Below are 72,089 nucleotides of genomic sequence, written 5' to 3'. Positions count from 1 at the left end.
ATGACATCATCAAATGATTATGACATCAACAAAATGATTAAGGCATCATCAAATGATTATGACATCAACAAAATGATTATGACATCATCCAATGATTATGACATCATCCAATGATATGACATCATCAAATCATTATGACATCAACAAAATGATTATGACATCAACAAAATGATTATGACATCATCAAATGATTATGACATCAACAAAATGATTATGACATCATCCAATGATTATGACATCATCAAATGATTATGACATCAACAAAATGATTATGACATCATCCAATGATTATGACATCATCCAATGACTATGACATCATCAAATCATTATGACATCAACAAAATGATTATGACATCAACAAAATGATTATGACATCATCAAATGATTATGACATCAACAAAATGATTATGACATCATCAAATGATTATGACATCAACAAAATGATTATGACATCATCAAATGATTATGACATCATCCAATGATTATGACATCAAATGATTATGACATCATCAAATGATTATGACATCAACAAAATGATTATGACATCATCCAATGATTATGACATGAAATGATTATGACATCATCAAATGATTATGACATCAACAAAATGATTTTGACATCATCCAATGATTATGACATCAACAAAATGATTATGACATCATCAAATGATTATGACATCAACAAAATGATTATGACATCATCTAATGATTATGACATCATCTAATGATTATGACATCAACAAAATGATTATGACATCATCCAATGATTATGACATCAAATGATTATGACATCATCAAATGATTATGCCATCAACAAAATGATTATGACATCATCCAATGATTATGACATCAAATGATTATGACATCATCAAATGATTATGACATCAACAAAATGATTATGACATCATCTAATGATTATGACATCATCAAATGATTATGACATCAAAAAATGGTTATGACATCATCCAATAATTATGACATCAAATGATTATGACATCATCTAATGATTATGACATCATCAAATGATTATGACATCAACAAAATGATTATGACATCAAATGATTATGACATCATCTAATGATTATGACATCATCAAATGATTATGACATCAACAAAATGATTATGACATCAAATGATTATGACATCATCTAATGATTATGACATCATCAAATGATTATGACATCAACAAAATGATTATGACATCATCAAATGATTATGACATCAACAAAATGATTATGACATCATCCAATGATTATGACATCAACAAAATGATTATGGCATCATCAAATGATTATGACATCAACAAAATGATTATGGCATCATCAAATGATTATGACATCATCAAAATGATTATGACATCATCAAATGATTATGACATCATCCAATGATTATGACATCAAATGATTATGACATCATCAAATCATTATGACATCAACAAAATGATTATGGCATCATCAAATGATTATGACATCATCCAATGATTGTGACATCAAATGATTATGACATCATCAAATCAATATGACATCAACAAAATGATTATGACATCATCCAATGATTATGACATCAAATGTTTATGACATCATCAAATGATTATGACATCAACAAAATGATTATGACATCATCCAATGATTATGACATCAAATGATTATGACATCATCAAATGATTACGACATCAACAAAATGATTATGACATCATCTGATGATTATGACATCAACAAAATGATTATGACATCATCCAATGATTATGACATCATCCAATGATTATGACATCATCAAATCATTATGACATCAACAAAATGATTATGACATCAACAAAATGATTATGACATCATCAAATGATTATGACATCAACAAAATGATTATGACATCATCCAATGTTTATGACATCAAATGTTTATGACATCATCAAATGATTATGACATCAACAAAATGATTATGACATCATCCAATGATTATGACATCATCCAATGATTATGACATCATCAAATCATTATGACATCAACAAAATGATTATGACATCAACAAAATGATTATGACATCATCAAATGATTATGACATCAAATGATTATGACATCATCAAATCATTATGACATCATCAAAATGATTATGACATCATCTAATGATTATGACATCATCAAATGATTATGACATCAACAAAATGATTATGACATCATCCAATGATTATGACATCAAATGATTATGACATCATCAAATGATTACGACATCAATAAAATGATTATGACATCATCTGATGATTATGACATCAACAAAATGATTATGACATCATCCAATGATTATGACATCATCCAATGATTGTGACATCATCAAATCATTATGACATCAACAAAATGATTATGACATCAACAAAATGATTATGACATCATCAAATGATTATGACATCAACAAAATGATTATGACATCATCCAATGTTTATGACATCAAATGATTATGACATCATCACATGATTATGACATCAACAAAATGATTATGACATCATCCAATGATTATGACATCATCAAATGATTATGACATCATCAAATCATTATGACATCACAAAATGATTATGACATCAACAAAATGATTATGACATCATCAAATGATTATGACATCAACAAAATGATTATGACATCAACTAATGATTATGACATCATCAAATGATTATGACATCAACAAAATGATTATGACATGATCCAATGATTATGACATCATCCAATGATTATGACATCAAATGATTATGACATCATCAAATCATTATGACATCAACAAAATGATTATGATATCATAAAATGATTATGACATCAACAAAATGATTATGGCATCATCAAATGATTATGACATCAACAAAATGATTATGACATCATCCAATGAATATGACATCATCCAATGATTATGACATCATCAAATCATTGTGACATCAACAAAATGATTATGACATCAACAAAATGATTATGACATCATCAAATGATTATGACATCAACAAAATGATTATGACATCATCCAATGATTATGACATCAAATGATTATGACATCATCAAATGATTATGACATCAACAAAATGATTATGACATCATCCAATGATTATGATATCATCCAATGATCATGACATCATCAAATCATTATGACATCAACAAAATGATTATGACATCAACAAAATGATTATGACATCATCAAATGATTATGACATCAACAAAATGATTATGACATCATCAAATGATTATGACATCAACAAAATGATTATGACATCATCAAATGATTATGACATCATCCAATGATTATGACATCAAATGATTGTGACATCATCAAATGATTATGACATCAACAAAATGATTATGACATCATCCAATGATTATGACATCAAATGATTATGACATCATCAAATGATTATGCCATCAACAAAATGATTATGGCATCATCAAATGATTATGACATCAACAAAATGATTATGACATCATCCAATGATTTATGACATCAAAAAAATGATTATGACATCATCAAATGATTATGACATCAACAAAATGATTATGACATCATCTAATGATTATGACATCAACAAAATGATTATGACATCATCCAGTGATTATGACATCAAATGATTATGACATTATCAAATCAATATGACATCAACAAAATGATTATGACATCAACAAAATGATTATGACATCATCCAATGATTATGACATCAAATGATTATGACTTCATCAAATGATTATGACATCAACAAAATGATTATGACATCATCAAATGATTATGACATCAACAAAATGATTATGACATCAACTAATGATTATGACATCATCAAATGATTATGACATCAACAAAATGATTATGACATGATCCAATGATTATGACATCATCCAATGATTATGACATCAAATGATTATGACATCATCAAATCATTATGACATCAACAAAATGATTATGACATCAACAAAATGATTATGATATCATAAAATGATTATGACATCAACAAAATGATTATGGCATCATCAAATGATTATGACATCAACAAAATGATTATGACATCATCCAATGAATATGACATCATCCAATGATTATGACATCAAATGATTATGACATCATCAAATGATTATGACATCAACAAAATGATTATGACATCATCCAATGATTATGACATCATCCAATCATTATGACATCAACAAAATGATTATGACATCAACAAAATGATTATGACATCATCAAATGATTATGACATCAACAAAATGATTATGACATCATCAAATGATTATGACATCAACAAAATGATTATGACATCATCAAATGATTATGACATCATCCAATGATTATGACATCAAATGATTATGACATTATCAAAATATTATGACATCAACAAAATGATGATGACATCATCCAATGATTATGACATCATCCAATGATTATGACATCATCAAATCATTATGACATCAACAAAATGATTATGACATCATCTAATGATTATGACATCATCAAATGATTATGACATCAACAAAATGATTATGACATCATCCAATGATTATGACATCAAATGATTATGACATCATCAAATGATTACGACATCAACAAAATGATTATGGCATCATCAAATGATTATGACATCAACAAAATGATTATGACATCATCCAGTGATTATGACATCAAATGATTATGACATCATCAAATCATTATGACATCAACAAAATGATTATGACATCATAAAATGATTATGACATCAACAAAATGATAATGGCATCATCAAATGATTATGACATCAACAAAATGATTATGACATCAACAAAATGATTATGACATCATCAAATGATTATGACATCAACAAAATGATTATGACATCATCCAATGATTATGATATCATCAAATCATTATGACATCAACAAAATGATTATGATATCATCTAATGATTATGACATCATCAAATGATTATGACATCAAATGATTATGACATCATCAAATGATTATGACATCACCAAAATGATTATGACATCATCAAATGATTATGACATCAACAAAATGATTATGACATCAACAAAATGATTATGACATCATCTAATGATTATGACATTATCAAATGATTATGACATCAACAAAATGATTATGACATCATCCAATGATTATGACATCACAAAATGATTATGACATCATCTAATGATTATGACATCATCAAATGATTATGACATCAACAAAATGATTATGACATCATCAAATGATTATGACATCAACAAAATGATTATGACATCATCCAATGATTATGACATCAAATGATTATGACTTCATCAAATGATTATGACATCAACAAAATGATTATGACATCATCTAATGATTATGACATCATCAAATGATTATGACATCAACAAAATGATTATGACATCATCCAATGATTATGACATCAAATGATTATGACATCAACAAAATGATTATGACATCATCCAATGATTTTGACATCATCAAATCATTATGACATCAACAAAATGATTATGACATCAACAAAATGATTATGACATCATCAAATGATTATGACATCAAATGATTATGACATCATCAAATGATTATGACATCAACAAAATGATTATGACATCATCCAATGATTATGACATCAAATGATTATGACATCATCAAATGATTATGACATCAACAAAATGATTATGACATCATCTAATGATTATGACATCAAAAAAATGATTATGACATCAATAAAATGTTTATGACATCATCTAATGATTATGACATTATCAAATGATTATGACATCAACAAAATGATTATGACATCATCCGATGATTATGACATCAAATGATTATGACATCATCAAATGATTATGACATCAACAAAATGATTATGACATCATCTAATGATTATGACATTATCAAATGATTATGACATCAACAAAATGATTATGACATCATCTAATGATTATGACATCATCAAATGATTATGACATCAACAAAATGATTATGACATCATCCAATGATTATGACATCAAATGATTATGACATCAACAAAATGATTATGACATCATCCAATGATTATGACATCAAATGTTTATGACATCATCAAATGATTATGACATCAACAAAATGATTATGACATCATCCAATGATTATGACATCAAATGATTATGACATCATCAAATGATTACGACATCAACAAAATGATTATGACATCATCTGATGATTATGACATCAACAAAATGATTATGACATCATCCAATGATTATGACATCATCCAATGATTATGACATCATCAAATCATTATGACATCAACAAAATGATTATGACATCAACAAAATGATTATGACATCATCAAATGATTATGACATCAACAAAATGATTATGACATCATCCAATGTTTATGACTTCAAATGTTTATGACATCATCAAATGATTATGACATCAACAAAATGATTATGACATCATCCAATGATTATGACATCATCCAATGATTATGACATCATCAAATCATTATGACATCAACAAAATGATTATGACATCAACAAAATGATTATGACATCATCAAATGATTATGACATCAAATGATTATGACATCATCAAATCATTATGACATCATCAAAATGATTATGACATCATCTAATGATTATGACATCATCAAATGATTATGACATCAACAAAATGATTATGACATCATCCAATGATTATGACATCAAATGATTATGACATCATCAAATGATTACGACATCAATAAAATGATTATGACATCATCTGATGATTATGACATCAACAAAATGATTATGACATCATCCAATGATTATGACATCATCCAATGATTGTGACATCATCAAATCATTATGACATCAACAAAATGATTATGACATCAACAAAATGATTATGACATCATCAAATCATTATGACATCAACAAAATGATTATGACATCATCCAATGTTTATGACATCAAATGATTATGACATCATCACATGATTATGACATCAACAAAATGATTATGACATCATCCAATGATTATGACATCATCAAATGATTATGACATCATCAAATCATTATGACATCACAAAATGATTATGACATCAACAAAATGATTATGACATCATCAAATGATTATGACATCAACAAAATGATTATGACATCATCAAATGATTATGACATCAACAAAATGATTATGACATCATCAAATGATTATGACATCATCCAATGATTATGACATCAAATGATTATGACATCATCAAATGATTATGACATCAACAAAATGATTATGACGTCATCCAATGATTATGACATCATCCAATGATTATGACATCATCAAATCATTATGACATCAACAAAATGATTATGACATCAACAAAATGATTATGACATCATCAGATGATTATGACATCAACAAATCATTATGACATCAACAAAATGATTATGACATCAACAAATGATTATGACATCAACAAAATAATTATGACATCATCAAATGATTATGACATCATGATTTTGACATCAACAAAATGATTATGACATCAACAAAATGATTATGACATCATCCAATGATTATGACATCAAATGATTATGACATCATCAAATGATTATGACATCAACAAAATGATTAAGGCATCATCAAATGATTATGACATCAACAAAATGATTATGACATCATCCAATGATTATGACATCATCCAATGATATGACATCATCAAATCATTATGACATCAACAAAATGATTATGACATCAACAAAATGATTATGACATCATCAAATGATTATGACATCAACAAAATGATTATGACATCATCCAATGATTATGACATCATCAAATGATTATGACATCAACAAAATGATTATGACATCATCCAATGATTATGACATCATCCAATGACTATGACATCATCAAATCATTATGACATCAACAAAATGATTATGACATCAACAAAATGATTATGACATCATCAAATGATTATGACATCAACAAAATGATTATGACATCATCAAATGATTATGACATCAACAAAATGATTATGACATCATCAAATGATTATGACATCATCCAATGATTATGACATCAAATGATTATGACATCATCAAATGATTATGACATCAACAAAATGATTATGACATCATCCAATGATTATGACATGAAATGATTATGACATCATCAAATGATTATGACATCAACAAAATGATTTTGACATCATCCAATGATTATGACATCAACAAAATGATTATGACATCATCAAATGATTATGACATCAACAAAATGATTATGACATCATCTAATGATTATGACATCATCTAATGATTATGACATCAACAAAATGATTATGACATCATCCAATGATTATGACATCAAATGATTATGACATCATCAAATGATTATGCCATCAACAAAATGATTATGACATCATCCAATGATTATGACATCAAATGATTATGACATCATCAAATGATTATGACATCAACAAAATGATTATGACATCATCTAATGATTATGACATCATCAAATGATTATGACATCAAAAAATGGTTATGACATCATCCAATAATTATGACATCAAATGATTATGACATCATCTAATGATTATGACATCATCAAATGATTATGACATCAACAAAATGATTATGACATCAAATGATTATGACATCATCTAATGATTATGACATCATCAAATGATTATGACATCAACAAAATGATTATGACATCAAATGATTATGACATCATCTAATGATTATGACATCATCAAATGATTATGACATCAACAAAATGATTATGACATCATCAAATGATTATGACATCAACAAAATGATTATGACATCATCCAATGATTATGACATCAACAAAATGATTATGGCATCATCAAATGATTATGACATCAACAAAATGATTATGGCATCATCAAATGATTATGACATCATCAAAATGATTATGACATCATCAAATGATTATGACATCATCCAATGATTATGACATCAAATGATTATGACATCATCAAATCATTATGACATCAACAAAATGATTATGGCATCATCAAATGATTATGACATCATCCAATGATTGTGACATCAAATGATTATGACATCATCAAATCAATATGACATCAACAAAATGATTATGACATCATCCAATGATTATGACATCAAATGATTATGACATCATCAAATGATTATGACATCAACAAAATGATTATGACATCATCAAATGATTATGACATCAACAAAATGATTATGACATCATCTAATGATTATGACATCATCAAATGATTATGACATCAACAAAATGATTATGACATCATCCAATGATTATGACATCATCCAATGATTATGACATCAAAGATTATGACATCATCAAATCATTGTGACATCAACAAAATGATTATGACATCAACAAAATGATTATGACATCATAAAATGATTATGACATCAACAAAATGATTATGGCATCATCAAATGATTATGACATCAACAAAATCATTATGACATCATCAAATGATTATGACATCATCCAATGAATATGACATCATCCAATGATTATGACATCAAATGATTATGACATCATCAAATCATTATGACATCAACAAAATGATTATGACATCAACAAAATGATTATGACATCACAAAATGATTATGACATCAACAAAATGATTATAGCATCATCAAATGATTATGACATCAACAAAATGATTATGACATCATCAAATGATTATGACATCAACAAAATGATTATGACATCATCAAATGATTATGACATCATCCAATGATTATCACATCAAATGATTATGACATCAACAAAATTATTATGACATCATCCAATGATGATGACATCATCAAATCATTATGACATCAACAAAATTATTATGACATCAACAAAATGATTGACATCATCAAATGATTATGACATCAACAAAATGATTATGACATCATCCTAGGATTATGACATCAAATGATTATGACATCATCAAATCATTATGACATCAACAAAATGATTATGACATCAACAAAATGATTATGACATCATCTAATGATTATGACATCATCAAATGATTATGACATCAACAAAATGATTATGACATCATCCAATGATTATGACATCAAATGATTATGACATCATCAAATGATTATGACATCAACAAAATGATTATGACATCATCAAATGATTATGACATCAACAAAATGATTATGACATCATCTAATGATTATTACATCATCAAATGATTATGACATCAACAAAATGATTATGACATCATCCAATGATTATGACATCATCCAATGATTATGACATCAAATGATTATGACATCATCAAAATGATTATGACATCAACAAAATGATTATGACATCATAAAATGATTATGACATCAACAAAATGATTATGGCATCATCAAATGATTATGACATCAAATGATTATGACATCATCAAAATGATTATGACTAGTGTTGAGCATTCCGATACCGCAAGTATCGGGTATCGGCCGATACTTGCTGTATCGGAATTCCGATACCGACTTCCGATATTTTTTCAATATCGGAATTCGGCATCGGAATCGGAAGTTCAGTTGATTGACGGCCTGACGTCATCATGATGCGCGGTGTGTGCGCATCATGATGCGCCGTCATTTCGGGCCTTCCGGGGGTCTCTGCCGGCCTGCCGGGGGGCTGTGCCGGCCTGCCGGGGGGCTGTGTGGACTGCCCGGGGTCTCTGCCGGCCTGCCGGGGGGCTGTGCCGGCCTGCCGGGGGGCTGTGCACCCTGTGGGGGTCTGTACCGGCCTGCCGGGGGGCTGTGCCGGCCTGCCGGGGGGCTGTGCTGATGTCCGGGGGTCTGTGCAAGCATCGTCCGATGGGACTACAAGTCCCATCGGGCGATGCCTGCTACCATGACAGTGATTGACACATTAGCCAATGATGGGACAGTAGTAGTCCCATCATCCGGCTAATGTGTTAAATGTTAAAAAAAAAAAAAAAAAAAATACTACATACATACTACATGCTACATACATACTACATATATACTACATACATACTACATACATACTACATGCATGCTACATACATACTACATATATACTACATACATACTACATACATACTGCATGCTACATACATACTACATACATACTACATACATACTACATGCATGCTACATATATACTACATGCTACATACATACCACATACATACTACATGCATGCTACATATATACTACATGCATGCTACATACATACTACATATATACTACATGCATGCTACATACATACTACATGCTACATGCATGCTACATACATACTACATACATGCTACATATATACTACATACATACTACATATATACTACATGCATGCTACATATATACTACATACATACTACATATATACTACATGCATGCTACATATATACTACATACATACTACATATATACTACATACATGCTACATATATACTACATACATACTACATATATACTACATACATGCTACATACATACTACATACATACTACATATATACTACATGCATGCTACATATATACTACATGCTACATACATACCACATACATACTACATACATGCTACATATATACTACATGCATGCTACATACATACTACATATATACTACATGCATGCTACATACATACTACATGCTACATGCATGCTACATACATACTACATACATACTACATGCTACATACATACCACATATATACTACATACATACAATACATTCATACAATACATACATAGACATACAGTACATATAACATAGAGTAACATACTTACCAATACTTGTCACATTGTTCCCCGAAGCCATTGTCTTTCCGGAATAAATATTAACATAACAAACCACAAAAATACTCACCCACGATCCGAAGCAGTCCACGAGTGTGTCCCACGACGATCTTGGGTAGAGAACTGCAGCATCAGATGATGCTGCCGTTCTCTACGGGCTGCAGGAATCCAATGACGGAAGGTAGGTATCCTTCCGCACTGTATTCCTCCGCCACTTAAAAAAAAAAAAGTCCCTAGTCTCACTTTATGCCATTGCTGTGTGGGAAATTCCCACACAGCAATGGCATAAAGTGAGACTAGGGACTTTTTTTTTTTTAAGTGGCGGAGGAATACAGTGCGGAAGGATACCTACCTTCCGTCATTGGATTCCTGCAGCCCGTAGAGAACGGCAGCATCAGCTGATGCTGCAGTTCTCTACCCAAGATCGTCGTGGGACACACTCGTGGACTGCTTCGGATCGTGGGTGAGTATTTTTGTGGTTTGTTATGTTAATATTTATTCCGTAGACGACAATGGCTTCGGGGAACAATGTGACAAGTATTGGTAAGTATGTTACTCTATGTTATATGTACTGTATGTCTATGTATGTATTGTATGAATGTATTGTATGTATGTAGTATATATGTGGTATGTATGTAGCATGTAGTATGTATGTAGCATGCATGTAGCATGTAGTATGTATGTAGCATGCATGTAGTATATATGTAGTATGTATGTAGCATGCATGTAGTATATATGTAGCATGCATGTAGTATATATGTAGTATGTATGTAGTATATATGTAGCATGTATGTAGTATGTATGTAGCATGCATGTAGCATGTAGTATGTATGTAGCATGCATGTAGCATGTAGTATGTATGTAGCATGCATGTAGTATATATGTAGTATGTATGTAGCATGCATGTAGTATATATGTAGTATGTATCATGTAGTATGTATGTAGCATGCATGTAGTATATATGTAGTATGTATGTTGCATGTAGTATGAATGTAGCATGTATGTAGTATGTAGTATGAATGTAGCATGTAATTTTTTTTTATTTTTTTTTTTACATTTAACACATTAGCCGGATGATGGGACTACTACTGTCCCATCATTGGCTAATGTGTCAATCACTGTCATGGTAGCAGGCATCGCCAGATGGGACTTGTAGTCCCATCGGACGATGCCTGCACAGACCCCCGGAGCCTGCACAGACCACCGGCAGGCCGGCACAGCCCCCCGGCAGGCCGGCACAGCCCCCCGGCAGGCCGGCACAGCCCCCCGGAGCCTGCACAGACCACCGGCAGGCCGGCACAGACCACCGGAGCCTGCACAGACCCCCTGGCAGGCCGGCACAGCCCCCCGGCAGGCCGGCACAGCCCCCCGGAGCCTGCACAGACCACCGGCAGGCCGGCACAGACCACCGGAGCCTGCACAGACCCCCTGGCAGGCCGGCACAGCCCCCCGAAAGGCCCGTACAGACCCCAGAGAGGCTGTACAAGGGCAGGAAAGGGTTTTTCTTATTCCGATACCGGAAGTCCCATAGACTTGAATGGGACTTCCGGTATCGGAATCGGCGATACCGATACTTTTTTTAAAGATCGGCCGATACCATCCGATACGATACTTTGAAGTATCGGATGGTATCGCTCAACTCTAATTATGACATCAACAAAATGATTATGACATCATAAAATGATTATGACATCAACAAAATGATTATGGCATCATCAAATGATTATGACATCAACAAAATCATTATGACATCATCAAATGATTATGACATCATCCAATGATTATGACATCATCCAATGATTATGACATAAAATGATTATGACATCATCAAATCATTATGACATCAACAAAATGATTATGACATCAACAAAATGATTATGACATCATCAAATCATTATGACATCAACAAAATGATTATTACATCAACAAAATGATTATGACATCATCAAATGATTATGACATTAACAAAATGATTATGACATCATCCAATGTTTATGACATCAAATGATTATGACATCATCAAATGATTATGACATCATCAAATGATTACGACATCAATAAAATGATTATGACATCATCTGATGATTATGACATCAACAAAATGATTATGACATCATCCAATGATTATGACATCATCCAATGATTGTGACATCATCAAATCATTATGACATCAACAAAATGATTATGACATCAACAAAATGATTATGACATCAACAAAATGATTATGACATCAACAAAATGATTATGACATCATCAAATGATTATGACATCAACAAAATGATTATGACATCATCAAATGATTATGACATCAACAAAATGATTATGACATCATCAAATGATTATGACATCATCCAATGATTATGACATCAAATGATTATGACATCATCAAATGATTATGACATCAACAAAATGATTATGACGTCATCCAATGATTATGACATCATCCAATGATTATGACATCATCAAATCATTATGACATCAACAAAATGATTATGACATCAACAAAATGATTATGACATCATCAGATGATTATGACATCAACAAAATGATTATGACATCATCCAATGATTATGACATCAAATGATTTTGACATCATCAAATGATTATGACATCAACAAAATGATTATGACATCATCCAATGATTATGACATCAACAAATCATTATGACATCAACAAAATGATTATGACATCATCTAATGATTATGACATCATCAAATGATTATGACATCAACAAAATGATTATGACAACATCCCATGATTATGACATCAAATGATTATGACATCATCAAATGATTATGACATCAACAAAATGATTATGACATCATCAAATGATTATGACATCAACAAAATGATTATGACATCATCAAATGATTATGACATCAACAAAATGTTTATGACATCATCCAATGATTATGACATCAAATGATTATGACATCATCAAATGATTATGACATCAACAAAATGATTATGACATCATCTAATGATTATGACATCATCTAATGATTATGACATCAACAAAATGATTATGACATCATCTAATGATTATGACATCATCAAATGATTATGACATCAACAAAATGATTATGACATCATCTAATGATTATGACATCATCAAATGATTATGACATCAACAAAATGATTATGACATCATCTAATGATTATGACATCATCAAATGATTATGACATCATCCAATGATTATCACATCAAATGATTATGACATCAACAAAATTATTATGACATCATCCAATGATTATGACATCATCAAATCATTATGACAACAACAAAATGATTATGACATCAACAAAATGATTGACATCATCAAATGATTATGACATCAACAAAATGATTATGACATCATCCAAGGATTATGACATCAAATGATTATGACATCATCAAACATTATGACATCAACAAAATGATTATGACATCAACAAAATGATCATGGCATCATCAAATGATTATGACATCAACAAAATCATTATGACATCATCAAATGATTATGACATCAACAAAATGATTATGACATCATCCAATGATTATGACATCAAATGATTATGACATCATCAAATCATTATGACATCAACAAAATGATTATGACATCAACAAAATGATCATGGCATCATAAAATGATTATGACATCAACAAAATAATTATGGCATCATCAAATGATTATGACATCAACAAAATGATTATGACATCATCCAATGATTATGACATCATCAAATCATTATGACATCAACAAAATGATTATGACATCAACAAAATGATTATGACATCATCAAATGATTATGACATCAAATGATTATGACATCATCCAATGATTATGACATCATCCAATGATTATGACATCATCAAATCATTATGACATCAACAAAATGATTATGACATCATCTAATGATTATGACATCATCAAATGATTATGACATCAACAAAATGATTATGACATCATCCAATGATTATGACATCAAATGATTATGACATCATCAAATGATTATGAAATCAATAAAATGATTATGACATCATCAAATGATTATGACCTCAAAAAAATGATTATGACATCAACAAAATGATTATGACATCATCTAATGATTATGACATTATCAAATGATTATGACATCAACAAAATGATTATGACATCATCCGATGATTATGACATCAAATGATTATGACATCATCAAATGATTTTGACATCAACAAAATGATTATGACATCATCTAATGATTATGACATCATCAAATGATTATGACATCAACAAAATGATTATGACATCATCTAATAATTATGACATCATCAAATGATTATGACATCAACAAAATGATTATGACATCATCCAATGATTATGACATCAAATGATTATGACATCATCAAATGATTATGACATCAACAAAATGATTATGACATCATCTAATGATTATGACATCATCAAATGATTATGACATCAACAAAATGATTATGACATCATCCAATGATTATGACATCAAATGATTATGACATCAACAAAATGATTATAACATCATCCAATGATTATAACATCATCAAATGATTATGACATCAACAAAATGACTATGACATCATCCAATGATTATGACATCATCCAATGATTATGACATCATCAAATCATTATGACATCAACAAAATGATTATGACATCAACAAAATGATTATGACATCATCAAATGATTATGACATCAACAAAATGATTATGACATCATCCAATGATTATGACATCAAATGATTATGACATCATCAAATGATTATGACATCAACAAAATGATTATGACATCATCCAATGATTATGACATCTTCCAATGATTATGACATCATCAAATCATTATGACATCAACATAATGATTATTACATCAACAAAATGATTATGACATCATCAAATGATTATGACATCAACAAAATGATTATGACATCATCAAATGATTATGACATCAACAAAATGATTATGACATCATCAAATGATTATGACATCATCCAATGATTATGACATCAAATGATTATGACATCATCAAATGATTATGACATCAACAAAATGATTATGACATCATCCAATGATTATGACATCAAATGATTATGACATCATCAAATGATTATGCCATCAACAAAATGATTATGGCATCATCAAATGATTATGACATCAACAAAATGATTATGACATCATCCAATGATTATGACATCAATAAAATGATTATGACATCATCAAATGATTATGACATCAACAAAATGATTATGACATCATCAAATGATTATGACATCAACAAAATGATTATGACATCATCTAATGATTATGACATCATCAAATGATTATGACATCAACAAAATGATTATGACATCATCCAATGATTATGACATCATCCAATGATTATGACATCAATTGATTATGACATCATCAAAATGATTATGACATCAACAAAATGATTATGACATCATAAAATGATTATGACATCAACAAAATGATTATGGAATCATCAAATGATTATGACATCAACAAAATCATTTTGACATCATCAAATGATTATGACATCATCCAATGATTATGACATCATCAAATCATTATGACATCAACAAAATGATTATGACATCAACAAAATGATTATGACATCATCAAATGATTATGACATCAACAAAATGATTATGACATCATCAAATGATTATGACATCAACAAAATGATTATGACATCATAAAATGATTATGACATCATCCAATGATTATGACATCAAATGATTGTGACATCATCAAATGATTATGACATCAACAAAATGATTATGACATCATCCAATGATTATGACATCAAATGATTATGACATCATCAAATGATTATGCCATCAACAAAATGATTATGGCATCATCAAATGATTATGACATCAACAAAATGATTATGACATCATCCAATGATTTATGACATCAAAAAAATGATTATGACATCATCAAATGATTATGACATCAACAAAATGATTATGACATCATCTAATGATTATGACATCATCTAATGATTATGACATCAACAAAATGATTATGACATCATCCAGTGATTATGACATCAAATGATTATGACATCATCAAATGATTATGACATCAACAAAATGATTAAGACATCATCCACTGATTATGACATCAAATGATTATGACAGCATCAAATGATTATGACATCATCAAAATGACTATGACATCATCCAATGATTATGACATCATCAAATGTTTATGACATCAACAAAATGGTTATGACATCATCCAATGATTATGACATCAAATGATTATGACATCATCTAATGATTATGACATCATCAAATGATTATGACATCAACAAAATGATTATGACATCAAATGATTATGACATCATCTAATGATTATGACATCAACAAAATGAATATGACATCATCCAATGATTATGACATCATCAAATGATTATGACATCAACAAAATGATTATGACATCATCCAATGATTATGACATCAACAAAATGATTATGGCATCATCAAATGATTATGACATCAACAAAATGATTATGGCATCATCAAATGATTATGACATCAACAAAATGATTATGACATCATCAAATGATTATGACATCATCCAATGATTATCACATCAAATGATTATGACATCATCAAATGATTATGACATCAACAAAATTATTATGACATCATCCAATGATTATGACATCATCCAATGATTATGACATCATCAAATCATTATGACATCAACAAAATGATTATGACATCAACAAAATGATTGACATCATCAAATGATTATGACATCAACAAAATGATTATGACATCATCCAATGATTATGACATCAAATGATTATGACATTATCAAATCAATATGACATCAACAAAATGATTATGACATCAACAAAATGATTATGACATCATCCAATGATTATGACATCAAATGATTATGACATCATCAAATGATTATGACATCAACAAAATGATTATGACATCATCAAATGATTATGACATCAACAAAATGATTATGACATCAACTAATGATTATGACATCATCAAATGATTATGACATCAACAAAATGATTATGACATGATCCAATGATTATGACATCATCCAATGATTATGACATCAAATGATTATGACATCATCAAATCATTATGACATCAACAAAATGATTATGATATCATAAAATGATTATGACATCAACAAAATGATTATGGCATCATCAAATGATTATGACATCAACAAAATGATTATGACATCATCCAATGAATATGACATCATCCAATGATTATGACATCATCAAATCATTGTGACATCAACAAAATGATTATGACATCAACAAAATGATTATGACATCATCAAATGATTATGACATCAACAAAATGATTATGACATCATCCAATGATTATGACATCAAATGATTATGACATCAACAAAATGATTATGACATCAACAAAATGATTATGACATCATCAAATGATTATGACATCAACAAAATGATTATGACATCATCAAATGATTATGACATCAACAAAATGATTATGACATCATCAAATGATTATGACATCATCCAATGATTATGACATCAAATGATTGTGACATCATCAAATGATTATGACATCAACAAAATGATTATGACATCATCCAATGATTATGACATCAAATGATTATGACATCATCAAATGATTATGCCATCAACAAAATGATTATGGCATCATCAAATGATTATGACATCAACAAAATGATTATGACATCATCCAATGATTTATGACATCAAAAAAATGATTATGACATCATCAAATGATTATGACATCAACAAAATGATTATGACATCATCTAATGATTATGACATCAACAAAATGATTATGACATCATCCAGTGATTATGACATCATCAAATGATTATGACATCAACAAAATGAATATGACATCATCCAATGATTATGACATCATCAAATGATTATGACATCAACAAAATGATTATGACATCATCCAATGATTATGACATCAACAAAATGATTATGGCATCATCAAATGATTATGACATCAACAAAATGATTATGGCATCATCAAATGATTATGACATCAACAAAATGATTATGACATCATCAAATGATTATGACATCATCCAATGATTATCACATCAAATGATTATGACATCATCAAATGATTATGACATCAACAAAATTATTATGACATCATCCAATGATTATGACATCATCCAATGATTATGACATCATCAAATCATTATGACATCAACAAAATGATTATGACATCAACAAAATGATTGACATCATCAAATGATTATGACATCAACAAAATGATTATGCCATCATCCAATGATTATGACATCAAATGATTATGACATTATCAAATCAATATGACATCAACAAAATGATTATGACATCAACAAAATGATTATGACATCATCCAATGATTATGACATCAAATGATTATGACTTCATCAAATGATTATGACATCAACAAAATGATTATGACATCATCAAATGATTATGACATCAACAAAATGATTATGACATCAACTAATGATTATGACATCATCAAATGATTATGACATCAACAAAATGATTATGACATGATCCAATGATTATGACATCATCCAATGATTATGACATCAAATGATTATGACATCATCAAATCATTATGACATCAACAAAATGATTATGACATCAACAAAATGATTATGATATCATAAAATGATTATGACATCAACAAAATGATTATGGCATCATCAAATGATTATGACATCAACAAAATGATTATGACATCATCCAATGAATATGACATCATCCAATGATTATGACATCAAATGATTATGACATCATCAAATGATTATGACATCAACAAAATGATTATGACATCATCCAATGATTATGACATCATCCAATCATTATGACATCAACAAAATGATTATGACATCAACAAAATGATTATGACATCATCAAATGATTATGACATCAACAAAATGATTATGACATCATCAAATGATTATGACATCAACAAAATGATTATGACATCATCAAATGATTATGACATCATCCAATGATTATGACATCAAATGATTATGACATTATCAAAATATTATGACATCAACAAAATGATGATGACATCATCCAATGATTATGACATCATCCAATGATTATGACATCATCAAATCATTATGACATCAACAAAATGATTATGACATCATCTAATGATTATGACATCATCAAATGATTATGACATCAACAAAATGATTATGACATCATCCAATGATTATGACATCAAATGATTATGACATCATCAAATGATTACGACATCAACAAAATGATTATGGCATCATCAAATGATTATGACATCAACAAAATGATTATGACATCATCCAGTGATTATGACATCAAATGATTATGACATCATCAAATCATTATGACATCAACAAAATGATTATGACATCATAAAATGATTATGACATCAACAAAATGATAATGGCATCATCAAATGATTATGACATCAACAAAATGATTATGACATCAACAAAATGATTATGACATCATCAAATGATTATGACATCAACAAAATGATTATGACACCATCCAATGATTATGATATCATCAAATCATTATGACATCAACAAAATGATTATGATATCATCTAATGATTATGACATCATCAAATGATTATGACATCAAATGATTATGACATCATCAAATGATTATGACATCACCAAAATGATTATGACATCATCAAATGATTATGACATCAACAAAATGATTATGACATCAACAAAATGATTATGACATCATCTAATGATTATGACATTATCAAATGATTATGACATCAACAAAATGATTATGACATCATCCAATGATTATGACATCACAAAATGATTATGACATCATCTAATGATTATGACATCATCAAATGATTATGACATCAACAAAATGATTATGACATCATCAAATGATTATGACATCAACAAAATGATTATGACATCATCCAATGATTATGACATCAAATGATTATGACTTCATCAAATGATTATGACATCAACAAAATGATTATGACATCATCTAATGATTATGACATCATCAAATGATTATGACATCAACAAAATGATTATGACATCATCCAATGATTATGACATCAAATGATTATGACATCAACAAAATGATTATGACATCATCCAATGATTTTGACATCATCAAATCATTATGACATCAACAAAATGATTATGACATCAACAAAATGATTATGACATCATCAAATGATTATGACATCAAATGATTATGACATCATCAAATGATTATGACATCAACAAAATGATTATGACATCATCCAATGATTATGACATCAAATGATTATGACATCATCAAATGATTATGACATCAACAAAATGATTATGACATCATCTAATGATTATGACATCAAAAAAATGATTATGACATCAATAAAATGTTTATGACATCATCTAATGATTATGACATTATCAAATGATTATGACATCAACAAAATGATTATGACATCATCCGATGATTATGACATCAAATGATTATGACATCATCAAATGATTATGACATCAACAAAATGATTATGACATCATCTAATGATTATGACATTATCAAATGATTATGACATCAACAAAATGATTATGACATCATCTAATGATTATGACATCATCAAATGATTATGACATCAACAAAATGATTATGACATCATCCAATGATTATGACATCAAATGATTATGACATCAACAAAATGATTATGACATCATCCAATGATTATGACATCAAATGTTTATGACATCATCAAATGATTATGACATCAACAAAATGATTATGACATCATCCAATGATTATGACATCAAATGATTATGACATCATCAAATGATTACGACATCAACAAAATGATTATGACATCATCTGATGATTATGACATCAACAAAATGATTATGACATCATCCAATGATTATGACATCATCCAATGATTATGACATCATCAAATCATTATGACATCAACAAAATGATTATGACATCAACAAAATGATTATGACATCATCAAATGATTATGACATCAACAAAATGATTATGACATCATCCAATGTTTATGACATCAAATGTTTATGACATCATCAAATGATTATGACATCAACAAAATGATTATGACATCATCCAATGATTATGACATCATCCAATGATTATGACATCATCAAATCATTATGACATCAACAAAATGATTATGACATCAACAAAATGATTATGACATCATCAAATGATTATGACATCAAATGATTATGACATCATCAAATCATTATGACATCATCAAAATGATTATGACATCATCTAATGATTATGACATCATCAAATGATTATGACATCAACAAAATGATTATGACATCATCCAATGATTATGACATCAAATGATTATGACATCATCAAATGATTACGACATCAATAAAATGATTATGACATCATCTGATGATTATGACATCAACAAAATGATTATGACATCATCCAATGATTATGACATCATCCAATGATTGTGACATCATCAAATCATTATGACATCAACAAAATGATTATGACATCAACAAAATGATTATGACATCATCAAATGATTATGACATCAACAAAATGATTATGACATCATCCAATGTTTATGACATCAAATGATTATGACATCATCACATGATTATGACATCAACAAAATGATTATGACATCATCCAATGATTATGACATCATCAAATGATTATGACATCATCAAATCATTATGACATCACAAAATGATTATGACATCAACAAAATGATTATGACATCATCAAATGATTATGACATCAACAAAATGATTATGACATCATCAAATGATTATGACATCAACAAAATGATTATGACATCATCAAATGATTATGACATCATCCAATGATTATGACATCAAATGATTATGACATCATCAAATGATTATGACATCAACAAAATGATTATGACGTCATCCAATGATTATGACATCATCCAATGATTATGACATCATCAAATCATTATGACATCAACAAAATGATTATGACATCAACAAAATGATTATGACATCATCAGATGATTATGACATCAACAAATCATTATGACATCAACAAAATGATTATGACATCAACAAATGATTATGACATCAACAAAATGATTATGACATCATCAAATGATTATGACATCATCCAATGATTTTGACATCAACAAAATGATTATGACATCAACAAAATGATTATGACATCATCCAATGATTATGACATCAAATGATTATGACATCATCAAATGATTATGACATCAACAAAATGATTAAGGCATCATCAAATGATTATGACATCAACAAAATGATTATGACATCATCCAATGATTATGACATCATCCAATGATATGACATCATCAAATCATTATGACATCAACAAAATGATTATGACATCAACAAAATGATTATGACATCATCAAATGATTATGACATCAACAAAATGATTATGACATCATCCAATGATTATGACATCATCAAATGATTATGACATCAACAAAATGATTATGACATCATCCAATGATTATGACATCATCCAATGACTATGACATCATCAAATCATTATGACATCAACAAAATGATTATGACATCAACAAAATGATTATGACATCATCAAATGATTATGACATCAACAAAATGATTATGACATCATCAAATGATTATGACATCAACAAAATGATTATGACATCATCAAATGATTATGACATCATCCAATGATTATGACATCAAATGATTATGACATCATCAAATGATTATGACATCAACAAAATGATTATGACATCATCCAATGATTATGACATGAAATGATTATGACATCATCAAATGATTATGACATCAACAAAATGATTTTGACATCATCCAATGATTATGACATCAACAAAATGATTATGACATCATCAAATGATTATGACATCAACAAAATGATTATGACATCATCTAATGATTATGACATCATCTAATTATTATGACATCAACAAAATGATTATGACATCATCCAATGATTATGACATCAAATGATTATGACATCATCAAATGATTATGCCATCAACAAAATGATTATGACATCATCCAATGATTATGACATCAAATGATTATGACATCATCAAATGATTATGACATCAACAAAATGATTATGACATCATCTAATGATTATGACATCATCAAATGATTATGACATCAAAAAATGGTTATGACATCATCCAATAATTATGACATCAAATGATTATGACATCATCTAATGATTATGACATCATCAAATGATTATGACATCAACAAAATGATTATGAAATCAAATGATTATGACATCATCTAATGATTATGACATCATCAAATGATTATGACATCAACAAAATGATTATGACATCAAATGATTATGACATCATCTAATGATTATGACATCATCAAATGATTATGACATCAACAAAATGATTATGACATCATCAAATGATTATGACATCAACAAAATGATTATGACATCATCCAATGATTATGACATCAACAAAATGATTATGGCATCATCAAATGATTATGACATCAACAAAATGATTATGGCATCATCAAATGATTATGACATCATCAAAATGATTATGACATCATCAAATGATTATGACATCATCCAATGATTATGACATCAAATGATTATGACATCATCAAATCATTATGACATCAACAAAATGATTATGGCATCATCAAATGATTATGACATCATCCAATGATTATGACATCAAATGATTATGACATCATCAAATCAATATGACATCAACAAAATGATTATGACATCATCCAATGATTATGACATCAAATGATTATGACATCATCAAATGATTATGACATCAACAAAATGATTATGACATCATCAAATGATTATGACATCAACAAAATGATTATGACATCATCTAATGATTATGACATCATCAAATGATTATGACATCAACAAAATGATTATGACATCATCCAATGATTATGACATCATCCAATGATTATGACATCAAAGATTATGACATCATCAAATCATTGTGACATCAACAAAATGATTATGACATCAACAAAATGATTATGACATCATAAAATGATTATGACATCAACAAAATGATTATGGCATCATCAAATGATTATGACATCAACAAAATCATTATGACATCATCAAATGATTATGACATCATCCAATGAATATGACATCATCCAATGATTATGACATCAAATGATTATGACATCATCAAATCATTATGACATCAACAAAATGATTATGACATCAACAAAATGATTATGACATCACAAAATGATTATGACATCAACAAAATGATTATAGCATCATCAAATGATTATGACATCAACAAAATGATTATGACATCATCCAATCATTTTGACATCAACAAAATGATTATTACATCAACAAAATGATTATGACATCATCAAATGATTATGACATTAACAAAATGATTATGACATCATCCAATGATTATGACATCAAATGAATATGACATCATCAAATGATTACGACATCAACAAAATGATGATGACATCATCCAATGATTATGACATCATCAAATCATTATGACATCAACAAAATGATTATGACATCATCTAATGATTATGACATCATCAAATGATTATGACATCAACAAAATGATTATGACAACATCCCATGATTATGACATCAAATGATTATGACATCATCAAATGATTATGACATCAACAAAATGATTATGACATCATCAAATGATTATGACATCAACAAAATGATTATGACATCATCAAATGATTATGACATCAACAAAATGTTTATGGCATCATCCAATGATTATGACATCAAATGATTATGACATCATCAAATGATTATGACATCAACAAAATGATTATGACATCATCTAATGATTATGACATCATCAAATGATTATGACATCAACAAAATGATTATGACATTATCCAATTATTATGACATCATCAAATGATTATGACATCATCAAATGATTATGACATCAACAAAATGATGATGACATCATCCAATGATTATGACATCAACAAAATGATTATGGCATCATCAAATGATTATGACATCAACAAAATGATTATGGCATCATCAAATGATTATAACATCAACAAAATGATTATGACATCATCAAATGATTATGACATCATCCAATGATTATCACATCAAATGATTATGACATCAACAAAATTATTATGACATCATCCAATGATGATGACATCATCAAATCATTATGACATCAACAAAATTATTATGACATCAACAAAATGATTGACATCATCAAATGATTATGACATCAACAAAATGATTATGACATCATCCTAGGATTATGACATCAAATGATTATGACATCATCAAATCATTATGACATCAACAAAATGATTATGACATCATCTAATGATTATGACATCATCAAATGATTATGACATCAACAAAATGATTATGACATCATCCAATGATTATAACATCAAATGATTATGACATCATCAAATGATTATGACATCAACAAAATGATTATGACATCATCAAATGATTATGACATCAACAAAATGATTATGACATCATCTAATGATTATTACATCATCAAATGATTATGACATCAACAAAATGATTATGACATCATCCAATGATTATGACATCATCCAATGATTATGACATCAAATGATTATGACATCATCAAAATGATTATGACATCAACAAAATGATTATGACATCATAAAATGATTATGACATCAACAAAATGATTATGGCATCATCAAATGATTATGACATCAACAAAATCATTATGACATCATCAAATGATTATGACATCATCCAATGATTATGACATCATCCAATGATTATGACATAAAATGATTATGACATCATCAAATCATTATGACATCAACAAAATGATTATGACATCAACAAAATGATTATGACATCATCAAATCATTATGACATCATCAAATGATTATGACATTAACAAAATGATTATGACATCATCCAATGTTTATGACATCAAATGATTATGACATCATCAAATGATTATGACATCATCAAATGATTACGACATCAATAAAATGATTATGACATCATCTGATGATTATGACATCAACAAAATGATTATGACATCATCCAATGATTATGACATCATCAAATGATAATGACATTAACAAAATGATTATGACATCATCCAATGTTTATGACATCAAATGATTATGACATCATCAAATGATTATGACATCATCAAATGATTATGACATCATCTGATGATTATGACATCAACAAAATGATTATGACATCATCCAATGATTATGACATCATCCAATGATTGTGACATCATCAAATCATTATGACATCAACAAAATGATTATGACATCAACAAAATGATTATGACATCATCAAATGATTATGACATCAACAAAATGATTATGACATCATCCAATGTTTATGACATCAAATGATTATGACATCATCAAATGATTATGACATCAACAAAATGATTATGACATCATCCAATGATTATGACATCATCCAATGATTATGACATCATCAAATCATTATGACATCAACAAAATGATTATGACATCAACAAAATGATTATGACATCATCAAATGATTATGACATCAACAAAATGATTATGACATCATCAAATGATTATGACATCAACAAAATGATTATGACATCATCAAATGATTATGACATCATCCAATGATTATGACATCAAATGATTATGACATCATCAAATGATTATGACATCAACAAAATGATTATGACGTCATCCAATGATTATGACATCATCCAATGATTATGACATCATCAAATCATTATGACATCAACAAAATGATTATGACATCAACAAAATGATTATGACATCATCAGATGATTATGACATCAACAAAATGATTATGACATCATCCAATGATTATGACATCAAATGATTTTGACATCATCAAATGATTATGACATCAACAAAATGATTATGACATCATCCAATGATTATGACATCAACAAATCATTATGACATCAACAAAATGATTATGACATCATCTAATGATTATGACATCATCAAATGATTATGACATCAACAAAATGATTATGACAACATCCCATGATTATGACATCAAATGATTATGACATCATCAAATGATTATGACATCAACAAAATGATTATGACATCATCAAATGATTATGACATCAACAAAATGATTATGACATCATCAAATGATTATGACATCAACAAAATGTTTATGACATCATCCAATGATTATGACATCAAATGATTATGACATCATCAAATGATTATGACATCAACAAAATGATTATGACATCATCTAATGATTATGACATCATCTAATGATTATGACATCAACAAAATGATTATGACATCATCTAATGATTATGACATCATCAAATGATTATGACATCAACAAAATGATTATGACATCATAAAATGATTATGACATCAACAAAATGATTATGGCATCATCAAATGATTATGACATCAACAAAATCATTATGACATCATCAAATGATTATGACATCATCCAATGATTATGACATCATCCAATGATTATGACATAAAATGATTATGACATCATCAAATCATTATGACATCAACAAAATGATTATGACATCAACAAAATGATTATGACATCATCAAATCATTATGACATCAACAAAATGATTATTACATCAACAAAATGATTATGACATCATCAAATGATTATGACATTAACAAAATGATTATGACATCATCCAATGTTTATGACATCAAATGATTATGACATCATCAAATGATTATGACATCATCAAATGATTACGACATCAATAAAATGATTATGACATCATCTGATGATTATGACATCAACAAAATGATTATGACATCATCCAATGATTATGACATCATCAAATGATAATGACATTAACAAAATGATTATGACATCATCCAATGTTTATGACATCAAATGATTATGACATCATCAAATGATTATGACATCATCAAATGATTATGACATCATCTGATGATTATGACATCAACAAAATGATTATGACATCATCCAATGATTATGACATCATCCAATGATTGTGACATCATCAAATCATTATGACATCAACAAAATGATTATGACATCAACAAAATGATTATGACATCATCAAATGATTATGACATCAACAAAATGATTATGACATCATCCAATGTTTATGACATCAAATGATTATGACATCATCAAATGATTATGACATCAACAAAATGATTATGACATCATCCAATGATTATGACATCATCCAATGATTATGACATCATCAAATCATTATGACATCAACAAAATGATTATGACATCAACAAAATGATTATGACATCATCAAATGATTATGACATCAACAAAATGATTATGACATCATCAAATGATTATGACATCAACAAAATGATTATGACATCATCAAATGATTATGACATCATCCAATGATTATGACATCAAATGATTATGACATCATCAAATGATTATGACATCAACAAAATGATTATGACGTCATCCAATGATTATGACATCATCCAATGATTATGACATCATCAAATCATTATGACATCAACAAAATGATTATGACATCAACAAAATGATTATGACATCATCAGATGATTATGACATCAACAAAATGATTATGACATCATCCAATGATTATGACATCAAATGATTTTGACATCATCAAATGATTATGACATCAACAAAATGATTATGACATCATCCAATGATTATGACATCAACAAATCATTATGACATCAACAAAATGATTATGACATCATCTAATGATTATGACATCATCAAATGATTATGACATCAACAAAATGATTATGACAACATCCCATGATTATGACATCAAATGATTATGACATCATCAAATGATTATGACATCAACAAAATGATTATGACATCATCAAATGATTATGACATCAACAAAATGATTATGACATCATCAAATGATTATGACATCAACAAAATGTTTATGACATCATCCAATGATTATGACATCAAATGATTATGACATCATCAAATGATTATGACATCAACAAAATGATTATGACATCATCTAATGATTATGACATCATCTAATGATTATGACATCAACAAAATGATTATGACATCATCTAATGATTATGACATCATCAAATGATTATGACATCAACAAAATGATTATGACATCATAAAATGATTATGACATCAACAAAATGATTATGGCATCATCAAATGATTATGACATCAACAAAATCATTATGACATCATCAAATGATTATGACATCATCCAATGATTATGACATCATCCAATGATTATGACATAAAATGATTATGACATCATCAAATCATTATGACATCAACAAAATGATTATGACATCAACAAAATGATTATGACATCATCAAATCATTATGACATCAACAAAATGATTATTACATCAACAAAATGATTATGACATCATCAAATGATTATGACATTAACAAAATGATTATGACATCATCCAATGTTTATGACATCAAATGATTATGACATCATCAAATGATTATGACATCATCAAATGATTACGACATCAATAAAATGATTATGACATCATCTGATGATTATGACATCAACAAAATGATTATGACATCATCCAATGATTATGACATCATCAAATGATAATGACATTAACAAAATGATTATGACATCATCCAATGTTTATGACATCAAATGATTATGACATCATCAAATGATTATGACATCATCAAATGATTATGACATCATCTGATGATTATGACATCAACAAAATGATTATGACATCATCCAATGATTATGACATCATCCAATGATTGTGACATCATCAAATCATTATGACATCAACAAAATGATTATGACATCAACAAAATGATTATGACATCATCAAATGATTATGACATCAACAAAATGATTATGACATCATCCAATATTTATGACATCAAATGATTATGACATCATCAAATGATTATGACATCAACAAAATGATTATGACATCATCCAATGATTATGACATCATCCAATGATTATGACATCATCAAATCATTATGACATCAACAAAATGATTATGACATCAACAAAATGATTATGACATCATCAAATGATTATGACATCAACAAAATGATTATGACATCATCAAATGATTATGACATCAACAAAATGATTATGACATCATCAAATGATTATGACATCATCCAATGATTATGACATCAAATGATTATGACATCATCAAATGATTATGACATCAACAAAATGATTATGACGTCATCCAATGATTATGACATCATCCAATGATTATGACATCATCAAATCATTATGACATCAACAAAATGATTATGACATCAACAAAATGATTATGACATCATCAGATGATTATGACATCAACAAAATGATTATGACATCATCCAATGATTATGACATCAAGTGATTTTGACATCATCAAATGATTATGACATCAACAAAATGATTATGACATCATCCAATGATTATGACATCAACAAATCATTATGACATCAACAAAATGATTATGACATCATCTAATGATTATGACATCATCAAATGATTATGACATCAACAAAATGATTATGACAACATCCCATGATTATGACATCAAATGATTATGACATCATCAAATGATTATGACATCAACAAAATGATTATGACATCATCAAATGATTATGACATCAACAAAATGATTATGACATCATCAAATGATTATGACATCAACAAAATGTTTATGACATCATCCAATGATTATGACATCAAATGATTATGACATCATCAAATGATTATGACATCAACAAAATGATTATGACATCATCTAATGATTATGACATCATCTAATGATTATGACATCAACAAAATGATTATGACATCATCTAATGATTATGACATCATCAAATGATTATGACATCAACAAAATGATTATGACATCATCTAATGATTATGACATCATCAAATGATTATGACATCAACAAAATGATTATAACATCATCTAATGATTATGACATCATCAAATGATTATGACATCAACAAAATGATTATGACATCATCCAATGATTATGACATCATCCAATGATTATGACATCAATTGATTATGACATCATCAAAATGATTATGACATCAACAAAATGATTATGACATCATAAAATGATTATGACATCAACAAAATGATTATGGAATCATCAAATGATTATGACATCAACAAAATCATTATGACATCATCAAATGATTATGACATCATCCAATGATTATGACATCATCAAATCATTATGACATCAACAAAATGATTATGACATCAACAAAATGATTATGACATCATCAAATGATTATGACATCAACAAAATGATTATGACATCATCAAATGATTATGACATCAACAAAATGATTATGACATCATAAAATGATTATGACATCATCCAATGATTATGACATCAAATGATTGTGACATCATCAAATGATTATGACATCAACAAAATGATTATGACATCATCCAATGATTATGACATCAAATGATTATGACATCATCAAATGATTATGCCATCAACAAAATGATTATGGCATCATCAAATGATTATGACATCAACAAAATGATTATGACATCATCCAATGATTTATGACATCAAAAAAATGATTATGACATCATCAAATGATTATGACATCAACAAAATGATTATGACATCATCTAATGATTATGACATCATCTAATGATTATGACATCAACAAAATGATTATGACATCATCCAGTGATTATGACATCAAATGATTATGACATCATCAAATGATTATGACATCAACAAAATGATTAAGACATCATCCACTAATTATGACATCAAATGATTATGACATCATCAACTGATTATGACATCATCAAAATGACTATGACATCATCCAATGATTATGACATCAAATGATTATGACATCAACAAAATGATTACGACATCATCCAATGATTATGACATCATCAAATGTTTATGACATCAACAAAATGGTTATGACATCATCCAATGATTATGACATCAAATGATTATGACATCATCTAATGATTATGACATCATCAAATGATTATGACATCAACAAAATGATTATGACATCAAATGATTATGACATCATCTAATGATTATGACATCAACAAAATGATTATGACATCATCCAATGATTATGACATCAACAAAATGATTATGGCATCATCAAATGATTATGACATCAACAAAATGATTATGGCATCATCAAATGATTATGACATCAACAAAATGATTATGACATCATCAAATGATTATGACATCATCCAATGATTATCACATCAAATGATTATGACATCATCAAATGATTATGACATCAACAAAATTATTATGACATCATCCAATGATTATGACATCATCCAATGATTATGACATCATCAAATCATTATGACATCAACAAAATGATTATGACATCAACAAAATGATTGACATCATCAAATGATTATGACATCAACAAAATGATTATGACATCATCCAATGATTATGACATCAAATGATTATGACATTATCATATCAATATGACATCAACAAAATGATTATGACATCAACAAAATGATTATGACATCATCCAATGATTATGACATCAAATGATTATGACATCATCAAATGATTATGACATCAACAAAATGATTATGACATCATCAAATGATTATGACATCAACAAAATGATTATGACATCAACTAATGATTATGACATCATCAAATGATTATGACATCAACAAAATGATTATGACATGATCCAATGATTATGACATCATCCAATGATTATGACATCAAATGATTATGACATCATCAAATCATTATGACATCAACAAAATGATTATGATATCATAAAATGATTATGACATCAACAAAATGATTATGGCATCATCAAATGATTATGACATCAACAAAATGATTATGACATCATCCAATGAATATGACATCATCCAATGATTATGACATCATCAAATCATTGTGACATCAACAAAATGATTATGACATCAACAAAATGATTATGACATCATCAAATGATTATGACATCAACAAAATGATTATGACATCATCCAATGATTATGACATCAAATGATTATGACATCATCAAATGATTATGACATCAACAAAATGATTATGACATCATCCAATGATTATGATATCATCCAATGATTATGACATCATCAAATCATTATGACATCAACAAAATGATTATGACATCAACAAAATGATTATGACATCATCAAATGATTATGACATCAACAAAATGATTATGACATCATCAAATGATTATGACATCAACAAAATGATTATGACATCATCAAATGATTATGACATCATCCAATGATTATGACATCATCCAATGATTATGACATCAAATGATTGTGACATCATCAAATGATTATGACATCAACAAAATGATTATGACATCATCCAATGATTATGACATCAAATGATTATGACATCAACAAAATGATTATGCCATCAACAAAATGATTATGGCATCATCAAATGATTATGACATCAACAAAATGATTATGACATCATCCAATGATTTATGACATCAAAAAAATGATTATGACATCATCAAATGATTATGACATCAACAAAATGATTATGACATCATCTAATGATTATGACATCAACAAAATGATTATGACATCATCCAGTGATTATGACATCAAATGATTATGACATCATCAAATGATTATGACATCAACAAAATGAATATGACATCATCCAATGATTATGACATCATCAAATGATTATGACATCAACAAAATGATTATGACATCATCCAATGATTATGACATCAACAAAATGATTATGGCATCATCAAATGATTATGACATCAACAAAATGATTATGGCATCATCAAATGATTATGACATCAACAAAATGATTATGACATCATCAAATGATTATGACATCATCCAATGATTATCACATCAAATGATTATGACATCATCAAATGATTATGACATCAACAAAATTATTATGACATCATCCAATGATTATGACATCATCCAATGATTATGACATCATCAAATCATTATGACATCAACAAAATGATTATGACATCAACAAAATGATTGACATCATCAAATGATTATGACATCAACAAAATGATTATGCCATCATCCAATGATTATGACATCAAATGATTATGACATTATCAAATCAATATGACATCAACAAAATGATTATGACATCAACAAAATGATTATGACATCATCCAATGATTATGACATCAAATGATTATGACATCATCAAATGATTATGACATCAACAAAATGATTATGACATCATCAAATGATTATGACATCAACAAAATGATTATGACATCAACTAATGATTATGACATCATCAAATGATTATGACATCAACAAAATGATTATGACATGATCCAATGATTATGACATCATCCAATGATTATGACATCAAATGATTATGACATCATCAAATGATTATGACATCAACAAAATGATTATGACATCATCCAATGATTATGACATCATCCAATGATTATGACATCATCAAATCATTATGACATCAACAAAATGATTATGACATCAACAAAATGATTATGACATCATCAAATGATTATGACATCAACAAAATGATTGTGACATCATCCAATGATTATAATATCATCAAATCATTATGACATCAACAAAATGATTATGACATCATCAAATGATTATGACATCAACAAAATGATTATTACATCATCCAATGATTATGACATCAAATGATTTTGACATCATCAAATGATTATGACATCAACAAAATGATTATGACATCATCCAATGATTATGACATCATCCAATGATTATGACATCATCAAATCATTATGAAATCAACAAAATGATTATGACATCATCAAATGATTATGACATCAACAAAATGATTATTACATCATCCAATGATTATGACATCAAATGATTTTGACATCATCAAATGATTATGACATCAACAAAATCATTATGACATCATCCAATGATTATGACATCAACAAAATGATTATGACATCAACAAAATGATTATGACATCATCAAATGATTATGACATCAACAAAATGATTATGAAATCATCAAATGATTATGACATCAACAAAATGATTATGACATCATCAAATGATTATGACATCAACAAAATGATTATGACATCATCAAATGATTATGACATCATCCAATGATTATGACATCAAATGATTATTGCATCATCAAATGATTATGACATCAACAAAATGATTATGACATCATCCAATGATTATGACATCATCCAATGATTATGACATCATCAAATCATTATGACATCAACAAAATGATTATGACATCATCAAATGTTTATGGCATCAACAAAATGATTATTACATCATCCAATGATTATAACATCAAATGATTTTGACATCATCAAATGATTATGACATCAACAAAATGATTATGACATCATCCAATGATTATGACATCATCCAATGATTATTACTTCATCAAATCATTATGACATCAACAAAATGATTATGACATCATCAACTGATTATGACATCAACAAAATGATTATTACATCATCCAATGATTATGACATCAAATGATTTTGACATCATCAAATGATTATGACATCAACAAAATGATTATGACATCATCCAATGATTATGACATCATCCAATGATTATGACATCAACAAAATGATTATGACAACATCTAATGATTATGACATCATCAAATGATTATGACATCAACAAAATGATTATGACATCATCCAATGATTATGACATCATCAAATGATTATGACATCAACAAAATGATTATGACATCATCCAATGATTATGACATCAACAAAATGATTATGGCATCATCAAATGATTATGACATCAACAAAATGATTATGACATCATCAAATGATTATGATATCAACAAAATGATTATGACATCATCCAATGATTATGACATCAAATGATTATGACATCATCAAATGATTATGACATCAACAAAATGATTATGACATCATCAAATGATAATGACATCAACAAAATGATTATGACATCATCCAATGATTATGACATCAAATGATTATGACATCAACAAAATGATTATGACATCATCCAATGATTATGACATCATCAAATCATTGTGACACCAACAAAATGATTATGACATCAGCAAAATGATTATGACATCATCAAATGATTATGACATCAACAAAATGATTATGACATCATCCAATGATTATGACATCAAATAATTTTGACATCATCAAATGATTATGACATCAACAAAATGATTATGACATCATCCAATGATTATGACATCAACAAAATGATTGTGACATCAACAAAATGATTATGACATCATCCAATGATTATGACATCATCCAATGATTATGACATCATCAAATCATTATGACATCAACAAAATGATTATGACATCAACAAAATAATTATGACATCATCCAATGATTATGACATCAACAAATTGATTATGACATCATCAAATGATTATGACATCAACAAAATGATTATGACATCATCAAATGATTATGACATCAACAAAATGATTATTACATCATCCAATGATTATGACATCAAATGATTTTGACATCATCAAATGATTATGACATCAACAAAATGATTATGACATCATCCAATGATTATGACATCATCCAATGATTATGACATCATATGATTATGACATCATCAAATGATTATGACATCAACAAAATGATGATGACATCATCCAATGATTATGACATCATCCAATGATTATGACATCATCAAATCATTATGACATCAACAAAATGATTATGACATCATCCAATGATTATGACATCATCCAATGAATATGACATCATATGATTATGACATCATCAAATGATTATGACATCAACAAAATGATGATGACATCATCCAATGATTATGACATCATCCAATGATTATGACATCATCAAATCATTATGACATAAACAAAATGATTATGACATCATCTAATGATTATGACATCATCAAATGATTATGACATCAACAAAATGATTATGACATCATCCCATGATTATGACATCAAATGATTATGACATCATCAAATGATTATGAAATCAACAAAATGATTATGACATCATCAAATGATTATGACATCAACAAAATGATTATGACATCATCTAATGATTATGACATCATCAAATGATTATGACATCAACAAAATGATTATGACATCATCTAATGATTATGACATCATCAAATGATTATGACATCAACAAAATGATTATGACATCATCCAATGATTATGACATCAAATGATTATGACATCATCAAATGATTATGACATCAACAAAATGATTATGACATCATCTAATGATTATGACATCATCAAATGATTATGACATCAACAAAATGATTATGACATCATCTAATGATTATGACATCATCAAATGATTATGACATCAACAAAATGATTATGACATCATCTAATGATTATGACATCATCAAATGATTATGACATCAACAAAATGATTATGACATCATCCAATGATTATGACATCATCCAATGATTATGACATCATCAAATGATTATGACATCAACAAAATGATTATGACATCAACAAAATGATTATGACATCATCCAATGATTATGACGTCATCCAATGATTATGACTTCATCAAATCATTATGACATCAACAAAATGATTATGACATCATCTAATGATTATGACATCATCAAATGATTATGACATCAACAAAATGATTATGACAACATCTAATGATTATGACATCATCAAATGATTATGACATCAACAAAATGATTATGACATCATCCAATGATTAAGACATCATCAAATGATTATGACATCAACAAAATGATTATGACATCATCCAATGATTATGACATCAACAAAATGATTATGGCATAATCAAATGATTATGACATCAATAAAATGATTATGGCATCATCAAATGATTATGACATCAACAAAATGATTATGACATCATCCAATGATTATGACATCAAATGATTATGACATCATCAAATGATTATGACATCAACAAAATGATTATGACATCATCCAATGATTATGACATCAAATGATTATGACATCATCAAATGATTATGACATCAACAAAATGATTATGACATCATCCAATGATTATGACATTATCCAATGATTATGATATCATCAAATGATTATGACATCAACAAAATGATTATGACATCATCAAATGATTATGACATCAACAAAATGATTATTACATCATCCAATGATTATGACATCAAATGATTTTGACATCATCAAATGATTATGACATCATCCAATGATTATGACATCATCCAATGATTATGACATCAACAAAATGATTATGACATGAACAAAATGATTATGACATCAACAAAATGATTATGACATCAAATGATTATGACATCATCTAATGATTATGACATCATCAAATGATTATGACATCAACAAAATGATTATGACATCATCCAATGATTATGACATCATCAAATCATTATGACAGCAACAAAATGATTATGACATCATCTAATGATTATGACATCATCCAATGATTATGACATCATCAAATCATTATGACATCAACAAAATGATTATGACATCATCTAATGATTATGACATCATCCAATGATTATGACATCATCAAATGATTATGACATCAACAAAATGATTATGACATCAACAAAATTATTATGACATCATCAAATCATTATGACATCATCAAATGATTATGACATCAACAAAATGATTATTACATCATCCAATGATTATGACATCAAATGATTATGACATCATCAAATGATTATGACATCAACAAAATGATTATGACATCATCCAATTATTATGACATCATCCAATGATTATGACATCAACAAAATGATTGTGACATCAACAAAATGATTATGACATCATCCAATGATTATGACATCATCCAATGATTATGACATCATCAAATCATTATGACATCAACAAAATGATTATGACATCAACAAAATAATTATGACATCATCAAATGATTATGACATCAACAAAATGATTATGACATCATCCAATGATTATGACATCAAATGATTTTGACATCATCAAATGATTATGACATCAACAAAATGATTATGACATCATCCAATGATTATGACATCATCCAATGATTATGACATCATCAAATCATTATGACATCAACAAAATGATTATGACATCATCAAATGATTATGACATCAACAAAATGATTATTACATCATCCAATGATTATGACATCAAATGATTTTGACATCATCAAATGATTATGACATCAACAAAATGATTATGACATCATCCAATGATTATGACATCAAATGATTATGACATCATCAAATGATTATGACATCAACAAAATGATTATGACATCATCTAATGATTATGACATCATCAAATGATTATGACATCAACAAAATGATTATGACATCATCTAATGATTATGACATCATCAAATGATTATGACATCAACAAAATGATTATGACATCATCTAATGATTATGACATCATCAAATGATTATGACATCAACAAAATGATTATGACATCATCCAATGATTATGACATCATCCAATGATTATGACATCATCAAATGATTATGACATCAACAAAATGATTATGACATCAACAAAATGATTATGACATCATCCAATGATTATGACGTCATCCAATGATTATGACTTCATCAAATCATTATGACATCAACAAAATGATTATGACATCATCTAATGATTATGACATCATCAAATGATTATGACATCAACAAAATGATTATGACAACATCTAATGATTATGACATCATCAAATGATTATGACATCAACAAAATGATTATGACATCATCCAATGATTAAGACATCATCAAATGATTATGACATCAACAAAATGATTATGACATCATCCAATGATTATGACATCAACAAAATGATTATGGCATAATCAAATGATTATGACATCAATAAAATGATTATGGCATCATCAAATGATTATGACATCAACAAAATGATTATGACATCATCCAATGATTATGACATCAAATGATTATGACATCATCAAATGATTATGACATCAACAAAATGATTATGACATCATCCAATGATTATGACATCAAATGATTATGACATCATCAAATGATTATGACATCAACAAAATGATTATGACATCATCCAATGATTATGACATTATCCAATGATTATGATATCATCAAATGATTATGACATCAACAAAATGATTATGACATCATCAAATGATTATGACATCAACAAAATGATTATTACATCATCCAATGATTATGACATCATCAAATGATTATGACAGCAACAAAATGATTATGACATCATCTAATGATTATGACATCATCCAATGATTATGACATCATCAAATCATTATGACATCAACAAAATGATTATGACATCATCTAATGATTATGACATCATCCAATGATTATGACATCATCAAATGATTATGACATCAACAAAATGATTATGACATCAACAAAATGATTATGACATCATCAAATCATTATGACATCATCAAATGATTATGACATCAACAAAATGATTATTACATCATCCAATGATTATGACATCAAATGATTATGAAATCATCAAATGATTATGACATCAACAAAATGATTATGACATCATCCAATTATTATGACATCATCCAATGATTATGACATCAACAAAATGATTGTGACATCAACAAAATGATTATGACATCATCCAATGATTATGACATCATCCAATGATTATGACATCATCAAATCATTATGACATCAACAAAATGATTATGACATCAACAAAATAATTATGACATCATCAAATGATTATGACATCAACAAAATGATTATGACATCATCCAATGATTATGACATCAAATGATTTTGACATCATCAAATGATTATGACATCAACAAAATGATGATGACATCATCCAATGATTATGACATCATCCAATGATTATGACATCATCAAATCATTATGACATCAACAAAATGATTATGACATCATCAAATGATTATGACATCAACAAAATGATTATTACATCATCCAATGATTATGACATCAAATGATTTTGACATCATCAAATGATTATGACATCAACAAAATGATTATGACATCATCCAATGATTATGACATCATCCAATGATTATGACATCATATGATTATGACATCATCAAATGATTATGACATCAACAAAATGATGATGACATCATCCAATGATTATGACATCATCCAATGATTATGACATCATCAAATCATTATGACATCAACAAAATGATTATGACATCATCCAATGATTATGACATCATCCAATGATTATGACATCATATGATTATGACATCATCAAATGATTATGACATCAACAAAATGATGATGACATCATCCAATGATTATGACATCATCCAATGATTATGACATCATCAAATCATTATGACATAAACAAAATGATTATGACATCATCTAATGATTATGACATCATCAAATGATTATGACATCAACAAAATGATTATGACATCATCCCATGATTATGACATCAAATGATTATGACATCATCAAATGATTATGAAATCAACAAAATGATTATGACATCATCAAATGATTATGACATCAACAAAATGATTATGACATCATCTAATGATTATGACATCATCAAATGATTATGACATCAACAAAATGATTATGACATCATCTAATGATTATGACATCATCAAATGATTATGACATCAACAAAATGATTATGACATCATCCAATGATTATGACATCAAATGATTATGACATCATCAAATGATTATGACATCAACAAAATGATTATGACATCATCTAATGATTATGACATCATCAAATGATTATGACATCAACAAAATGATTATGACATCATCTAATGATTATGACATCATCAAATGATTATGACATCAACAAAATGATTATGACATCATCTAATGATTATGACATCATCAAATGATTATGACATCAACAAAATGATTATGACATCATCCAATGATTATGACATCATCCAATGATTATGACATCATCAAATGATTATGACATCAACAAAATGATTATGACATCAACAAAATGATTATGACATCATCAAATGATTATGACATCAACAAAATGATTATGGCATCATCTAATGATTATGACATCATCAAATGATTATGACATCAAGAAAATGATTATGACATCATCAAATGATTATGACATCAACAAAATGATTATGACATCATCCAATGATTATGACATCAAATGATTATGACATCAACAAAATGATTATGACATCATCCAATGATTATGACATCATCCAATGATTATGACATGATCAAATCATTATGACATGAACAAAATGATTATGACATCAACAAAATGATTATGACATCATCAAATGATTATGACATTAACAAAATGATTATGACATCATCCAATGATTATGACATCAAATAATTTTGACATCATCAAATGATTATGACATCAGCAAAATGATTATGACATCATCCAATGATTATGACATCATCCAATGATTATGACATCATCAAATCAATATGACATCAACAAAATGATTATGACATCACCAAATGATTATGACATCAACAAAATGATTATTACATCATCCAATGTTTATGACATCAAATGATTTTGACATCATCAAATGATTATGACATCAACAAAATGATTATGACATCATCCAATGATTATGACATCATCCAATGATTATGACATCAAATGATTATGACATCAAATGATTATGACATCATCAAATGATTATGACATCAACAAAATGATGATGACATCATCCAATGATTATGACATCATCAAATCATTATGACATCAACAAAATGATTATGACATCAACAAAATGATTATGACATCATCAAATGATTATGACATCAACAAAATGATTATGACATCATCCAATGATTATGACATCAAATAATTTTGACATCACCAAATGATTATGACATCAACAAAATGATTATGACATCATCCAATGATTATGACATCATCAAATGATTATGACATCAACAAAATGATTATGACATCATCAAATGATTATGACATCAACAAAATGATTATGACATCATCAAATGATTATGACATCAACAAAATGATTATGACATCATCAAATGATTATGACATCAACAAAATGATTATGACATCATCAAATGATTATGACATCATCCAATGATTATGACATCAAATGATTATTGCATCATCAAATGATTATGACATCAACAAAATGATTATGACATCATCCAATGATTATGACATCATCCAATGATTATGACATCATCAAATCATTAAGACATCAACAAAATGATTATGACATCATCAAATGATTATGACATCAACAAAATGATTATTACATCATCCAATGATTATGACATCAAATGATTTTGACATCATCAAATGATTATGACATCAACAAAATGATTATGACATCATCCAATGATTATGACATCATCCAATGATTATGACATCAAATGATTATGACATCAAATGATTATGACATCATCAAATGATTATGACATCAACAAAATGATGATGACATCATCCAATGATTATGACATCATCAAATCATTATGACATCAACAAAATGATTATGACATCATCAAATGATTATGACATCAACAAAATGATTATGACATCATCCAATGATTATGACATCATCAAATGATTATGACATCAACAAAATGATTATGACATCAACAAAATGATTATGACATCATCAAATGATTATGACATCAACAAAATGATTATGGCATCATCTAATGATTATGACATCATCAAATGATTATGACATCAAGAAAATGATTATGACATCATCAAATGATTATGACATCAACAAAATGATTATGACATCATCCAATGATTATGACATCAAATGATTATGACATCAACAAAATGATTATGACATCATCCAATGATTATGACATCATCCAATGATTATGACATGATCAAATCATTATGACATGAACAAAATGATTATGACATCAACAAAATGATTATGACATCATCAAATGATTATGACATTAACAAAATGATTATGACATCATCCAATGATTATGACATCAAATAATTTTGACATCATCAAATGATTATGACATCAACAAAATGATTATGACATCATCCAATGATTATGACATCATCCAATGATTATGACATCATCAAATCAATATGACATCAACAAAATGATTATGACATCACCAAATGATTATGACATCAACAAAATGATTATTACATCATCCAATGTTTATGACATCAAATGATTTTGACATCATCAAATGATTATGACATCAACAAAATGATTATGACATCATCCAATGATTATGACATCATCCAATGATTATGACATCAAATGATTATGACATCAAATGATTATGACATCATCAAATGATTATGACATCAACAAAATGATGATGACATCATCCAATGATTATGACATCATCAAATCATTATGACATCAACAAAATGATTATGACATCAACAAAATGATTATGACATCATCAAATGATTATGACATCAACAAAATGATTATGACATCATCCAATGATTATGACATCAAATAATTTTGACATCACCAAATGATTATGACATCAACAAAATGATTATGACATCATCCAATGATTATGACATCATCAAATGATTATGACATCAACAAAATGATTATGACATCATCAAATGATTATGACATCAACAAAATGATTATGACATCATCAAATGATTATGACATCAACAAAATGATTATGACATCATCAAATGATTATGACATCAACAAAATGATTATGACATCATCAAATGATTATGACATCATCCAATGATTATGACATCAAATGATTATTGCATCATCAAATGATTATGACATCAACAAAATGATTATGACATCATCCAATGATTATGACATCATCCAATGATTATGACATCATCAAATCATTAAGACATCAACAAAATGATTATGACATCATCAAATGATTATGACATCAACAAAATGATTATTACATCATCCAATGATTATGACATCAAATGATTTTGACATCATCAAATGATTATGACATCAACAAAATGATTATGACATCATCCAATGATTATGACATCATCCAATGATTATGACTTCATCAAATCATTATGACATCACCAAAATGATTATGACATCATCTAATGATTATGACATCATCAAATGATTATGACATCAACAAAATGATTATGACATCATCTAATGATTATGACATCATCAAATGATTATGACATCAACAAAATGTTTATGACATCATCCAATGATTATGACATCAAATGATTATGACATCATCTAATGATTATGACATCATCCAATGATTATGACATCAACAAAATGATTATGACATCAACAAAATGATTATGTCATCATCCAATGATTATGACATCATCCAATGATTATGACATCAACAAAATGATTATGACATCAACAAAATGATTATGACAACATCTAATGATTATGACATCATCAAATGATTATGACATCATCTAATGATTATGACATCATCCAATGATTATGACATCAACAAAATGATTATGACATCAACAAAATGATTATGTCATCATCCAATGATTATGACATCATCCAATGATTAAGACATCATCAAATGATTATGACATCAACAAAATGATTATGACATCATCCAATGATTATGACATCAACAAAATGATTATGGCATCATCAAATGATTATGACATCAATAAAATGATTATGGCATCATCAAATGATTATGACATCAACAAAATGATTATGACATCATCAAATGATTATGATATCAACAAAATGATTATGACATCATCCAATGATTATGACATCAAATGATTATGACATCATCAAATGATTATGACATCAAGAAAATGATTATGACATCATCAAATGATTATGACATCAACAAAATGATTATGACATCATCCAATGATTATGACATCAAATGATTATGACATCAACAAAATGATTATGACATCATCCAATGATTATGACATCATCAAATCTTTATGACATCAACAAAATGATTATGACATCAACAAAATGATTATGACATCATCAAATGATTATGACATTAACAAAATGATTATGACATCATCCAATGATTATGACATCAAATAATTTTGACATCAACAAAATGATTATGACATCATCAAATGATAATGACATCATCCAATGATTATGACATCAAATGATTATGACATCAACAAAATGATTATGACATCATCCAATGATTATGACATCATCAAATCATTGTGACATCAACAAAATGATTATGACATCAGCAAAATGATTATGACATCATCAAATGATTATGACATCAACAAAATGATTATGACATCATCCAATGATTATGACATCAAATAATTTTGACATCATCAAATGATTATGACATCAACAAAATGATTATGACATCATCCAATGATTATGACATCATCCAATGATTATGACATCATCAAATCATTATGACATCAACAAAATGATTATGACATCATGAAATGATTATGACATCAAAAAAATGATTATTACATCATCCAATGATTATGACATCAAATGATTTTGACATCATCAAATGATTATGACATCAACAAAATGATTATGACATCATCCAATGATTATGACATCATCCAATGATTATGACATCAAATGATTATGACATCAACAAAATGATGATGACATCATCCAATGATTATGACATCATCAAATCATTATGACATAAACAAAATGATTATGACATCATCTAATGATTATGGCATCATCAAATGATTATGACATCAACAAAATGATTATGACATCATCCCGTGATTATGACATCAAATGATTATGACATCATCAAATGATTATGAAATCAACAAAATGATTATGACATCATCAAATGATTATGACATCAACAAAATGATTATGACATCATCTAATGATTATGACATCATCAAATGATTATGACATCAACAAAATGATTATGACATCATCTAATGATTATGACATCATCAAATGATTATGACATCAACAAAATGATTATGACATCATCCAATGATTATGACATCAAATGATTATGACATCATCATATGATTATGACATCAACAAAATGATTATGACATCATCTAATGATTATGACATCATCAAATGATTATGACATCAACAAAATGATTATGACATCATCTAATGATTATGACATCATCAAATGATTATGACATCAACAAAATGATTATGACATCATCCAATGATTATGACATCAAATGATTATGACATCATCAAATGATTATGACATCAACAAAATGATTATGACATCATCAAATGATTATGACATCAACAAAATGATTATGACATCATCCAATGATTATGACATCCAATGATTATGACATCAACAAAATGATTATGACATCATCCAACGATTATGACATCATCCAATGATTATGACATCATCAAATCATTATGACATCAACAAAATGATTATGACATCAACAAAATGATTATGACATCATCAAATGATTATGACATTAACAAAATGATTATGACATCATCCAATGATTATGACATCAAATAATTTTGACATCATCAAATGATTATGACATCAACAAAATGATTATGACATCATCCAATGATTATGACATCATCCAATGATTATGACATCATCAAATCAATATGACATCAACAAAATGATTATGACATCATCAAATGATTATGACATCAACAAAATGATTATTACATCATCCAATGATTATGACATCATCCAATGATTATGACATCATCAAATGATTATGACATCAACAAATGATTATGACATCAACACAATGATGATGACATCATCCAATGATTATGACATCATCCAATGATTATGACATCATCAAATCATCATGACATCAACAAAATGATTATGACATCATCTAATGATTATGACATCATCAAATGATTATGACATCAACAAAATGATTATGACATCATCCCATGATAATGACATCAAATGATTATGACATCATCAAATGATTATGACATCAACAAAATGATTATGACATCATCAAATGATTATGACATCAACAAAATGATTATGACATCATCTAATGATTATGACATCATCAAATGATTATGACATCAACAAAATGATTATGACATCATCTAATGATTATGACATCATCAAATGATTATGACATCAACAAAATGATTATGACATCATCCAATGATTATGACATCAAATGATTATGACATCATCAAATGATTATGACATCAACAAAATGATTATGACATCATCTAATGATTATGACATCATCAAATGATTATGACATCAACAAAATGATTATGACATCATCTAATGATTATGACATCATCAAATGATTATGACATCAACAAAATGATTATGACATCATCCAATGATTATGACATCATCCAATGATTATGACATCATCAAATCATTATGACATCAACAAAATGATTATGACATCAACAAAATGATTATGACATCATCAAATGATTATGACATCAACAAAATGATTATGACATCATCTAATGATTATGACTTTATCAAATGATTATGACATCATCTAATGATTATGACATCATCCAATGATTATGACATCAACAAAATGATTATGACATCAACAAAATGATTATGACATCATCAAATGATTATGACATCAACAAAATGATTATGACATCATCAAATGATTATGACATCAACAAAATGATTATGACATCATCAAATGATTATGACATCAACAAAATGATTATGACATCATCAAATGATTATGACATCATCCAATGATTATGACATCAAATGATTATTGCATCATCAAATGATTATGACATCATCCAATGATTATGACATCATCCAATGATTATGACATCATCAAATCATTATGACATCAACAAAATGATTATGACATCAACAAATGATTATGACATCAACAAAATGTTTATTACATCATCCAATGATTATGACATCAAATGATTTTGACATCATCAAATGATTATGACATCAACAAAATGATTATGACATCATCCAATGATTATGACATCATCCAATGATTATGACTTCATCAAATCATTATGACATCAACAAAATGATTATGACATCATCAAATGATTATGACATCAACAAAATGATTATTACATCATCCAATGATTATGACATCAAATGATTTTGACATCATCAAATGATTATGACATCAACAAAATGATTATGTCATCATCCAATGATTATGACATCATCCAATGATTATGACATCAACAAAATGATTATGACATCAACAAAATGATTATGACAACATCTAATGATTATGACATCATCAAATGATTATGACATCAACAAAATGATTATGACATCATCCAATGATTAAGACATCATCAAATGATTATGACATCAACAAAATGATTATGACATAATCCAATGATTATGACATCAACAAAATGATTATGGCATCATCAAATGATTATGACATCAATAAAATGATTATGGCATCATCAAATGATTATGACATCAACAAAATGATTATGACATCATCAAATGATTATGATATCAACAAAATGATTATGACATCATCCAATGATTATGACATCAAATGATTATGACATCATCAAATGATTATGACATCAACAAAATGATTATGACATCATCAAATGATTATGACATCAACAAAATGATTATGACATCATCTAATGATTATGACATCAAATGATTATGACATCAACAAAATGATTATGACATCATCCAATGATTATGACATCATCCAATGATTATGACATGATCAAATCATTATGACATGAACAAAATGATTATGACATCAACAAAATGATTATGACATCATCAAATGATTATGACATTAACAAAATGATTATGACATCATCCAATGATTATGACATCAAATAATTTTGACATCATCAAATGATTATGACATCAACAAAATGATTATGACATCATCCAATGATTATGACATCATCCAATGATTATGACATCATCAAATCAATATGACATCAACAAAATGATTATGACATCACCAAATGATTATGACATCAACAAAATGATTATTACATCATCCAATGTTTATGACATCAAATGATTTTGACATCATCAAATGATTATGACATCAACAAAATGATTATGACATCATCCAATGATTATGACATCATCCAATGATTATGACATCAAATGATTATGACATCAAATGATTATGACATCATCAAATGATTATGACATCAACAAAATGATGATGACATCATCCAATGACTATGACATCATCCAATGATTATGACATCATCAAATCATTATGACATCAACAAAATGATTATGACATCAACAAAATGATTATGACATCATCAAATGATTATGACATCAACAAAATGATTATGACATCATCCAATGATTATGACATCAAATAATTTTGACATCACCAAATGATTATGACATCAACAAAATGATTATGACATCATCCAATGATTATGACATCATCAAATGATTATGACATCAACAAAATGATTATGACATCATCAAATGATTATGACATCAACAAAATGATTATGACATCATCAAATGATTATGACATCAACAAAATGATTATGACATCATCAAATGATTATGACATCAACAAAATGATTATGACATCATCAAATGATTATGACATCATCCAATGATTATGACATCAAATCATTATTGCATCATCAAATGATTATGACATCAACAAAATGATTATGACATCATCCAATGATTATGACATCATCCAATGATTATGACATCATCAAATCATTAAGACATCAACAAAATGATTATGACATCATCAAATGATTATGACATCAACAAAATGATTATTACATCATCCAATGATTATGACATCAAATGATTTTGACATCATCAAATGATTGTGACATCAACAAAATGATTATGACATCATCCAATGATTATGACATCATCCAATGATTATGACTTCATCAAATCATTATGACATCAACAAAATGATTATGACATCATCTAATGATTATGACATCATCAAATGATTATGACATCAACAAAATGATTATGACATCATCTAATGATTATGACATCATCAAATGATTATGACATCAACAAAATGATTATGACATCATCCAATGATTATGACATCAAATGATTATGACATCATCTAATGATTATGACATCATCCAATGATTATGACATCAACAAAATGATTATGACATCAACAAAATGATTATGTCATCATCCAATGATTATGACATCATCCAATGATTATGACATCAACAAAATGATTATGACATCAACAAAATGATTATGACAACATCTAATGATTATGACATCATCAAATGATTATGACATCAACAAAATGATTATGACATCATCCAATGATTAAGACATCATCAAATGATTATGACATCAACAAAATGATTATGACATCATCCAATGATTATGACATCAACAAAATGATTATGGCATCATCAAATGATTATGACATCAATAAAATGATTATGGCATCATCAAATGATTATGACATCAACAAAATGATTATGACATCATCAAATGATTATGATATCAACAAAATGATTATGACATCATCCAATGATTATGACATCAAATGATTATGACATCATCAAATGATTATGACATCAAGAAAATGATTATGACATCATCAAATGATTATGACATCAACAAAATGATTATGACATCATCCAATGATTATGACATCAAATGATTATGACATCAACAAAATGATTATGACATCATCCAATGATTATGACATCATCCAATGATTATGACATCATCAAATCATTATGACATCAACAAAATGATTATGACATCAACAAAATGATTATGACATCATCAAATGATTATGACATTAACAAAATGATTATGACATCATCCAATGATTATGACATCAAATAATTTTGACATCACCAAATGATTATGACATCAACAAATTGATTATGACATCATCCAATGATTATGACATCATCAAATGATTATGACATCAACAAAATGATTATGACATCATCAAATGATTATGACATCAACAAAATGATTATGACATCATCAAATGATTATGACATCAACAAAATGATTATGACATCATCAAATGATTATGACATCAACAAAATGATTATGACATCATCAAATGATTATGACATCATCCAATGATTATGACATCAAATGATTATTGCATCATCAAATGATTATGACATCAACAAAATGATTATGACATCATCCAATGATTATGACATCATCCAATGATTATGACATCATCAAATCATTATGACATCAACAAAATGATTATGACATCATCAAATGATTATGACATCAACAAAATGATTATTACATCATCCAATGATTATGACATCAAATGATTTTGACATCATCAAATGATTATGACATTAACAAAATGATTATGACATCATCCAATGATTATGATGTCATCCAATGATTATGACTTCATCAAATCATTATGACATCAACAAAATGATTATGACATCATCTAATGATTATGACATCATCAAATGATTATGACATCAACAAAATGATTATGACAACATCTAATGATTATGACATCATCAAATGATTATGACATCAACAAAATGATTATGACATCATCCAATGATTAAGACATCATCAAATGATTATGACATCAACAAAATGATTATGACATCATCCAATGATTATGACATCAACAAAATGATTATGGCATAATCAAATGATTATGACATCAATAAAATGATTATGGCATCATCAAATGATTATGACATCAACAAAATGATTATGACATCATCCAATGATTATGACATCAAATGATTATGACATCATCAAATGATTATGACATCAACAAAATGATTATGACATCATCCAATGATTATGACATCAAATGATTATGACATCATCAAATGATTATGACATCAACAAAATGATTATGACATCATCCAATGATTATGACATCATCAAATGATTATGACATCAACAAAATGATTATGACATCATCAAATGATTATGACATCAACAAAATGATTATGACATCATCAAATGATTATGACATCAACAAAATGATTATGACATCATCAAATGATTATGACATCAACAAAATGATTATGACATCATCAAATGATTATGACATCATCCAATGATTATGACATCAAATGATTATTGCATCATCAAATGATTATGACATCAACAAAATGATTATGACATCATCCAATGATTATGACATCATCCAATGATTATGACATCATCAAATCATTAAGACATCAACAAAATGATTATGACATCATCAAATGATTATGACATCAACAAAATGATTATTACATCATCCAATGATTATGACATCAAATGATTTTGACATCATCAAATGATTATGACATCAACAAAATGATTATGACATCATCCAATGATTATGACATCATCCAATGATTATGACTTCATCAAATCATTATGACATCACCAAAATGATTATGACATCATCTAATGATTATGACATCATCAAATGATTATGACATCAACAAAATGATTATGACATCATCTAATGATTATGACATCATCAAATGATTATGACATCAACAAAATGTTTATGACATCATCCAATGATTATGACATCAAATGATTATGACATCATCTAATGATTATGACATCATCCAATGATTATGACATCAACAAAATGATTATGACATCAACAAAATGATTATGTCATCATCCAATGATTATGACATCATCCAATGATTATGACATCAACAAAATGATTATGACATCAACAAAATGATTATGACAACATCTAATGATTATGACATCATCAAATGATTATGACATCATCTAATGATTATGACATCATCCAATGATTATGACATCAACAAAATGATTATGACATCAACAAAATGATTATGTCATCATCCAATGATTATGACATCATCCAATGATTAAGACATCATCAAATGATTATGACATCAACAAAATGATTATGACATCATCCAATGATTATGACATCAACAAAATGATTATGGCATCATCAAATGATTATGACATCAATAAAATGATTATGGCATCATCAAATGATTATGACATCAACAAAATGATTATGACATCATCAAATGATTATGATATCAACAAAATGATTATGACATCATCCAATGATTATGACATCAAATGATTATGACATCATCAAATGATTATGACATCAAGAAAATGATTATGACATCATCAAATGATTATGACATCAACAAAATGATTATGACATCATCCAATGATTATGACATCAAATGATTATGACATCAACAAAATGATTATGACATCATCCAATGATTATGACATCATCAAATCTTTATGACATCAACAAAATGATTATGACATCAACAAAATGATTATGACATCATCAAATGATTATGACATTAACAAAATGATTATGACATCATCCAATGATTATGACATCAAATAATTTTGACATCAACAAAATGATTATGACATCATCAAATGATAATGACATCATCCAATGATTATGACATCAAATGATTATGACATCAACAAAATGATTATGACATCATCCAATGATTATGACATCATCAAATCATTGTGACATCAACAAAATGATTATGACATCAGCAAAATGATTATGACATCATCAAATGATTATGACATCAACAAAATGATTATGACATCATCCAATGATTATGACATCAAATAATTTTGACATCATCAAATGATTATGACATCAACAAAATGATTATGACATCATCCAATGATTATGACATCATCCAATGATTATGACATCATCAAATCATTATGACATCAACAAAATGATTATGACATCATGAAATGATTATGACATCAAAAAAATGATTATTACATCATCCAATGATTATGACATCAAATGATTTTGACATCATCAAATGATTATGACATCAACAAAATGATTATGACATCATCCAATGATTATGACATCATCCAATGATTATGACATCAAATGATTATGACATCAACAAAATGATGATGACATCATCCAATGATTATGACATCATCAAATCATTATGACATAAACAAAATGATTATGACATCATCTAATGATTATGGCATCATCAAATGATTATGACATCAACAAAATGATTATGACATCATCCCGTGATTATGACATCAAATGATTATGACATCATCAAATGATTATGAAATCAACAAAATGATTATGACATCATCAAATGATTATGACATCAACAAAATGATTATGACATCATCTAATGATTATGACATCATCAAATGATTATGACATCAACAAAATGATTATGACATCATCTAATGATTATGACATCATCAAATGATTATGACATCAACAAAATGATTATGACATCATCCAATGATTATGACATCAAATGATTATGACATCATCATATGATTATGACATCAACAAAATGATTATGACATCATCTAATGATTATGACATCATCATATGATTATGACATCAACAAAATGATTATGACAACATCTAATGATTATGACAACATCAAATGATTATGACATCAACAAAATGATTATGACATCATCCAATGATTAAGACATCATCAAATGATTATGACATCAACAAAATGATTATGACATCATCCAATGATTATGACATCAACAAAATGATTATGGCATAATCAAATGATTATGACATCAATAAAATGATTATGGCATCATCAAATGATTATGACATCAACAAAATGATTATGACATCATCCAATGATTATGACATCAAATGATTATGACATCATCAAATGATTATGACATCAACAAAATGATTATGACATCATCCAATGATTATGACATCAAATGATTATGACATCATCAAATGATTATGACATCAACAAAATGATTATGACATCATCCAATGATTATGACATCATCAAATGATTATGACATCAACAAAATGATTATGACATCATCAAATGATTATGACATCAACAAAATGATTATGACATCATCAAATGATTATGACATCAACAAAATGATTATGACATCATCAAATGATTATGACATCAACAAAATGATTATGACATCATCAAATGATTATGACATCATCCAATGATTATGACATCAAATGATTATTGCATCATCAAATGATTATGACATCAACAAAATGATTATGACATCATCCAATGATTATGACATCATCCAATGATTATGACATCATCAAATCATTAAGACATCAACAAAATGATTATGACATCATCAAATGATTATGACATCAACAAAATGATTATTACATCATCCAATGATTATGACATCAAATGATTTTGACATCATCAAATGATTATGACATCAACAAAATGATTATGACATCATCCAATGGTTATGACATCATCCAATGATTATGACTTCATCAAATCATTATGACATCACCAAAATGATTATGACATCATCTAATGATTATGACATCATCAAATGATTATGACATCAACAAAATGATTATGACATCATCTAATGATTATGACATCATCAAATGATTATGACATCAACAAAATGTTTATGACATCATCCAATGATTATGACATCAAATGATTATGACATCATCTAATGATTATGACATCATCCAATGATTATGACATCAACAAAATGATTATGACATCAACAAAATGATTATGTCATCATCCAATGATTATGACATCATCCAATGATTATGACATCAACAAAATGATTATGACATCAACAAAATGATTATGACAACATCTAATGATTATGACATCATCAAATGATTATGACATCATCTAATGATTATGACATCATCCAATGATTATGACATCAACAAAATGATTATGACATCAACAAAATGATTATGTCATCATCCAATGATTATGACATCATCCAATGATTAAGACATCATCAAATGATTATGACATCAACAAAATGATTATGACATCATCCAATGATTATGACATCAACAAAATGATTATGGCATCATCAAATGATTATGACATCAATAAAATGATTATGGCATCATCAAATGATTATGACATCAACAAAATGATTATGACATCATCAAATGATTATGATATCAACAAAATGATTATGACATCATCCAATGATTATGACATCAAATGATTATGACATCATCAAATGATTATGACATCAAGAAAATGATTATGACATCATCAAATGATTATGACATCAACAAAATGATTATGACATCATCCAATGATTATGACATCAAATGATTATGACATCAACAAAATGATTATGACATCATCCAATGATTATGACATCATCAAATCTTTATGACATCAACAAAATGATTATGACATCAACAAAATGATTATGACATCATCAAATGATTATGACATTAACAAAATGATTATGACATCATCCAATGATTATGACATCAAATAATTTTGACATCAACAAAATGATTATGACATCATCAAATGATAATGACATCATCCAATGATTATGACATCAAATGATTATGACATCAACAAAATGATTATGACATCATCCAATGATTATGACATCATCAAATCATTGTGACATCAACAAAATGATTATGACATCAGCAAAATGATTATGACATCATCAAATGATTATGACATCAACAAAATGATTATGACATCATCCAATGATTATGACATCAAATAATTTTGACATCATCAAATGATTATGACATCAACAAAATGATTATGACATCATCCAATGATTATGACATCATCCAATGATTATGACATCATCAAATCATTATGACATCAACAAAATGATTATGACATCATGAAATGATTATGACATCAAAAAAATGATTATTACATCATCCAATGATTATGACATCAAATGATTTTGACATCATCAAATGATTATGACATCAACAAAATGATTATGACATCATCCAATGATTATGACATCATCCAATGATTATGACATCAAATGATTATGACATCAACAAAATGATGATGACATCATCCAATGATTATGACATCATCAAATCATTATGACATAAACAAAATGATTATGACATCATCTAATGATTATGGCATCATCAAATGATTATGACATCAACAAAATGATTATGACATCATCCCGTGATTATGACATCAAATGATTATGACATCATCAAATGATTATGAAATCAACAAAATGATTATGACATCATCAAATGATTATGACATCAACAAAATGATTATGACATCATCTAATGATTATGACATCATCAAATGATTATGACATCAACAAAATGATTATGACATCATCTAATGATTATGACATCATCAAATGATTATGACATCAACAAAATGATTATGACATCATCCAATGATTATGACATCAAATGATTATGACATCATCATATGATTATGACATCAACAAAATGATTATGACATCATCTAATGATTATGACATCATCAAATGATTATGACATCAACAAAATGATTATGACATCATCTAATGATTATGACATCATCAAATGATTATGACATCAACAAAATGATTATGACATCATCCAATGATTATGACATCAAATGATTATGACATCATCAAATGATTATGACATCAACAAAATGATTATGACATCATCAAATGATTATGACATCAACAAAATGATTATGACATCATCCAATGATTATGACATCCAATGATTATGACATCAACAAAATGATTATGACATCATCCAACGATTATGACATCATCCAATGATTATGACATCATCAAATCATTATGACATCAACAAAATGATTATGACATCAACAAAATGATTATGACATCATCAAATGATTATGACATTAACAAAATGATTATGACATCATCCAATGATTATGACATCAAATAATTTTGACATCATCAAATGATTATGACATCAACAAAATGATTATGACATCATCCAATGATTATGACATCATCCAATGATTATGACATCATCAAATCAATATGACATCAACAAAATGATTATGACATCATCAAATGATTATGACATCAACAAAATGATTATTACATCATCCAATGATTATGACATCATCCAATGATTATGACATCATCAAATGATTATGACATCAACAAATGATTATGACATCAACACAATGATGATGACATCATCCAATGATTATGACATCATCCAATGATTATGACATCATCAAATCATCATGACATCAACAAAATGATTATGACATCATCTAATGATTATGACATCATCAAATGATTATGACATCAACAAAATGATTATGACATCATCCCATGATAATGACATCAAATGATTATGACATCATCAAATGATTATGACATCAACAAAATGATTATGACATCATCAAATGATTATGACATCAACAAAATGATTATGACATCATCTAATGATTATGACATCATCAAATGATTATGACATCAACAAAATGATTATGACATCATCTAATGATTATGACATCATCAAATGATTATGACATCAACAAAATGATTATGACATCATCCAATGATTATGACATCAAATGATTATGACATCATCAAATGATTATGACATCAACAAAATGATTATGACATCATCTAATGATTATGACATCATCAAATGATTATGACATCAACAAAATGATTATGACATCATCTAATGATTATGACATCATCAAATGATTATGACATCAACAAAATGATTATGACATCATCCAATGATTATGACATCATCCAATGATTATGACATCATCAAATCATTATGACATCAACAAAATGATTATGACATCAACAAAATGATTATGACATCATCAAATGATTATGACATCAACAAAATGATTATGACATCATCTAATGATTATGACTTTATCAAATGATTATGACATCATCTAATGATTATGACATCATCCAATGATTATGACATCAACAAAATGATTATGACATCAACAAAATGATTATGACATCATCAAATGATTATGACATCAACAAAATGATTATGACATCATCAAATGATTATGACATCAACAAAATGATTATGACATCATCAAATGATTATGACATCAACAAAATGATTATGACATCATCAAATGATTATGACATCATCCAATGATTATGACATCAAATGATTATTGCATCATCAAATGATTATGACATCATCCAATGATTATGACATCATCCAATGATTATGACATCATCAAATCATTATGACATCAACAAAATGATTATGACATCAACAAATGATTATGACATCAACAAAATGTTTATTACATCATCCAATGATTATGACATCAAATGATTTTGACATCATCAAATGATTATGACATCAACAAAATGATTATGACATCATCCAATGATTATGACATCATCCAATGATTATGACTTCATCAAATCATTATGACATCAACAAAATGATTATGACATCATCAAATGATTATGACATCAACAAAATGATTATTACATCATCCAATGATTATGACATCAAATGATTTTGACATCATCAAATGATTATGACATCAACAAAATGATTATGTCATCATCCAATGATTATGACATCATCCAATGATTATGACATCAACAAAATGATTATGACATCAACAAAATGATTATGACAACATCTAATGATTATGACATCATCAAATGATTATGACATCAACAAAATGATTATGACATCATCCAATGATTAAGACATCATCAAATGATTATGACATCAACAAAATGATTATGACATAATCCAATGATTATGACATCAACAAAATGATTATGGCATCATCAAATGATTATGACATCAATAAAATGATTATGGCATCATCAAATGATTATGACATCAACAAAATGATTATGACATCATCAAATGATTATGATATCAACAAAATGATTATGACATCATCCAATGATTATGACATCAAATGATTATGACATCATCAAATGATTATGACATCAACAAAATGATTATGACATCATCAAATGATTATGACATCAACAAAATGATTATGACATCATCTAATGATTATGACATCAAATGATTATGACATCAACAAAATGATTATGACATCATCCAATGATTATGACATCATCCAATGATTATGACATGATCAAATCATTATGACATGAACAAAATGATTATGACATCAACAAAATGATTATGACATCATCAAATGATTATGACATTAACAAAATGATTATGACATCATCCAATGATTATGACATCAAATAATTTTGACATCATCAAATGATTATGACATCAACAAAATGATTATGACATCATCCAATGATTATGACATCATCCAATGATTATGACATCATCAAATCAATATGACATCAACAAAATGATTATGACATCACCAAATGATTATGACATCAACAAAATGATTATTACATCATCCAATGTTTATGACATCAAATGATTTTGACATCATCAAATGATTATGACATCAACAAAATGATTATGACATCATCCAATGATTATGACATCATCCAATGATTATGACATCAAATGATTATGACATCAAATGATTATGACATCATCAAATGATTATGACATCAACAAAATGATGATGACATCATCCAATGACTATGACATCATCCAATGATTATGACATCATCAAATCATTATGACATCAACAAAATGATTATGACATCAACAAAATGATTATGACATCATCAAATGATTATGACATCAACAAAATGATTATGACATCATCCAATGATTATGACATCAAATAATTTTGACATCACCAAATGATTATGACATCAACAAAATGATTATGACATCATCCAATGATTATGACATCATCAAATGATTATGACATCAACAAAATGATTATGACATCATCAAATGATTATGACATCAACAAAATGATTATGACATCATCAAATGATTATGACATCAACAAAATGATTATGACATCATCAAATGATTATGACATCAACAAAATGATTATGACATCATCAAATGATTATGACATCATCCAATGATTATGACATCAAATGATTATTGCATCATCAAATGATTATGACATCAACAAAATGATTATGACATCATCCAATGATTATGACATCATCCAATGATTATGACATCATCAAATCATTAAGACATCAACAAAATGATTATGACATCATCAAATGATTATGACATCAACAAAATGATTATTACATCATCCAATGATTATGACATCAAATGATTTTGACATCATCAAATGATTGTGACATCAACAAAATGATTATGACATCATCCAATGATTATGACATCATCCAATGATTATGACTTCATCAAATCATTATGACATCAACAAAATGATTATGACATCATCTAATGATTATGACATCATCAAATGATTATGACATCAACAAAATGATTATGACATCATCTAATGATTATGACATCATCAAATGATTATGACATCAACAAAATGATTATGACATCATCCAATGATTATGACATCAAATGATTATGACATCATCTAATGATTATGACATCATCCAATGATTATGACATCAACAAAATGATTATGACATCAACAAAATGATTATGTCATCATCCAATGATTATGACATCATCCAATGATTATGACATCAACAAAATGATTATGACATCAACAAAATGATTATGACAACATCTAATGATTATGACATCATCAAATGATTATGACATCAACAAAATGATTATGACATCATCCAATGATTAAGACATCATCAAATGATTATGACATCAACAAAATGATTATGACATCATCCAATGATTATGACATCAACAAAATGATTATGGCATCATCAAATGATTATGACATCAATAAAATGATTATGGCATCATCAAATGATTATGACATCAACAAAATGATTATGACATCATCAAATGATTATGATATCAACAAAATGATTATGACATCATCCAATGATTATGACATCAAATGATTATGACATCATCAAATGATTATGACATCAAGAAAATGATTATGACATCATCAAATGATTATGACATCAACAAAATGATTATGACATCATCCAATGATTATGACATCAAATGATTATGACATCAACAAAATGATTATGACATCATCCAATGATTATGACATCATTCAATGATTATGACATCATCAAATCATTATGACATCAACAAAATGATTATGACATCAACAAAATGATTATGACATCATCAAATGATTATGACATTAACAAAATGATTATGACATCATCCAATGATTATGACATCAAATAATTTTGACATCACCAAATGATTATGACATCAACAAATTGATTATGACATCATCCAATGATTATGACATCATCAAATGATTATGACATCAACAAAATGATTATGACATCATCAAATGATTATGACATCAACAAAATGATTATGACATCATCAAATGATTATGACATCAACAAAATGATTATGACATCATCAAATGATTATGACATCAACAAAATGATTATGACATCATCAAATGATTATGACATCATCCAATGATTATGACATCAAATGATTATTGCATCATCAAATGATTATGACATCAACAAAATGATTATGACATCATCCAATGATTATGACATCATCCAATGATTATGACATCATCAAATCATTATGACATCAACAAAATGATTATGACATCATCAAATGATTATGACATCAACAAAATGATTATTACATCATCCAATGATTATGACATCAAATGATTTTGACATCATCAAATGATTATGACATTAACAAAATGATTATGACATCATCCAATGATTATGATGTCATCCAATGATTATGACTTCATCAAATCATTATGACATCAACAAAATGATTATGACATCATCTAATGATTATGACATCATCAAATGATTATGACATCAACAAAATGATTATGACAACATCTAATGATTATGACATCATCAAATGATTATGACATCAACAAAATGATTATGACATCATCCAATGATTAAGACATCATCAAATGATTATGACATCAACAAAATGATTATGACATCATCCAATGATTATGACATCAACAAAATGATTATGGCATAATCAAATGATTATGACATCAATAAAATGATTATGGCATCATCAAATGATTATGACATCAACAAAATGATTATGACATCATCCAATGATTATGACATCAAATGATTATGACATCATCAAATGATTATGACATCAACAAAATGATTATGACATCATCCAATGATTATGACATCAAATGATTATGACATCATCAAATGATTATGACATCAACAAAATGATTATGACATCATCCAATGATTATGACATTATCCAATGATTATGATATCATCAAATGATTATGACATCAACAAAATGATTATGACATCATCAAATGATTATGACATCAACAAAATGATTATTACATCATCCAATGATTATGACATCAAATGATTTTGACATCATCAAATGATTATGACATCATCCAATGATTATGACATCATCCAATGATTATGACATCAACAAAATGATTATGACATGAACAAAATGATTATGACATCAACAAAATGATTATGACATCAAATGATTATGACATCATCTAATGATTATGACATCATCAAATGATTATGACATCAACAAAATGATTATGACATCATCCAATGATTATGACATCATCAAATGATTATGACAGCAACAAAATGATTATGACATCATCTAATGATTATGACATCATCCAATGATTATGACATCATCAAATCATTATGACATCAACAAAATGATTATGACATCATCTAATGATTATGACATCATCCAATGATTATGACATCATCAAATGATTATGACATCAACAAAATGATTATGACATCAACAAAATGATTATGACATCATCAAATCATTATGACATCATCAAATGATTATGACATCAACAAAATGATTATTACATCATCCAATGATTATGACATCAAATGATTATGACATCATCAAATGATTATGACATCAACAAAATGATTATGACATCATCCAATTATTATGACATCATCCAATGATTATGACATCAACAAAATGATTGTGACATCAACAAAATGATTATGACATCATCCAATGATTATGACATCATCAAATCATTATGACATCAACAAAATGATTATGACATCAACAAAATAATTATGACATCATCAAATGATTATGACATCAACAAAATGATTATGACATCATCCAATGATTATGACATCAAATGATTTTGACATCATCAAATGATTATGACATCAACAAAATGATTATGACATCATCCAATGATTATGACATCATCCAATGATTATGACATCATCAAATCATTATGACATCAACAAAATGATTATGACATCATCAAATGATTATGACATCAACAAAATGATTATTACATCATCCAATGATTATGACATCAAATGATTTTGACATCATCAAATGATTATGACATCAACAAAATGATTATGACATCATCCAATGATTATGACATCATCCAATGATTATGACATCATATGATTATGACATCATCAAATGATTATGACATCAACAAAATGATGATGACATCATCCAATGATTATGACATCATCCAATGATTATGACATCATCAAATCATTATGACATCAACAAAATGATTATGACATCATCCAATGATTATGACATCATCCAATGATTATGACTTCATCAAATCATTATGACATCAACAAAATGATTATGGCATCATCTAATGATTATGACATCATCAAATGATTATGACATCAACAAAATGATTATGACAACATCTAATGATTATGACATCATCAAATGATTATGACATCAACAAAATAATTATGACATCATCCAATGATTAAGACATCATCAAATGATTATGACATCAACAAAATGATTATGACATCATCCAATGATTATGACATCAACAAAATGATTATGGCATAATCAAATGATTATGACATCAATAAAATGATTATGGCATCATCAAATGATTATGACATCAACAAAATGATTATGACATCATCAAATGATTATGATATCAACAAAATGATTATGACATCATCCAATGATTATGACATCAAATGATTATGACATCATCAAATGATTATGACATCAACAAAATGATTATGACATCATCAAATGATTATGACATCAACAAAATGATTATGACATCATCCAATGATTATGACATCCAATGATTATGACATCAACAAAATGATTATGACATCATCCAACGATTATGACATCATCCAATGATTATGACATCATCAAATCATTATGACATCAACAAAATGATTATGACATCAACAAAATGATTATGACATCATCAAATGATTATGACATTAACAAAATGATTATGACATCATCCAATGATTATGACATCAAATAATTTTGACATCATCAAATGATTATGACATCAACAAAATGATTATGACATCATCCAATGATTATGACATCATCCAATGATTATGACATCATCAAATCAATATGACATCAACAAAATGATTATGACATCATCAAATGATTATGACATCAACAAAATGATTATTACATCATCCAATGATTATGACATCATCCAATGATTATGACATCATCAAATGATTATGACATCAACAAATGATTATGACATCAACAAAATGATGATGACATCATCCAATGATGATGACATCATCCAATGATTATGACATCATCCAATGATTATGACATCATCAAATCATCATGACATCAACAAAATGATTATGACATCATCTAATGATTATGACATCATCAAATGATTATGACATCAACAAAATGATTATGACATCATCCCATGATAATGACATCAAATGATTATGACATCATCAAATGATTATGACATCAACAAAATGATTATGACATCATCAAATGATTATGACATCAACAAAATGATTATGACATCATCAAATGATTATGACATCAACAAAATGATTATGACATCATCTAATGATTATGACATCATCAAATGATTATGACATCAACAAAATGATTATGACATCATCTAATGATTATGACATCATCAAATGATTATGACATCAACAAAATGATTATGACATCATCCAATGATTATGACATCAAATGATTATGACATCATCAAATGATTATGACATCAACAAAATGATTATGACATCATCTAATGATTATGACATCATCAAATGATTATGACATCAACAAAATGATTATGACATCATCTAATGATTATGACATCATCAAATGATTATGACATCAACAAAATGATTATGACATCATCCAATGATTATGACATCATCCAATGATTATGACATCATCAAATCATTATGACATCAACAAAATGATTATGACATCAACAAAATGATTATGACATCATCAAATGATTATGACATCAACAAAATGATTATGACATCATCTAATGATTATGACTTTATCAAATGATTATGACATCATCTAATGATTATGACATCATCCAATGATTATGACATCAACAAAATGGTTATGACATCAACAAAATGATTATGACATCATCAAATGATTATGACATCAACAAAATGATTATGACATCATCAAATGATTATGACATCAACAAAATGATTATGACATCATCAAATGATTATGACATCAACAAAATGATTATGACATCATCAAATGATTATGACATCATCCAATGATTATGACATCAAATGATTATTGCATCATCAAATGATTATGACATCATCCAATGATTATGACATCATCCAATGATTATGACATCATCAAATCATTATGACATCAACAAAATGATTATGACATCAACAAATGATTATAACATCAACAAAATGTTTATTACATCATCCAATGATTATGACATCAAATGATTTTGACATCATCAAATGATTATGACATCAAAAAAATGATTATGACATCATCCAATGATTATGACATCAACAAAATGATTATGGCATAATCAAATGATTATGACATCAATAAAATGATTATGGCATCATCAAATGATTATGACATCAACAAAATGATTATGACATCATCAAATGATTATGATATCAACAAAATGATTATGACATCATCCAATGATTATGACATCAAATGATTATGACATCATCAAATGATTATGACATCAACAAAATGATTATGACATCATCAAATGATTATGACATCAACAAAATGATTATGACATCATCCAATGATTATGACATCCAATGATTATGACATCAACAAAATGATTATGACATCATCCAACGATTATGACATCATCCAATGATTATGACATCATCAAATCATTATGACATCAACAAAATGATTATGACATCAACAAAATGATTATGACATCATCAAATGATTATGACATTAACAAAATGATTATGACATCATCCAATGATTATGACATCAAATAATTTTGACATCATCAAATGATTATGACATCAACAAAATGATTATGACATCATCCAATGATTATGACATCATCCAATGATTATGACATCATCAAATCAATATGACATCAACAAAATGATTATGACATCATCAAATGATTATGACATCAACAAAATGATTATTACATCATCCAATGATTATGACATCATCCAATGATTATGACATCATCAAATGATTATGACATCAACAAATGATTATGACATCAACAAAATGATGATGACATCATCCAATGATTATGACATCATCCAATGATTATGACATCATCAAATCATCATGACATCAACAAAATGATTATGACATCATCTAATGATTATGACATCATCAAATGATTATGACATCAACAAAATGATTATGACATCATCCCATGATAATGACATCAAATGATTATGACATCATCAAATGATTATGACATCAACAAAATGATTATGACATCATCAAATGATTATGACATCAACAAAATGATTATGACATCATCTAATGATTATGACATCATCAAATGATTATGACATCAACAAAATGATTATGACATCATCTAATGATTATGACATCATCAAATGATTATGACATCAACAAAATGATTATGACATCATCCAATGATTATGACATCAAATGATTATGACATCATCAAATGATTATGACATCAACAAAATGATTATGACATCATCTAATGATTATGACATCATCAAATGATTATGACATCAACAAAATGATTATGACATCATCTAATGATTATGACATCATCAAATGATTATGACATCAACAAAATGATTATGACATCATCCAATGATTATGACATCATCCAATGATTATGACATCATCAAATCATTATGACATCAACAAAATGATTATGACATCAACAAAATGATTATGACATCATCAAATGATTATGACATCAACAAAATGATTATGACATCATCTAATGATTATGACTTTATCAAATGATTATGACATCATCTAATGATTATGACATCATCCAATGATTATGACATCAACAAAATGGTTATGACATCAACAAAATGATTATGACATCATCAAATGATTATGACATCAACAAAATGATTATGACATCATCAAATGATTATGACATCAACAAAATGATTATGACATCATCAAATGATTATGACATCAACAAAATGATTATGACATCATCAAATGATTATGACATCATCCAATGATTATGACATCAAATGATTATTGCATCATCAAATGATTATGACATCATCCAATGATTATGACATCATCCAATGATTATGACATCATCAAATCATTATGACATCAACAAAATGATTATGACATCAACAAATGATTATGACATCAACAAAATGTTTATTACATCATCCAATGATTATGACATCAAATGATTTTGACATCATCAAATTATTATGACATCAACAAAATGATTATGACATCATCCAATGATTATGACATCATCCAATGATTATGACTTCATCAAATCATTATGACATCAACAAAATGATTATGACATCATCCAATGATTATGACATCATCCAATGATTATGACATCATCAAATCATTATGACATCAACAAAATGATTATGACATCAACAAATGATTATGACATCAACAAAATGTTTATTACATCATCCAATGATTATGACATCAAATGATTTTGACATCATCAAATGATTATGACATCAACAAAATGATTATGTCATCATCCAATGATTATGACATCATCCAATGATTATGACATCAACAAAATGATTATGACATCAACAAAATGATTATGACAACATCTAATGATTATGACATCATCAAATGATTATGACATCAACAAAATGATTATGACATCATCCAATGATTAAGACATCATCAAATGATTATGACATCAACAAAATGATTATGACAACATCTAATGATTATGACATCATCAAATGATTATGACATCAACAAAATGATTATGACATCATCCAATGATTAAGACATCATCAAATGATTATGACATCAACAAAATGATTATGACTAGAGTTGAGCGATACCAGCCGATACTTGAAAATATCGGATCGGAATGGATCGGCCGATCTTAAAAAATTATCGGTATCGCCGATTCCGATACCGGGAACCAATGCAAGTCAATGGGGCCAAAATATCGGAATTAAAAAAAACCCTTTCTTTCCTTGTAGGTTAATTCTACATGAAGAAAAACAACTAAGAATTATGTAGAATGTATTGTGGGAGG

Source organism: Dendrobates tinctorius, unplaced genomic scaffold (genome assembly GCF_039654945.1).
Source record: "Dendrobates tinctorius isolate UK_male_01 unplaced genomic scaffold, ASM3965494v1 ptg000019l, whole genome shotgun sequence".
In the NCBI taxonomy this organism is placed as follows: Eukaryota; Metazoa; Chordata; class Amphibia; order Anura; family Dendrobatidae; genus Dendrobates; species Dendrobates tinctorius.
This window is presented reverse-complemented; position numbering follows the sequence as displayed.